Source organism: Cyclopterus lumpus, chromosome 21, assembly GCF_009769545.1.
Source record: "Cyclopterus lumpus isolate fCycLum1 chromosome 21, fCycLum1.pri, whole genome shotgun sequence".
Taxonomy (NCBI): Eukaryota; Metazoa; Chordata; class Actinopteri; order Perciformes; family Cyclopteridae; genus Cyclopterus; species Cyclopterus lumpus.
The window spans coordinates 17,423,727-17,495,815 of record NC_046986.1 but is presented as its reverse complement, the minus strand read 5'-3'; the positions used below and the strand labels follow the sequence as shown (position 1 = coordinate 17,495,815).

Sequence of the window (72,089 nt, the reverse complement as noted above, 5' to 3'; positions counted from 1 at the left end):
AATATATATTTATATCGGAGAGGTAAAATAATCCAATAACTATACATTGGTTGATATAGTTATTAAAAAAATGTTTTAACTCATAGCATGAACAAACAATCTTCACACTTTCGATTCAAAGGCATACATTTGGCTTCAGAAGTGAGGGGACACAACAAAGAAGGCAATATCTATGATTTTCTTTTGCAATTTTCATAACAATGGTCATACAACAAAAAACAAATAAATACTGCTATTCAAACCTCCACTTTATTAATCCACGCAACTACTCTACAGGTGAATAGGGTAAAAAAAACTCCCAGTTGATTAATTACTTGAAACAATTTTATTTTGTGTGCTACAAATATGCAAATGAGGCATTAACAGAAATCTGAACATTTATCAAAGTGTTTTAAATTTTTTTTTCATTTTATTGATATATTGAAGTAAAATATTTTTACTCTGAATTACTCCATAAATCAGTAAATAAATTCTAGAGCCATGAAAAACTAATTTTCGCTATGAATAATATATAAACAAACCACTATGTACAAATCTTCAGAATATAGATATGAATGAAAATGGAAAGTTTGGTGTATGTAAGTGATACTTAAGTGTAGATGTCTGGCTTGAGAATGAGAAAACAAAAAAAAATGAATTGCATAATTCCATACATTTTGCAATATATATCTACTAGATATCACCATGAAACTTCCTTCCCCAGTTCACATTAACACAATTGTTTTTTTGTGATATGTTTATTATTTTATATTATAAGTCTTTTGAAATGGTATGTATAGATATGCAAATTAAACATTATTGGGGGGAATTTAGTAGAGATCTACACAAATTAATTAGTCAAATAAACGTCTTATTAGTATTTTGGATGTTTACTTTCCACTCGTCTGAAATAGATAGAAAAATGGTGCGTCTGGCCCAACACACCTCCACTTATAAGAAGGGGCTCAGAGAGTTCTTGCTTAGAATTTAGAACGAAAAGTGACCAATATTCAGACTTGATGAATAAATAGTCCAATATTCACTCTATTTTAGCTTTGTTTTTGCTGCTCAATGCTGCTCAATGATCACCATCTGCTGTTTGCTGCTGAAGGTCCTGAACAGTTGCTTTTTACAGCTTTTCTAAACAGAGTGTTCTGAGTGTTCACATTCAGGCACAGAAACGCACATCTTTCATGCCTACCTGTTGAACAGCCCCCCCTCCCCCCAGCAGGGCTGACTTCTGGATGTAGAGAAACAACAAACAATCTGAAAAAAATGTCAGATAACCTTTTAAACTGTCCCATTGATTAAATGACTCGGACAGTTTATACAAAGCGGACCAGCTTTCACTGCTTTTCTTTTGCCAGCCGAGTCAATTAAGAGTAGGAGGCGTATGTATCCCTGCTGTGTGCAGATATGACATTCACCTCTGGAGAGGGTCTCAGAAAAGTGTTATTTTTAACAAATTTGAGCCGGAAACAACACTACGGTTACTCAGCAACTGCCACAATGACAAATTTGTTGGGTTGAATTTGTAACTCCACTCCACTATACATTTTTTGTTTTGTTTTTTTTACAGTAAAACATAATTACACTCTTGGCATCTTCCACCTCGATCAACTACTGGCGATCATCACTTGTACAACGGATACAATTAAAGGTCACCTTCTTTAATTGTTGTTTGTTTCAAAATGAGTTATCTCTTTCGCTTCACGTCTGAGCTCTGTTTCTTTGCAACTCTTACATTATTCTAACAAAGTGAAGCTTGTATCTGGGCGCTATTTCACCAAATGTACAACTTGCAAGCTGCCATTGGCAATATATATATATATATATATATATATATATATATATATGTTGCATATTATATTTAAAGTAACAGACTTCTATTATTCAGGGGGAGCACAAAAGCCAAACAGACTGTATTTGAGTCCATTTCCCTTTGGCATCAGATTTTTCTACAGTTTAAATGTTCTTCCCTCACATTATTTAATAAACTGATAATTAACTGACTGGTTTCATAGAGAGCTCTGAAAAGGTGAAACGTGCATTCTCTGTGTGTGTTTGACCGTTCTGTTAATCTGATGACATTCAGTTCAGGCTGGTGCTGCGTTGGAAGTTTTAAGGTCAATTTAGACAGATTGCCTTTTGTGACTTTAAGAGTAAAGTGACTGTTTGTCCTCTGCTGGAGTTCAGTCATGTAAAACGCTCTCGATCTCCCTGTAGCATGAAACACTGACATGTGATTATTCTGACATTTACTGCCATAAATACATCACTTGTGACTCTTGAACTGTTTAATGGCGTACAACAGTGATATTTAACATTAACTGACAGCAGAGAGGAAAGCATGATAACCAATTAAAAAAATATGCACTCCGATCCTTTACTAGAAATATCAGTCTGAAAGGATCCCTTCCTGAATTAAAAATGGTGCAGTATTATCAGCTAAATGTGATAATGTCAAAATTAAAAGTATTCCTTATCCAGAATGTCTCCTTTCAAAGCATCATAGAATATTATATATATTTTTTTTTAGAAGTAGCATATATCAAATGGAAATAAGGAGTAAAAAGTAAAGAGCAAGTACCTCAAAATTGTAGCATTTGAGTTAGTTTCATGCCATCGCTTCCACTACTTCTTTTTTAAAATGTATTTATATATATATATATATATATATATATATATATATATATATATATATATATATATATAAACACACACACACATATAGATGCACAAAGAAGTTTGTATATGCTACTTAAAATAAGATAATGTGATGCAGTACAATACTAACAAAGTATCTTTTGTGACATCACAAAAAGATATCTTTTTGTCACAAAAGAAAAGAAAATCTCTTCTTAAAATCAAGAAGAGATTTCTTGATTTTAAAACCGATCACCTTCCCTGTGTCACAGCAGCTGAGATCTCCATGGTAACGGGCTGAAGGAGCTGTTGTGTCCTGGGGGCTCCGATGAATTCCTCGGAAACAATTACAGCTGTAACGGATCCTAATGTGGACATGGACGGAAGTAGCGCTCCCACACAAACAAATTTATACAACAAAACAGTTAAAAGACTGAACGCGGGGTTAAGGCTTGTCTACGGGGGACTCCAACGTCTGGATTTCACTTCCGCAGAGAGTAAAAAAAAACAAAGCAGACGGAAAAAGTTCAGCTCAGAGGATATATCAAAAATATGTCCATAAGAAAAGCAATATAGATACGTTTTGCCTTAACTTATTATGATGTAGATGTTGATCATTAATCGTTGCCACTTCAACTGGACTGTTTTATAATAATAAAATACTATTAATCTATTAAAGAACACTTCATACGAGTTTTGTGACTCTGGTCCATTAACCTCCATGACCCGCGTCACATCCTGGTGTGAGCGGATCGAAGTGGGTTAAATTCCTGCAGCTCTTGGAAGAGAAGAGGAATGTCAATAAAATCAGGAATATTTGCTTCTTTGCTTTCTTGACAAGAGTTTAATGAGCGGATGTGTGTGTGTGTGTGTGTTAGGTCAGAAGCCAGGCAGCTAACCTAGCTTAGCATAGAGACCTGAAGCAGTGTGAAACAGCTAGCATGGCTGTCCACATTTTTAAAATGTTCCTCTGAAGTTCACTTAATAAGTATATTTTGATGCTACTACTTCTGTACTTTTACTCAAGTAAACATTCACTGTGTAACAGAATAATTCTAAACTGTGGTATTATTATTTTACTAAAGTAAGTTCTTCCACTACTGATGTTCTCTTAAAACATTTCTTCATTGAACCAAATAAAATAATCTAATGTATTTAAGTTTATTTGAAGCTTGATTCTTCTCATAGTAAAGAGTTCATAAAGACCAGTCATAGAATGACCATTAATAGGCCAGTACAAACCACAGGGCTCGTCCCTTTGTCCCGGGTGAACCTGCAGAGCGTGTCATGAATGCCGCACTTCCCTGCAGTTCTGACGGCTGCATGCTGAGACACCTGAACACCACAGCACACGATAACGCTCTCACAGGAAAAAGCCCTGGAGCCAAACGTCAGAATAACGACTCTTGTTACTAAGAACTGAATGTGAATGTTCACACGTCTCATTCTAATGTTCCTCAGGTACAAACACAGTGAACATGCACATTGTCACACACACGCGATGCGTTGGGGTTCTGTCGGTCCATAAAGGAAAGCATGCGTGCAAAGTGTCACTGTCTGAAGTCACGCTGATAGCGCTGTATTAAAGGGAGAGGATATAAATAAATGGGTGACCTGCACACTCTCCACCCCCGGGCAGGAAACATCCATCACCATGAACCTTTCATCAGTTGGCTTGTATAATTTATGATTAACGGATATTGTATTGAGCAGCATGTGGTAGCTTATGCCCTTTGCATTGACATGACATGTTGTGCAGAGTAACTGAATGTAGCAGAGGAAAAAGTACAACATTTCCCTCTGAGATGTGGTGGAGTAGAAATCTGAAAGTAACATAAAATGGAGATACTAAAATTAAGTATATCGAATGTGGTACATTCCTCTACTTGTTTTGCATATCGTGATCCCTCAGGGTTTGGGGAATGAGGCGGAGCTCAGCCGTCTCTCTTCGTAGTTATTATAGAGCTTTCCAGATCCCTCTGCTCATCACCTGCGTGCACACCAGTTTCCTGTAAGTCTCTGTGTGCACATTTAATCCCAGTTTTTCTCCGTTGAGTTACCACATTGTCTGTGTTTAGTAGGCCTACCGTGAAACATTCGCCACTTTCAACAAAGCAGACTCTGTGCTCGGGGAAGCTCTGAAACCTACACAAAATCGTCCCAAGGTGCCATTTTGGTGTATTGTGATGTCTTCAGAGGTCGGGATCGGCTTGTGAGGCGTGGGTGCACAAATCAGGACGACAAGCAGTGGTTTCTAACAAAAAATTCTAAGAAAGCTACCACATCCTGATTATTAAGCTTCACAGGGCACGTAAAAGCTTGGTGTTCTGTACCCTCCATCAAGGAGGCGTAGAGGTGTGTAGGCTGGCTGCCAGCGGACTCTGCTGTGGTCATTGGTTCGTCCCCTTTTTTGCATTGCCATGAGAGATGTCCCAGCTCCCCACATCTGTAGCATCTATACGAGTATCCCTCTCCGGAATTTGTTTTCTTTGCTCTCGCTCAGTCTGATAATGTCCCCGTATATTAATCTGCCGGGTTGTGTTACTCTGAGTGGGTCTTTGGGGCTGGGGATGTGGATTTACTGCTCATCCTTGAGACATGGGTTGCTTCCTATTCCCCATGCGGAGCATTTCATTAGTGGCCTGGTACTGTTCAACTGCCTCCACCAAGGCAATGGCTGTAACTGGAGCGCTGTGGCTAATAACCCTCTTTGCCTCATAGGGCAGTGCCTGTAAGTAACGATCTATCACAATGGCTTCCACTATAGTTGCTGCAGGGGTTTTATTCAGATCAAGCCATTTCTTTGTGATACGTAATAGTTCAGGCATCCGTGCCCCAAATGTGGAAACATTGGGCCATTCCAAACTTAGTGAGTCCTATTCTACTTAATATTTCCTCTTTAAGGACATCATAGTCTTTGGCTATTGTGCTATCCAAGTCTTGAAAAGCTTTCTGCGACTCACCGGACAGGAACGGGGCAAGGATACAAACCCACTAGTCCACCACTGTAATGTCTTGAGGTCGGGATTGGCTTGTGTGCACAAATCAGGACGACAAGCAGTGGTTTCTAACTCAAAATTCTGTATTTAGAAGAAGATAAACTTAACTCCGGCAGAAAAGCCGCTACACAAAATTCTTCAGTTTTCTTCTGGTTCATTGTCTTCAACGTAACATAAAAAACACTCTTTCATCTCCTCTGTTATATAATATAAATACAAGCATGTGTGTATATAATTGAGATGTGTGATTTACATCCACTCCGCCCGCCTAAATTATTTATACTGGGACACAGTGGTAAACAAACATGTTTCATATTCAACCAGTTTCTCCCACTTGCTCTTTTGATACGAGGCACTGAGGGAACAGTGCTCTGAAGGTAAACACTGCAAAATATACTTTAGGTATCTTCCTTACATCCTACTTGTTATCTTTTTTTCTGTTTAAAGGATGCCCTCAAAACATTGATAACAAATATTAATGTATTATAAAAGCATACTGCACTACATTTACACAAGTACTAAAGAACTAATTTGAGGTACTTTGACTTTCATGCCCTTTATACGTCAGCTTCACTACATTAATCTGACAGTTTTAGGTACACAAATTAAGATTTTTGAAAACTAAATATATTTATATATATATATATATATATATATATATATATATATATTATTTTGTCTCGTTATAAATTATACTACCCAACACTTTATACAGGTACAATAAGTTGATTTTGATGGTTTAGTTGTTTTTTTTATGCAAAACCCTTGACAAATCTAAAGATTTTCCATTTTAATAATGTTAATTATTGTAATTTATTAGTAATAACTGCTCTGAATACTTCCTCCACCATTGACTGTGATTCAAGGTGGACTTTAAAGCAAAATCTCACTTGTTGGTTCTTAAAAAGCTAATTTGGCAATGATTTACTGAAAAAGATGAAAGAAATCAGACCTGTTGTCAAATTGTTTCCTTCTACATTGCTCCAATTTTGAACATCCGTTCAGCCGACGTTTCAGCCCAAACAAGCTGTTTCCACCGAGCAGTTAAACATCTCTTATAAAGACAGTACCTTAAAAAGTTCATTGTCATGCTGCGTCGCAAACAAGATTCTTTAGTTTTTAGCTTGCCGTCAAAATTAGTTCAATAAAACTATGTTTGGGTATCACAACATTATGAATAATATCAGCTTTAGATCATGAGAGACACATGAAGCGATGCATGCAGGGAGGTTTCTTTTGGCGATATCACCTCAACTCTGTCGGAAAGGATAAGAATGAACAGGTGGTTGAAGAGGACGAGTACGAGATAAGGATACGACTGATAAAAGCAGATGTACATCTGACACTTCAATGAGTCCGTTTCCATCCATGAGTGGGAATTCAAAGGAAAAAACATCCAAATAATCAAAATATGTTAAGGCTTGTCTGAGGTGGAAAGGTGGGCGTCTGGATAAGAACAATTTACATTTTTTAGTTTATTTTATATGTTCTGCACTCCTCCCACGGCCACTTACATCAAAAGTAACCAGAAGAGGAGTCATACAAAATAACCTCATGAAGGTTAACACCAAACAGGATAATTAAATGTGAAGTAGACTTTCCTCTTTAATAGTGCTTATAGTTAGGGCTGAATCAGGTTTGCACTGGTCGAGCTCCTAGATATGCTGCTATAGGCTAATAGGCTAGTTTTAGGATACACTGAACTCCTATCTCCTCTTCTCTCTCTCCTTATTGATGAATTTACATCTCTCCATTGCTCATTACTAACTCTGTCCAAAGTCCAAAAAAGGACATTCCATATCAATTCTAGTTTACACATGAACCGGTCGTATGATCAAATATTTTTTTCATGCTGTAATTTCACTCATTTAACTAAGTCCTCCACAAACAACACACATGTAATCACTTAGCACAACTATTCAAGCATAACATGTGTGAGTTTAGTTGTTTGGACCGTAATTGCAGATAGTCAAGCTGAAATGTCTTTTCCGGGATTCAGAAAAAAGAGAAAATCAAATGCGCACCAGGTCTCTGCTGATTGGTTAAATGCTACAAAGGCGAATGCTGTGATGTGGGGTGATCTGTACTACTCACAAGATAAAGGGTGTCTATTTGTCATTATTTTTTAAGGTTTGCTGTTCGCAACATGGTGCATTGCCTCAAGTGCAACAAGCCACAGGAGAACATCTCTGTTCATCTCAGGAGGGTGTGCATAAAAGAAAACACATCTGAAGACGAGAAGACTGAGCTCCAGCGAATGAAGTACTCGAGCAGCAAGTGGATCTGTGAAGCCAGGACTTGGGATTACAAGTTTCTGTGTGAGATCCACACAGGCACGGCCGTTTAGCGCTTGCTGGATGAGTTCCTGAAGCGGGGTTTCTTGGTGGACAACATACCAGATGAGTCCGACAGGGTCACTAGTTTTTTTTTACGGACGGCTTTATTCAAACCATTTTTGGTTATATTCAGATATATATTATTTGGTTATGTTCCGTGGGCATCAGAAACGAGGCTGCCGATCCTCCGGATCCGATAACGCCCCCCGCGCTGACAAATCCTTGGCGAATTACTGACGCCACCGCAGAAACGTCAGCGGATACTCTTCCACCCTTCGACAAATGACTCGGACATACAACTACTATATACTATTTAGAGTGTCCATTTAGCCTAATCATTTTGGTTTCCCAAAAACAATACAAAATACAAATAATTTACAAAAAAAAATCAAATCTTTGTTCTTGCCTCTGATTAAATATATACAGTATAATTACAGTATGACATTCTTCTTTGATGATTAGACAAAGAAGTAGTAGAAGTGAAATGCTGCCACCTGTTTGATTGAAGCCAGATCTCTTACATCTCACCTTAAAGTAAAACATCTGAATACTCCTTCCACTGCTGGTAATGAGTCATAGGTCAAGTTCAATTTAGTCAACAGATATGTCTACTGCAACAAGAGTGTGGTATTGTGAGTCTATGACTCCCATCACTGCCGCAGAAGAGACTTGTTTGACAAAACACATATGTCACTTCATAAGGCTCACGAATCGGGTTTTTGTGGTGCTTTTCTTCTAAATGTGGCAAATCCCCAGTGCCACCATCACTCCCCTGCTTGTCGTGGCTATATGGAGATGACTTCCTGTCGACTATGTGAACTAAGCTGCTTCAGAATTAAAAATGGTCTAAATTGAACTTCTGCTGGGTAGGTGTGACAGAGACACAGTGTGGAGGAGGGAAGTAACCGTGACCACTAACTCGCAAAGTCAACAGTGAGTGATGGATACTGATATAGAGAGACTGTTTCTGGAAACCATCAGCCGAGTAATGCTTTTAAGAGATGATTTTTCTTTTCGTTGTCTTTTTCCCTCTTAAAAGTAACCTGTGAGAACAAAAGAGGAGATATATGAACAGGCCTGCACTAAGCAGCCACAGTAGAAGCTGTGAGGCTTAAACAGAGAATTTAATTGGAACTGCTCACAGATTAATTAGTTGACTAAAAAACTGATTATCTGCCATCACCTGCAAAACCTTGATTGTACACAAGATCAAGCTGTGCTGTCATGACTTTAAACCAAAGCTAGACACATACATAATAATGACAATAAGCAATTTAAACAACACAAAACAAACATTGACAAATAAACTGGAACAAACATGAGGGCCCTCCCACTGTTCCAAATGAAAGTGTCAAAAGCACAAAAATAAACACTGCCGGACGCAATAACATTATTTGTTCATATGTTGTTCAGTGGTTTGATGCTTTGAGACCTCAACAATCAAATGTAACTCACCAAACTGTCAGAAAGTACAGCATTGTGTGTACTAATAGTTTCGTGAGCAAACATACCATCCTAAACATTAAAAGTGAGCCACAAATCAGCCGCCGAGAGTACACAGCAGTGTGTGTACCGGTAGTTCCGTTAGCCATTGGCCAAACACACAAACATAGAAGAAGAAACAAATGAAATACATCAATACATTAATAAATACAGGCATACATATACATCCCACAATGTTACTGTACATGGTGATTATTTATTATTGATTTATTATATTTCACCCGACCTGTCGTTTCCATCCATCCGGTTTATTACTCCTAATGCTGATGTGTGCTCCCATACAACGCCTGAGGGCTATCTGTGTGTTCTATTTGCTCTAGTTAAGATGTTCTGATTGATATCGCTTATATCTGCATACAGTAACTTCAGCCTTTATTAACAGACTCAACTGTGCTTTCATGCACAAATATGAAATAAAAAACTCCAAACTGCTGAGAAGCAGTTTTAAAATACTCAAATTATTAAACTTTAGCTGAGAATACTCAGTCAGTGCAATTCAAAAAGATTCAAGTATACAAAATAAACTTTTTTTTCTGATTACCTTATCAGTAGTAAGGTAAATACTGAAAAACATTGTGCTTTCATGAAACCTTAGGTGTAACACTGACAGGGTTGCAAAATTACGGGAATATTCAAAGTTGGAAACTTTCCACGGGAATTTACAGGAATAAACTGGAAATGTTGGGGTAATTTAACTGTATTTACCTTGTCATAAGCAGACATGCATACAAAAATTTAAAATACAACTTTTAAAAATGACATTTTTGACTTTTTTGACATTTTGTGAGTAGAACTTTATTCTTTCATCGAACAACAAAAACATGAACGTTGAATACAAAAGGTGTATTCCCTATGATCACCAACCCCCAACCAAAAAGTTTTTCCCTGAATCCTTTCAGGTCTAAATGCTTTCTTCCTGGACCTCATCAACGTCCTCCTCACTGTCCACTTCCTCAACATCTGACTGCTCGTCATCTTCAGTGTCACTGTCCAAGCTTGTTGAGGATGGCTCTGTGTCAGGCTCAAAGAGCCTTAGGTTTGACCAGATGGCCACCAATTTTTCGACCCTTGCATTTTATATTTATTAATAATATATTTACCCCAGTAATATCATCAAAACTTACCTGAGTCAATGTAGTCATTGTGCTCAAATGCAGTAGTGTGGCCTCAATAGCCCTGCTGTAGTGTGATAAGTTGCCCAACTCGCGCTTGTTGATGGACCCCGAAAGCCGCAAATAATCGAGGTGATGGTGTACTTTTGTGTGGACATACATACGTCCTACTCTCACTGCTGTAAAAAAGTTAGTCTACTGTATACAAATAAACTTGGTGTTAAAATGAACATCAATATGCTAGGTGATGACAAACAGTGTTTGGAAAGTTCCCTTTCTACATGAACTAGTTCAGTTCATAGTTCACATATTTTAAAATGAACTAGTTCAGTTCATAGTTCATAATTCAAAATGTTAAACTAAGTTCACAGCTCCAAAAAATTAACTAGTTCAGTTATTTTTTTCAATATGTTGCGAGCTATAATTGAAATCTCTGTCTGCAATACCGCTCTTGGCCTCTACGCAACTCGGGGCTCTCACACTTGGCAGGCATAGGGCTGAAACGTTCAGACACAACACTGATGACAAAGACGTTCAAAAACAACAGAACGGTTTACGTTTATGTCTCTGGCAGACAATGTTCCCAACCAGCTGCATTCAGGGTCCAGGTGAGCTAGGCGTGCATAGTCTTGTTCTCAACTACATTTAAACCTGTTATATGCTTTTGCAAAAAAACTTAGGCACATTTTTTTTTCTTCAAAAGTCCCGAGCCAAAATTCCCATGGAAACTTTCCGCCCCTTTGCAACCCTAAACACTGACATAGACCTGAGTTTGGAGGAATTAATAATGGGAGAACTGAGGATGTTTTTTGCTACTGACAAGAGTCTCAAAGTCTGGAGTCATAGTAGACAAGGCAACTCTTAGGTCATAGTAGTGAGGTCATGCTCTATGTCAGTCTATTCCTGTGTTTTGTCTTCAGCTGAGAATACTACACAACAGAGATAGGTAGTGCTGAGTAGTGTAAGAAAATAATAATACTTACATTTTATATAGCGCTTTTCTAAGCACTCAAAGACACTTTACATAGGCCAGAGACAAACAGAACAAAACAAACAGAACATTTTGGGTAAAAAAATGTATATAACTGGAGAAGCTGTGCGGAATGAGTCATGTAGTGGAGGGTAGGGTGCAGGGGTTAGCAGGTGAAGGCGAGTTTGAAGAGGTGGGTTTTGAGGGCTTGCTTGAATGATGATAGGGTGGGAGCCTGACGGATATGGATGGGGACAGCGTTCCAGAGGGGGGGTGCAGCAGCTGAGAAGGCCCTGTCACCTGTGATGGTCTTCAGAGTGTTTGCACCGGCCGACGGGTTGGGGCTTGGAGGGGGATGAGGGCTGAAAGGTAGGGAGGGCCAATGTTGTTTAGGACTTTGTAGGTGGTGAGTAATATTTTAAAGTCTATCCTGTATTTGACCAGGAGCCAGTGAAGGTTGAGTAGGAACGGGGTGATGTGGTCATAGTGGCGGGTGGAGGTGAGCAGTCGAGCGGCAGAGTTCTGAACATACTGAAGATTATTGAGGATTTTGTTGGGAGAGCCATAGAGGATGCTGTTGCAGTAGTCAAGTCTGGAGGTTATGAGGGCATTGATGAGAATTTCAGTGGTGGTAGAGAACAGGGAGGGCTGGAGGCGTGCAATGTTCGAGAGGTGAAAGAAGGAAGGCATTGGTAATAATAATAATAATCCATTTAATTTATATAGTGCTTTTCTAGATACTCAAAGACACTTTACATTATACACCGTAGACACAGCTACGGGGAGCAATGCAGGGTTAAGTGTCTTGCTCAAGGACACATCGACTAGGGCGGGGATTGAACTGCCAACCTCTTGATTGAAAGACGGGCATGCTAACCACTGACCCATAGTCGCCCCACAAATTGGTGATGTGTTTGGCGAGGGGTAGAAAAGAAAGGGTGGAGGTCCGCAAAAAAACACCAAATATTGTTAAGGAGCGTGAATAGAGGGCACTTCGCTGCATAAAAAAAAATAAAAAAGATTTTTTTCTTAACATTTTGTTTTGCCCATGCGAACCCACCAGTTGAGAATCACTTCTCTATTGGATGCCCTTGATCTTACAAAGCAGAACAAGGGCTCATTTAATTGCTTCCTCTGTTCCTGTTGTGTTTATCTGACCGCTTTATGGAAATGTTACAGTTTCAACCTTGTAAGCAAGTAAAAGTGTTTTTCAGTCTGCCATGTAACATTAAAATCACAAAAGCAGTTTAAATAAGAAAGTTGAGAAAAAGATATCCAAACAAAACATATGAAAGACCACAAATATGTGATATTTTTACTTGGCAGCTCATATTTACAATTAATCCAACAGGACTTGAATGTGGCGTTACTTGTGGTTTGAAAGTTAACATGGTGCCTGTACAAGGTTGAGTGTGAGTGACAGCTCCATCAGCAGGCAGCCTCATTTATCTATATTTAAAAAGACATCTGCCCCTTTCCTCTCCTTTACACTGGAGAACAGAGAAAAACATCAGCATGAGTCATCACACACCTGTGGAGAACGAGCAAGCCTCAATGATGATATTACAATCAAACCCTACGTTTACCCTTACGTTATGACAATGACGTCTCGTGTTGTTTGTTAAAAGAGTATTCTAGTGGTGTTTTTCTTTTCCTTTTTTGCATGTTTTCCACACAACTAATTATCTTGTTGACCTCACTGTGGAACATTTAGAGTTGGAGTTAAACAAGTCTGGTATTGTCTTAATGTGGTGCCATGCTTTTCAGGATGGAGGTAGTAAACAAAGAATGGGACCCAAATGCCGACTCACGGGGTGAAGTAATTTTATTTATTTAAAAAAAGGCGGAGAGATCACGAGGAACGAAGTCGCAATAGAAACAAACAAACAGACACTGGGAAAGGAGACAAACAGTGTGTAAATACACTGGGAAGGTTCAGACAGGGCAGACAATCACAAGGGCAGGAAGTGAAAAACAAAAGCCCAAGACGTGACAATGCTATGTCTGTCACGGCTCTGGTCAATCTGTCGGTAGACCACTTTGGGATCAAATGCCCGAAAATTTGGTTCAGACATTCATGTTCCCTTCAGGATGAATTTGAAAAACCGTTGGTGATCTCTTTTTTATAATGCTATCATCAAGTCAATACAATATTTTGTACAAACAAATTACATTTGCATTTTTAGATTTTCTCCATTTCCGTTTCGACGCTCGAATGGTAGCTCTCTCGGCGCGCACTGAGTAAGACAACCACGGAGCTGGAGAAGACTTGCAAACCGGTCGTGTCTTAAGACGACAGAGAGAATCAAGAGACGAAGACAGAGTAGAGACGAGTGTCTGTGGCAGAGTTAGGATGCATGAGTGCAAGAATCAGTTGAAGGGAGGGCACCATTTGTCTATTGTGTGTTATCTTTAGATGAAACATACTATGTTTTCTGTGTTGTAAGATTTGATTACTGCTTCATAAGGCTGCATACTGTTTTGGATTTCCTATTAACTCCATTTGTAAGCTAGCAGCATGGCCATAGTTACGCTTATGCTGTTTAGTTTTTTTAAGAAAGCTTGTCCACATGCAAATGTTTTCACAACTATTACAGAGATAGATTAGCATGAAAAGTCGATGATGTTCTTCAAAAACAAATTCAAGGCAAAAAACACAAAAGATCTGCATGCGTTAATATTACTAGTATGACTTATACATTACAATGTTTACTAATATTTGAATAAAATCATTACTAACAGCTGGAGAGAAGATTCAGGGAGAAGTGCTACTGATGTCCAAACTCAGCTGAAGAATCAGCATCCTCCAATTTAAGGTCTCCGCCAAACATTTGTTGTGTGAGTGCGGCTGAAAAAACCCGTCGCCATCTTATCTTCCTCTTCAATTCCTCCATCTCTGTGACTCCGTCCTCCATCTTCTTGCCAAATAAGCTCTCTGAGCTCTCTGCTCTTTTTCCTTCGGAGATAGACGTCCACCAGGATTCAAGTCTTTGGTGGTCTTCTTCTGCAGGAGCGTCATATTTGTCCTGGCAGGCCTCATTGCTCTGGCGGACTTTAGCTCTTTCGCTCAACAGCTGGCTTTGGGACTGCGAGCTGTTTAAAGAGATTGAATCTTTTTCTCCAGTTGGTCTAGATTGTTTTTGTGTATCTGAGCTCTCTGTCTTTCAGGTCCAAGTCTTTGGTGGTCTTCTGCTCAAGAGCGTCATATTTGTCGTGCCAGGCCGCATTGCTCTGGCGGACTTTAGCTCTTTTGCTCAACAGCTGGCTTTGGGACTAAGAGCTGCTCAAATACACTGTGACTTTTGGGGGAGTTCCTGGATGGCCCTGAGGACAGCCATCCCTGTTTCTCTGGTTATTTATTCAATCCATGGCACTGTCTGTAGCAGACTGGAGTGGTACGGTGAAGACTTTGGCGTCTCTTGAAGACGTTGGGGGTCTGTAAAAGACTTTGGTGTTCTGAAGTAGACTGTGGCTGTCGGTAATAGACTGGTTTTATTGGTACATCGTCTGAAATAGATTGAACTGTATTTCAACGGATGATGAAGTCGGTGTTGTTTCAGGAAGCTCAACACAGTTCCCTCACTGACACTATTTGATCCAAACTTCTGTTGCCTTTATTGTAAAAACTTCAGACATTTATTCTCCAGACTTTTGTCACTCTGATTATTCATTCAATAAAGTCTGTTGTTTTTCTTGCAAAATCTTTATTCACCTTAACCCTCAAAAGATGACAATTTAATTGTTTGCCTTCTGCTGCAGTGAATCACTTTAAATTCTCTTCCTGTGATTTATCACATTTGGTTTTATAATTTGTAAGGTAAACATAAAGTTTTCGCAGTTCATTAGAGCTGTCTGTCAACGGCTAATCTCGAATACTGCTGGTAATAATAATTTAATTAGCGTGCGGTCGTGACCAATAGTCAATAGAATATAAAGGACTTTGGGCTGCTCTGTCTTCCTGAACAAAATGTCACATTGTTTGCTAATTACCATAAAGCTGCTTTGTCGAATTATCCCCTTAGAAGTAGAAGTCTATTGGTCTTTTTCTTCTGAACACAATGAGATAACACGCTTTGTCTAAATGTCTATTTCACTAAATTCAAAATGGCGAAAAATCTAAGTAGGCAGAGCTTAATGCTCTCTTTTACTTTTTTGTAGAGCAAACAAAACTTGTGTGCCAAATTTTAGGGTCAATCAATTGTGTGTGTTTTCAATGAGTTACATACCCTTACAACTGGAGCATATGTCTGTCGACAGACAAAGCGATACCTTCCGGATGTAACGCTCTGCATTAATGCAGCGACGAGTGGATTACCCTACCTATTTGTAACGGGTCCGTGTTACCCTCTCCCCCTAGCACAGAGACTCAAACTAGTTTAAGGATCTTTATTAGCTGGGAGACAGTCGTGCTCTCGGCCTTGCCCCTGAGCGCCCTCCTGTGACCGTCTTTCTGCTCCCGTCACGGCAACGTCCATTCCCCCTCTCTTTCCGTCCTACTGCCATTTTATAGAGAGCAAATCATTAGACTCAGCTGAGGCCAATTAAGCCTGCACCTGGTACTGTTCCCTGAGCGCACTCCCCCAATTCCCCTCTGCAGCTGAGCCTAACCACGCCCCGCCACCACATTATTCAAATGTTAACACTGTATCGGTTTAACTAATTGATCTCACTCTTGGTTTGATTTATATTCAATAACTATCCACTTACTGTTTAACAAGCACAAACCTGATACAATGTGATAATCACAAAGACATTTATTCATCATGTGTATGTAAACTTGCAAATACAATTCATGGAACAAATCAAGCTAATACAATGACTAATTTAAAGGATCACTGCTCAAGTGAACAAGCTGGTGGGGCTCGTCGGGAGTGAAGACTTCTGCTCGGATGGCAAGAACATAAAAAAAGTGTGCAGGAAAATATTGACGGCACTGAAATTGTTCACAACGACGAGTTAATCGTGGAGTCGTTGAGGCCCAGACTGCCAAGCTGTCTGCAGCCTTCATCAAGAGGAGGGAGGACATCAAGTGGTCCCTGGTCGTGTTCCCGATCCTGGCTTTTGTGTGCCTGATGCTGCGTTCACACCAAAAGCTTTGCGAAAATTCACATGAGCCTCGTCTGTTTGTGTTTTTTTATACGCAAATCTATCTACGTACTATATAACTTATTTTATAAACTCATCAGCATTTCTGTTTATTATTCATGCATAGCATCTGTGAAGCCATATCCATAAAAAACTACTACCATTAACACCTATAGTATCTTTAATGCAACTCAGTTAAATTGAATGTTTTCTGTGCTGCAGATATCTTGCTACTGGTGACTCATTTAGGACCATTGCCAACAGCTTCCCTGTCGTGGTCTCCACTGTCTCTAATATTGTCCCAGATGTTGCCACAGCTATTTGGGACTGTCTTGTGGAGGAGTTCATGCCTGTGCCTACCACAGAGGACTGAAGGTCAATTGCTGTGGGGTTTGAAGAGCGTTGGAATTTTCCTCTCTGCTGTGGAGCATTGGATGGAAAGCATGTGGTCCTCAAAGCCACTGCCAATTCAGGATCCCAGTTCTTCAACTACAAAGGGAACCTTCTAACCGGTTCTCCTGGTAGTAGTTGATGCGCAATATTGTTTCCGGCTGATTGATGTTGGGGGCTACGGCAGAATCAGTGAAGGTGGGAGTCTGGCCAACTCAGCTTTTGGTCAAGCACTAACATCTGGCAACCTCCAACTGCCTGCTGACCTGTCACACCACTACTGTCTCTCCCGAAATCGGCTGGTTGTGGAGAATGCCTTGTGGATCCTTTCTTCTCAGTGGAGGATGTACAGACGTGCCATTGAGCTCCAACCAGAAATTGCTGAGAAGTGTGAAGGTGTACCTGCATAACTTCCTGCGGAGGACAACCCAAACTGCAGTGAGCATACCGGTTGGAGAGGTGGAGCCACTGTCAGATCTTGGAAGAATTGCTGCCAATAACTCAGCAAAAGAGGCCATCAGGGTGAGGGAGGCCTTCACATCCTTCTTCTCTGCTGAAGGAACTGTCCCATGGCAAGACACCGTGTAATGCCTGAGCACGTCCAAAACGGCTTTTTTAAGAGCCAATCACACATTACTAATTATCAAACGTTTCTTTGTTTGTTAAGAGTTTTCTTGTAAAACTAAAATAAAGAACATGGAATAAATAACCATAAAAAAAGTGCATTTATTACAACAGTGATAAAGTAAAACATCAATTTAATTCTCTTCCTTTTAACAAAAACATTTATTATCATAACACATTGATGAAATACTGGTTCGTTCCCAGGAAAGATTGTCCCCCAGACATTTATTCCAATGTTTCCAAATTAAGTGCTGGCTTCATAAATAATGTTGCGTATTTGAAATTTGACATAATCTTTTTTCTTTTGTTTCTTATGTGGTCTAGGGAAGTTAGGTGACTTGCTCAGATTGTTTTGTTTGTTATTTTGGGCCAGGCTCAACCTGAAGAAGTTATGACACCGAGTGCACAATAAACAACCATTGTTCATTACAAACTGCAGCATTGGTCCTAATTTGGGAGGTGGGGAGACCAGTCCGTATGCTACGCTCCGGCTCCCCGAGGCCGGGCGGAACACTCTCCAAGCAACATCTTTCTTTGTACGATTTCTATACTCGTACGAAGAAGTGTTGTAGAGCTCGGGGTGTCCGCAAACGGTAACTATGAGTGTGTCCTCCATTTTTTTCTGATTCAACAACGGCAGGACAGTGATGACGGCCGGAGCATCTCAACGCTGATTGGCTGCGTCGTGCACATTTTTTGCAGCCATTTTACCTGAATTCTCATTAAACAAAATCATGTAACTCCACTGGATTTGCTTGACTGCCCCAAACCGGTCATGCTTGATGAAAGTCACGGCCTGAGGATATCGACAAGCCTATTTTCACTCATTGCGAAAGCAAATCAGCGTTACGTGACAAATGGCGTCGGCTTTACATAACATTTACACGACGTGGTCTACACTTCACGTAGAGAAACATGATGCATGTTGTTGAGCGTGTCGTCTAGCGCCACACGGCGGATACAGGAACTGGTGGAGTATTTGCAAAGCGAAATTTTTCACGCAGGGAAAAAAACATGCGACTGGCGGGCAAACGTTCTCGGCCGAGCAAACCGCCGTCCTGCCAGCACCCCCCGGCCGTGCGAGGACCCGTTCATCGCTGCTTGCAAGCTCGGATTTCTTTGCTTCTCCCATTATATTCATGGCAGCAGGATAGCAACTGGTTTTGTATTTTTCCAGCAGTTTTAGTTGTATAATTGAAATGTCGTTTCATATGAAGCGTGAGCAGCTCCAACACTTGTTACAGGAATGTGTTCCTCTTCTGCCTTTCAATCAGTCGGTTTCTCTGCCTTTAATAAATTCAAATTAATGTGACGCAGTTAATTTAATAAGATACAATCTGATGATGCAATGTCAGACAGATGGTTTTGCGATCCTATCAGCAGGAAACATCTGCTGCTGCGTCTGGTTTCTCTTCCCACCGATCACCGTCTGAACTCTCGCAGAGAGATGGTGAGAAAATGAAACAGGATCAGGCAGAAATCAATGCTAACATGAGTCGTCGTGGCAACTGGTCTCATTCGGAGAGAAATGTAATAAAAGCCAAACAGCTGACCAAAATAGATTATTTTTAATTTGCACAATGATCTACTCAGCGTATTACTATGGAGCAGTAGTGGAGAAAGTATTTAGATCCTTTTCTTAATAAAGGTACTCAAACAACACAAAAAATACTCAATTACAAGTCTTGCATGGAAAATGTTACTTGGTAATATATGCAGTTAATCTGCTGATTTCATACAATCATCACATCTAAAAATCCCACAGGCACCAAAAGCACCACGCGGTGCTCGATGTTGGAGCGTAACTTTGCACCATCTTTATCAAATATTCATGCTAAATCCTTAAATTCCTACAGAATCCTCCATTAATAAAAACTTCAAAGTTCAGACTTCAGGGCTCAATAACGGAGGCAGATTCTGATATTAGCAGAGAGTATTAGAGATATTAAATGTCCTGAAATAGGACGTCACTCAATTTGGCATCTTCGAGCCATGAATGAAGACATTCAACTATTTATTTGATCTAAATCTGGGAGGGATCAGAGACGTAATGACAGACAGATGTTGAGGGAAAATGGTTTTCATGTAAGAAAACGACATGCACCTACACAATCGTTTTCAGGTTGTTTTGGTAAAGATGTGAGTCCCTAACTCCCTCCCTCCTTACTCTCCAAATTTTACTCTTTCAATTCAATTTGGTCTTTTAAGGTCTAATTATTGTATTTATTAATAACGTGTTTTATGGAAATCCAATAGATCAATTGTCTCAATGAAATAACCAGAGCTTTGTACACAAAATTAGTATTTAATGAAAAACTGTAATGCTATTAAATATTCAGATGTTTTACTTATTTGTCACATAACTTCCATATTTACAGAAACGCATCTTCCGCAATTATCTGAAACTAAACCACAATCTTTTCCTAAATCTCACCAAGTTGCACTGATCATTTGTGAAGCTGGACATTTGTCGGTAAAAGCACAGAAAATAATCAAATAACTTTTCTGAAGATATACAAATCGTTATTATACCGATAATATCTGTGTTTGTTTGGTTTTCAGTCAGATGTATCCGAGTTTTCAAATCTGTTTGCCCGCCTTAACTATGACTTGGATGTTGATGTTCAAGTCAGAATCTCATTATTACGAGAACTCTGGTGTGACCTGAATGCAGCATGTGAGAACGTGATCAGGACGTTCTTGGAAAAGAGCTTTCAGCAACGTCTCCCTGGATAAATAAAGCTGAAAGATGACTTTTGTCTATATATCAATATACTTACAACTTAACGTACCTGTAACTCTTCACGTCTTATCGTAGTTAAAGTAATTGCTTCCTCTCATCCTCTGCAGGTATTTAAAACTTGAAAAGTCCACAAAACTTTCAGTACACTTTTTACTCAGACCATAACAATATTATTGTTATTTCCAGCACAGAATGCAAATTCACTTTTTCTGAATGCTGCAGCAGCACGACTCCCTGAAACCCTGAACCGTATCAGGCTGAGCCAGCTGAAACCCTGAACAGCCGGCCGAGCCTGCGCATGTATTTACACTCCAGGACCTCCATCACCGCCTGCACAGAGGAGAGTTTGCATGAGAGAGATGAAGAAGAGACGGAAAGAAAGTTATCTGGGTTTTTGTGACCTAATAAAACTCAAGTTCACATGAAGCTCATCACTTTCTTGCTGAATCATTGACTTATAGTGGTTACAAATTAGAGCCGTTTCCATTTACATCAGAAAGTTGCTGTTTGTTGCCAGAGGTAACTACTCAGTCATCCTCATAATTGTCCACATAATTCACTTAAGTGACACTGCAACACAGAGGACAGAGCAATGACCTTAATTATTATTTCATGTCATGAAAATGGAATCAGTGAAACTGAAACAGATTCATTTTGATAAAACAACTATTTGATTTGGATTTTCACTTGATGACATACTTTGTAACAAATTGAGTTTTTCATACACAAATAAATAAATAAAATATGAATTGCATTATTTGTCCTGTTATTGACTTGCAAAATACAGAGAAGTGACTGAAGGGAGGAGGTATTTTCATGGGGCCATAAAGATCTTTGTGTGCAGTGAAAATGTCATTTATTTTCTGTTCTCGTCTACTTCCTGTCGATTCTTCTCTCTGATGGTCTTGTTTACTGATGAGCACGCTGATAATATTATCATCATTACTATTCTGACAGAACATGATAAGGAGAGACATCGAAATAAAAGCTTGATACTTACAAATGTTTATTTATTTATTATTTTTTTATAATTTAGTGTTTTGAGGAGTAAACCTTAACAACCATATAAATGAAATTAAGAACATTAGTTTGTGAGGAAGAAACCAAAGCACAACATAAACTGTGTCAAGTCTCTTTCCTCCTAAGACCCTTAAGGAGTCACTTTCCTTTAAGGACGCCTTGATGTGTTTGTATTCAGCTTCTGGAGTTCTTTAGGAAGGTCGTCGTGCTGTCGTTTGATGGTGTTTTTCTCTGCTCTCGGAGTTGTAGATACTGCTCACCCTGGAGTGCGTTACTGAGCACTAAAGAGTGACTCTGTCAACCTATCGCAGTGTTTTTGTCCTCGTATGTTTGTTCTTGTGAGACCTCGTTGTCCAGGTCCCGATGATGATTTTGCAAGGTGTTATTCTGTCTGGTTAGAACTTTTCTCTCTGGCTTCAGGGATTTAGAATTTACCTTGAATGCATCCAGAACTATGAGGTTGTTGTTCAAAACCTGGATATTTGTTCCTGCTCATTCATCGTTCTGTCGCATCGAGGTGTCAGTCTGTCCCTTCGGCACGTCCTATTTCGTTGTCCAGTCTTCTTTGTTTAGAAGCTTGTCGGAGGCCTCAGCGTGGGATTTAATCAGGACTTCCTTTTGTGCCACCAGGTTTTTCTCTTCAGCTTCCAGTTTAACGTGATTGGTCTTGAAATATTCAGCGATATTGTTCATTTCCGTTTCAAAGCTTCAATGCGACCCAGTGTTTTGCAGCACACGCCACCCCAGATCTTCACTTTGTCATCGTCTTTGTTGAGGCGCTGGAGTTCCTGCTGCAGGCCGCCATGTTGATGGCTTTAGTCTCCAACTGAAGCTTGCATTTCCTCGTTTGTTTCCTGCATAGCTTTTCCATACTTGACCCGTTTGTGCAACTCCAGAATTTCATGTCGCAGAGTCGTTTTTCTGGCTCATTGCGTCTTTGTCAGCTTTCACGACCTTGCTTGACCCAACAAAGCCTGCTCCTCTGTGTCCTTTGAGCTGCAGGAGTTCCTTTTGCAGCTTCGCCCCGCAGCTCTGTGCGCAACTCCTGAATCTCGTGTTGCAGAGCAATATATTAATATAGAACATTAAAAGGCAAATTGAAGTACTCTTTTATTTAACCCAATAGAACTTCTCATGAAACGATAAACAGGTATCATGGGGGGACACAATAAAAAGGCTCAACTTAGTGAGAATTAGTGAGTCGTTAATGAAACATGAATACAAAAATAAATAATGGAGCTATGAACTTCTTCTTCCCGTTCCTGAGACATGTGAGCCTTGTCCGTTGAAGGCAAGTCTGAAAATATTTTACTCTAACTAAAGTTCTGAGATGTTCTGATGGCTGAAATTTGCCTTGGTATAGTTTTCTCCTGGTTCCTGGATGAAATCCAAATGATCCATGTCGTATTATTCAGACATTTCTCCTGGTTCCTGTATGAAATCATACTGATGATCTGTTCCTTCTTGGGCCTCCCTCCTTGCAGCGCAGTCCTCCGCCTCCAGGATGACGTTGAACATCTCCCGGGTTGTCAGTCCTGGCCTTGGTGATGTTCCTCCTGACCTTACCGGTGTTACGGTTATAGTTACTTTGGGCTAGGAGGTGGACCAGGTCTAATATTATCTGGACTGATGTTACCAGGGGATGGGTGATGGAAGGGTTGAGGGGAGGAGGGGCAAGTGGAGGTTGGTTCTGGGGATTGGGTATAGATGCTGGGTGCAGGGGATGGGAGGGAAGGGAAGGGCAACATCTGGCGCAGGTCAGGAAGATGCCGATGGGGTTGGCGGAGGAGGTGAGGAGGTCCCACAATTGGAGCACGTCTGCCCATGCGCAGACAGGACAATGTGTGGAAATTAAATTGTAAATTTTTCTAATTACTTTTAACTGAATGGAATTAACTCATTTTAAACGAGCAAAGTACATTGTAAGATTAAATTAAAAAAGATACGTAGGCCTCATTTAACACATTGAAATGTATTAAATAAACTAGATCAAGACATGTAACATCTACACGGGGGCCAAATCATCTTTTTCACTGTTTCACTGCCGGCGGCAGCAGATTAGGATTCACACGAGAGCGAGTCGCCATCAGCTGCTGCTGAGGGAGGACGTGGGAGTCCAGATGTGATGCATGTTGACGCTTCAAAAGACGGATAAAAACAACACTGGAAGCATTTACATTTTGTTTTACTTCAGTAGAAGAATGTAAACATTGAGTATAACACTTTGTAGCATTTTCATTTTTACTAAAATAAATCTGTGTCAGCAGTAAAATATATTTTAAAGAACTGAACCAGAAAAAGTGTCCTAAGAAGCTTTTCACTGTTAAAGCCCAACCTTTACTGGATTTTGTCAGGTTGATACAAATATTGAGATTTGCGATTCTTTTAAAATTCTAATATATCTGCATTAAAAAAAAATATTTTACATAAACCAATAATTGTTTTCGATATGTGTTTTCTGACCTTACGCCCGTATCAGCAGGACGATGTAATTCGTCTGTTTCAAATCAGAGAAATAAAGTTTTTTGATGAGACAAGCTACTAAAACAACTTGGTGAGAGAAAAATTATGGTTTGGGTAAAAAAAGACCTTTTGTTGTCGTAGTTTACAATAACAATTACAATCAATTGCCACCATTTTTCATGTACATTTATTTTTTTTATTTTCCTTTTAATAATAGTAACAGTTCTATTGTATTAGTAATAATGTTGAGGTTTGGAAAAATAAACATTGTTAAGGTGCCACTAATTGTGACAGCAGTTCTCACTATTTTAAAGGTTTTTAAATGTTTGTTGTTGTTACACTAATTTTAGCCACAAGAAGCAGAAGAGCGCCACTACCCCCTGTTTTAAATAGGACTAAAATGTATGTTTTTGTCCAGAGTTTTAATTGCTCCATGTGCTATAACCTAATCTAATCTAATATGTTTAGTGTTAGCAAGTTATGTAACATTACTGGTGTGTCTTTCTTTTGACTAGGAACAAAAAACGGGATCCTGGCAACATAAGAAAAACACTGACAAAATGTAAGGAGCTTAGAAAGATTATCATCGAAAACATATAGACACATGAAAACAAAAAATGTAGATCAAACTTCGGACATGGAGCACCAGAATTATTTTTCTCACTTGGTTTCAACCAAGGGCAACCTTTTTACAAAGTAATAAAAAAAAGTTCATTTAGGAGAAGGTTTTCTTTTCAGCTCCCGAATAATATGGCAGCAAGTAAAAGGCCTCTTCTCTAGCTGAAGGATAGAAGTTCCTTTGTGTCACAGAAGAAGAAATCATTGCCATAGAAAAAAGGCTTGAGCAAGATCTTCAAAGCCGAATGTGTGTGTGTGTGTGTGTGTGTGTGTGTGTGTGTGTGTGTGTGTGTGTGTGTGTGTGTGTGTGTGTGTGTGTGTTGTGGCAAGTGACTAAAACCTGGGCCCTATTTCTTGTACGTTGCTCAACTAAGTCGATCCTATTAGCCAGCTAAAATGAACAACATGATTGAAATCAGGCTATACCGGTTTCTCAAAGGCTCATCCGCACTCAAACCATCTCGTTAATTTGAGCCAGACATCAGTTCACAGGATAGTTGCGCGTGCCCGTCCGACTTCAAAAGGGGGAAGCGTCGACCACAGAAACCATGATTTACCCCCAGCACAAAGGCAAATAAACTCAAAGTAAGAGCATCTTTTTCTCCGCTGACGAGCAGGAGATGATCATGAACGTATATGAGAAATTCCAAACCATAATCATGGCAAAATCTAATCAATTCATTCACTTCACTCGCACTGGAGAGGGGGTGTGGCTTATCTCCATGGAAACATTCATAACTTCCGCCATCCACCATGGAAGAAATAACCACTATTTCTGCTTTATATTTGTTGTGGAAATCCCACAAACATCGGAACATCTAATGCCCTTGTGTCTGGGTTCATAACATTAATATCATATATATATATATATATATATATATATTTATACATAACATCACCCGTATGCTCACACAGCTCGGTGATTTTCACCGACTACGTCTAGATAAGTGGATGAACATCCTCTTTATTCACCAATCACATCCATTCGTCTGTGCATTGACTTTCATGGAATATACTCACAACTCTTTTGGTGTGAACGCAGCATCAGTATTGGGAAAATGTATCATTACACACATTACACAAACAAGTAGATAATATAGATGTGTATATTCATGTATGTGGATACGACCATATATAACTTTTATTGCATTTACACGGACATGGCCAGGGAATGTAATGAACACATCCATGAGTTCCACCAAAACCACGGCATACAGCGGCTTTCCCGATGTTCTGCATCGCCAACACTGTAGAACAATGTACCACACTGTAGAACAATGTACCACACTGTAGAACAAGGCTCTGCGTACAGTCTGTGAGAGAGTCAATGCTGCGGCGTGTGGTGTTCAATGTACGGCTCGAGAAGGTCTTTAATAAATGATTCCTTGTGGGCAGAATGGATAGCGCTCGTATAGGAAGTCATCACGTCATAAGAACTCTCTCCCTATGAAACGCTAATCTAACTAATATCGCTCCTTCATCAATTAGGAAGGGAGCTGCCATTTTCTTCAGGGGGAGTGGCCAGTTTATCCAGCTAGACTGAATGAGCCTGTGCTGGTTAACATTTTAGGATGTGTTGCTATGGTGATTTTGCCAAACTTGCTTCGAGGAACCGAAAACCCTGACTTGTGTAATCTGATCCGGAAAAATTATCCAGCTAACTACGTTAGCCAGATACGAGAAATAGGGCCCAGCTGTTGTTCTCTGTTGTGGCACAACCATACAACAGATTCATCATGACCAACAAATTGTCATTTGATGAGTTGTTGAACAGCGTTTGGATCTATTTCCAGAAACGCAGTCAACGTCATTTCAACCTGCTGACTTGTGTTGTGCCACTAAACACCCACTCCAGTAATCAACCGGCCGTGTGCGACTCTGTTCCACAACTAGAACCTGTAATCAGAGCGAGCACCGTCAGGGTCACGGCCGTACCCGACGCAGCTGGAAACAGTTTAACATTATAAAATCAACAGAACGGAGCCTAACCGCCATTCTAATAAAACAAAACTAAACTGTTGATAACGTCAGTCTACTGCTTTGAGCAGTTGCCAGGCGACCAGCAGATTATCCATGAAGTAACTGGTCGAGGCCAAGAAAAAGCCTGAAGCTGAACTCCGTAAAAAAGACAAATATGTGGTAAAGTCAAATAATGCAGAATTTAAATTAGAAGGTTTTTGCCCCTAAATGTCTTCAGTTGTATTTCGGCAGCTGATTCCGACGTCTCTGTGGTGTTTTTAGATATTATGTAATCATTTTGGAAGATTTCAAGATTGAGTATTATCCATCCATCCATTATCACCCGCTTATCCGGGGTCGGGTCGCGGTGGCAGCAGGTTCAGCAGGCCGACCCAGGCCTCCCTCTCACCCGCAACACTTTCCAGCTCATTCTGGGGGATCCCGAGGCTTTCCAAGGCCAGCCGGGAGATATAATCCCTCCAGCGTGTCCTCGGTCTTCCCCGGGGCCTCCTACCAGTTGGACGTGCCCGGAAAACCTCTAATGGGAGGCGTCCAGGAGGCATCCTGACTAGATGCCCAAACCACCTCAGCTGACTCCTTTCGACACGAAGGAGCAGCGACTCGACTCCAAGCTCCCCCCTGATGTCCGAGCTCCTTACCCTATCTCTAAGGCTGAGCCCGGCCACCCTACGGAGGAAGCTCATTTTGGCCGCTTGTATCCGAGATCTCGTTCTTTCGGTCACGACCCAGAGTTCGTGACCATAGGTGAGGGTTGGAACGTAGACCGACCAGTAAATGGAGAGCTTTGCCTTCCGGCTCAGCTCCCTCTTCACTAAGACGGACCGGTACAGCGCCTGTTTTACTGCTGCAGCCGCACCGATCCGCCTGTCGATCTCCCGCTCCACCTTACCCTCACTCGTGAACAAGACCCCGAGATACTTGAACTCCTTCGCTTGGGGTAGGCAGTTTGCCCCCACCTGGAGGGAGCAATCCGCCGGTTTCCGGCAGAGCACCATGGCCTCAGATTTGGAGGTGCTAACTCTCATCCCTGCCGCTTCGCACTCGGCTGCAAAACGCCCCAATGAATGCTGGAGGTCACGGTCCAAGGAGGCAAACAGGACCACATCATCCGCAAACAGCAGAGAGGCGATCCCGAGACCCCCGAACCGGATCCTCTCCGCCCCCTGGCTGCGCCTAGATATCCTGTCCATGAAGGTCACGAACAGGACCGGTGATAAAGGGCAGCCCTGGCGGAGGCCAACACCCACCGGGAACGTGTCTGACTTACTACAGAGGAGACGAACACAGCTCCTACTGCAGGCGTACAGAGACCGGATGGCCCGTGCCAACGGGTCCGGCACCCCATACTCCCGCAGCACCCCCCACAAAAACCCCAGAGGGACCCGGTCGAAAGCCTTCTCCAGGTCTACAAAGCACATGTAAACTGGTTGGGCAAACTCCCAGGACCCCTCCAGTAATCTTGCGAGGGTAAAGAGCTGGTCCACTGTTCCACGACCGGGACGGAATCCGCACTGTTCGTCTTGAATCTGAGGTTTGACAAGCGGTCGGAGCCTCCTCTCCAGCACCCTGGCATAAGCTTTTCCCGGGAGGCTGAGCAGTGTGATACCACGATAGTTCGAGCACACTCTCCGGTCCACCTTCTTGAAGATGGGAACCACCACCCCGGTCTGCCAGTCCATGGGCACTGTTCCCAACCCCCATGCGACACTGAAAAGGCGTGTCAACCAAGACAGCCCAACAATGTCCAGCGCTTTCAGCATCTCAGGGCAGATCTCATCCACCCCTGGTGCCTTGCCACCAAGGAGCTTTTGACTACCTTAGCTCCGGGAGGGTGCCCCGGTTTCCCTTGTCCGGGCAAGGTAGCTTCAGTCCGTGGGCTGCTTATCATCAGGGTTTATTGAACCGCTCTTAGTCTGGGCTCTCCCCCGAGACCTGTTTGCCTTGGGAGACCCTACCAGGGGCTGATGCCCCGGACAACATAGCTCCCAGGATCACTGAGCCACTCAAACTCCTCCACCACGTTAAGGTGGCGGTTCATAGGAGGAGCTTGAGTATTATGAAAAGCGCTATATAAATTAAATGCATTATTATTATTATACATATTTGTCTCCGCTTCAGTTTAACATCGCTGCCTCTGTGGACTTTATATGTACAAATGTCAACACATTTCAATATAAATCTATAAAGTTTTGTTTTATTTTAAATAAATTAGTTAGGGCTGCATCTCATCATCAGTTCGTTTTAGCAGAAAAGGCCGTTTTCCCCCCAAACATGTCCTTTAGTGGACGTTCGAGTGGAGATGATGTCACAAATCGATCGTTCCTTATCTTCCAAAGTATATGTGGCATTACAGTCTTTACGAAATGTTCCATATGAGCGACAGAACTCAGACGAGTGGACGTCTTCGTTGATACAAAACCAAGACGGGGATATAAGAACTGACAGAAGCATTGGTGTTCTCCGTATTTATTTGTTTTCTTCCTTTGTAGTTACCCCTTGGAAGGAGCATAAATATTGTACAGTGAGAAAACATCAGTTTGGTTATTTACAAGATATAACAATTGACGTACAACTCACAATGTTGCTTAGCACAGGAGGAGGAGGAGGGGAAAGAAACCACTACAGTCATTCTACCGTTCTTGTGAGAGGTCACAGCCGGCCAAAGGTTCAATATTACATACAGAAACAAAGAAAGAGAGAAAATGGCTACCGGTGTGTGTGGCATGATGGCAGACTGAACTTACAGTGGAGGTCCCTGTTCAACGAACGGGACTCAGTAGGACACAATAAATAAGCATGAACACAGATCTCCAGCATTTCTTGTAACTTTAGTCAGGCAAAAAGAAAAAAAAAACCGAAAACCCTGCAGCAGTTCTTTAAAAAGAGGGCCTTCTACAACGGCTGCTCACCAAGCTTTTCTGGTTAAACTACAAATGGAGAAACAGATGCGACTCACAAGCATCCGCCTGCACCTCAGACAGCCAGTTCGCCCTCATTAGCTAACATGATAACGCATGCGCCACTTACGCAGGACGGGGGACAACACATCTCCAATTCTGCGATGGCGGTGAGAGACGAGTGTGGGTTTCCTTATTTAATGGAGCGAGAGACAAAGTGGACTCACACCGCGCTGCTTCAACGTTCGCGCAACTCAAACTTTTGAGAAAGTTCATGTCCACAACAGGAACACTGAATAATTAATTTGACTGGTTTCAAATAATAATACATCAGAGACGCATCACCTCTGTTCCTACACGACCACACAAGAAGCTTCACCACAGCCGAGGCGGAGCAGAAAGTCCACTCAATACTCGCCACAGATCCGTGCATGGATCAATAGGCCCGACCCACAGGTGTCACAACTCAGATTGACAAATTTGGCCCGTTCAAAGCGGAGGGTAAACAGTGTGAGCCACGCTGACCCTGCAGTCTTTATCCATCAGGAGGTTTGCTGTTGTCAGGCTGAACCAACACTCAAAACTTAATATTTGTGTCAACTCTTGACTCCAGTTTTCGCATCGAGTTGCGTTTTAGCATTGAAATGTATAAACACCCTCAAATTCAAAGACTCAGCGACCGAGTTGGGAGTTACATTTTGTCTTTTGGTGATTTAATTCAAATTACAGCTGATAAAAAGTCTCATGAGAAAGTTCCTCCATAGTGTTTTTATTTTATTAATTAATCATTACTAACCAAATAACCAAACAAGCATGAGAGCAACATAATTTGACCAGGCTGTGGGATTTCTGTCTCGACCTGCTGATATTTATTTGGAATTTCAAAATCTGGACAAATTAATCGAAAAACCATCTGCGTTGACAGAAAAAACTTGAGGTAAATTATATCACGTTTTTGGTGAACCGAGTTTTTGACACATTTCTCCAGACGCTTTTCTTTTTTAAGGAAGCGTGTGCTATTTGACCAGTAAAAAAACGGCTGCTGAACACTTCCGTCTATAGGAGGAAACACAATAACGTGGCGGCGTTTTCAGGGGGAAAACAGCTCATTCTCTGACGCAACTTTTGTTTCTGAACACTATTATTAAATCAATGCTGCGGTGTTGTTCATTGTATTCGACTCTGACAGCTCAGTCTTTTTGTCAGAGTTATGCGTTTGATGAAATACTTCTACGTTCTGGACAGAGGGGACAAATTAGATTTTTATTCTTTGAGACAACACACTGAAAATGAAAGTAGTGTGATTACAACCCTTGTTCTGATGCCTTTTCAGTCAAACTTAATGTAACAACAATCAGCAGTCTCTTCATTTGACCTGAACTGAAAACACTAAATACTGCCGGTGAACGCAGCTTACTCATGCATGAAAAGGCTTCAGCTGCTCTACTTTTATTCTTCTAAAAAGATAATAACGGGCGAAGAAACATTACCCAACAAGAACGGTTCATTTTGTGTGAAGGAGTTGAAAGTGGAGGTTTGTGCGTATCGAATTAAGTGCAACTTAAGTTTGTAGGTTAGAGGAAACGTGGAGGGGTTGAGGGTGGGACTAAGAAGGAGGCTGCTCTCTTCCTCTCTAAGTGAAACCTGTTGGACACCTGTACAGAGTCATGCCATCATGCCGCAGCATAAGAAAAAGAAAACTACGCATCTTAGATCTCCTCTCTGGTGCGAGAGGCTCGTCTTGCTGTCGGTTTATTGGGGTGGAGTGGCGGGCGGGTGTGATGGAAGTGTTTGGGTGAGGAAGTCATGTAGGTCAAGGTTTCTTTCTTAGATGGGCAGCTGGAAGGTGATGTCCACTTGAGCTTCCTTGGCCAGTGAGACGATTTCAGAAAGCTTTACAACCTGCGAGCAGAGAGACAGTCAAGTGAAGTCAAACTACCGTTCTTCTCCTTTTACATGGTAGGTTGTTCAGCAGGTCCTCACGTTAAAAAAGGAATATACCGTATTTTCCGCACTATAAGGCGCACTTAAAAGCCTTTAATTTTCTCAAAAAAACGACAGTGTGCCTTATAATCCGGGGCGCCTTATGTATGGATTAATTCTGGCTGTGCTTACTGACCTTGAAGCGATTTTGTGTGCTACACGGCGCTCTGTCAAAATGTTTTAGTACGACTTTGGTAAACTACAAAGCCGCACCGCTTGTAGCATTATGGTGCGTTCACGCCAAACGGCTTTATAACTCGCGTCAGTTTATTCGCCAGTCAAGTTGTGTTCATTTGTGACTTATCTCCGTGGCTTGTCTCGGTAAAAACAGTTATAATTTCCTCCATCCACCACGGTCGAAATAACCACTAGTTCTGCTTTATACTTGTTGTGGACATCCCATAAACGTCAGAACATCTAACGCCCTGGTGTTTGGGTTCATAACATCACCCGTAGGCTCACCCAGCTCGGGGAGTTTCACAGACTCCGTCTCGATAACTTCCGCTTCCAGCGCTTCCAGAGCAGCAGCAGCCCAACGGGCGGAGCATCTCAACGCAAAACTTTTGCAACTCACGTTGGAAGTTGAAATATTTCAACTCTGGCGAAATTTCGCAACGCGTGAAACGCGTCTATCGCAACATCCGGTGAATTTCAACCAAACGCGTCTGTGCGTTGACTTTACATGGGATCCAGACACGCCCCTTTACGCTACCGTAGTCAGGAGCGTTGCGGAGTAATACATACTGTGCTTCGCCATAATATTACAGTGTGTGTGTATAAGGACCCCACAATGGCACCTGTCAAGAGACACGCTTACGACGCGGACTTCAAACTCAAGGCTTCAGTTACGCAGTAGAACATGGGAATAGAGCCGCTGCGAGAGAATTCAACATTAATGAATCAACGGTACAGAAGTGGAGGAAGCAAGAAGATGACCTGCGCCAAGTAAAGAAGACCACACAGAGTTACGCTAGCGTTTGATTTAGCTTTAGCGGTATCAGACTGTTTTTTTTACTTGTTACAACTGAACAAGGTTGGGAGTTATTGTGAATACGCTCATTAACGTTTGAACAATGTTGAGTTATTGTGAATACGCTCATTAACGTTTGAACAATGTTCAGAGTTATTGTGAACACGTTTAATAAAATTTGACTGACTGACTGTTTTGTTTCGCTTAATGCGCTTTATAGTCGGGTGCGCTTTATATATGAAAAAAGATCGAAAATAGACCATTCATTGACAGTGCGCCTTATAGTGCGGAAAATACGGTACTTGTTATTTGGCCCATTTACTACAAATCATATACACTTGAAGCGGAAGAGTTTGAAGACTGTGCTGCTGTGTTTTAAAATGTGTATTATATCAGATAAACTGAGGAAGCCATTAGTTTCTATTCATTTCAGTATAATTTGAAAACGTATTACGGGGGCTTCATAAACTGTAATTAGAGTAATAAATATCTGTTCATTAACTGACCCGGATACAAAAAACTTAATTGGCATTTTATCAACCATTAAGCATGTATGTGTCGGTAGAAAAAAACTAAATTAGACAAATTAAATAAGACACCCAACAGATGAAAAGAACCAGAAGCTATTAGTTTTGAAATGCTTGCAACAGTAATGAATGGAAAACAATGGCTGCCCAGCACTTTAGGAAAAGAAATATATAGAAATTTTAAAGGAGCTATAGTGCTTTTTGACCATACAACTTTTAAGAAGATATTACCATCGCAGAAAAAAAAAGATAATTCTGTGTGCGTGTGTGTGTACCATTTTGGCAGCCTCGTCCAGGTCATCACAGGCCAGGATTTTCAGCGGACTAGCAGCGATCAGAGCTTTGGCATCGTCCACTCTCGTCCCTTTAAAAAGACAAGTCAAGATTCTGTCGAATGCAAGTTTTTGAAAAAAGTGTAACATCCTCAGAGAAGAGACGTTTATATTCCCATCAATCAAACAAACTTCACACTGTGCCGCTTTGTCACCGTCTGGCAGGCCATTGTGTCTCATGCTTGGTAAATCATGACAGTCTCAAAATATAAATTACTGAACTTATAGTCAGCAATTCTGGGGGACTAATGAAGTGTGAGGAGGCAATGTCTGCTCGCATGTAGTCGATTGGTCAATGTAGCATCTTGCCAGTTTTAAACGGAGACTTCCCTGTTTATTTACACATGGATGACAACTGCCAGTAAAGACTGATAGTGTCACTCAGTATGTCTGTTTATGCACACAGTGCGAGAGTTTCACTCCAAACTGAGACATCAGGCAGGACGAGCTGATGACACGTTTTAAAATGTCTGAAGAACAGCACCTGTGCGGTTATACGTATTATATTATATACATATTATAATATGCATTTGAACATTGTCACTCAGGACTTTAGCAGACCAGTTTTTAGGAGTTTTTTGGATTCTAAAATATAAAAACAGGAGCAGAAGAAGAAATGTCAGCTCTGTTTTGGCTCCAAAAACAATGCTCGAGCCATTTTAATAAAAAAAGGTAATCTGAAGGTCTCACCAGTTGCCCTCGACACTACAGAGTACCAATGTACATATGCTTATAAAGACATAATAATAATAATAATAACAATCCACAGTTCAGCCGGGTTCATCGTTTCCAGCAGCCAGACTTTGATGTGGGAATCAAACCGACACAAGTTCCTCTGAGCTGCCAGCTGCTGCCGGTTAACCCGTCTGACTGGAGGTGGTGAGGTCTGTCAGTGTGTGTTTAGTTTACTGGAGTGTAAAGAGGCTGATAGCGGAGGTCGGGTGAGTACATAAAAGCTTTCAGTCGCAAGTGCGTTTAAATTCATTTGCAGGATTTTTCTAATGACGTCTGTGGATGTGGACACTTGTGAATCTCATATTTTAGTAGAACTATTTGGGTTAAAGGTGCTGAATTCTAAATTCTGAGCATTTCTATTGTGCCCACATGGCTCTAAACATGACATTGTGTTAGATTTCCAGGTTTTCCCCGACGTGTGAGAATCTTACGGTTCATTGTATGTGACAGGCTTCCCATAAAGTGTGTGTGTGTGTGTGCATGAGTGTTTTACCTTGTAACCGCACTACGATGGGGATCTTGAGTTCCAGTTCGCTTACAGCTATGATGATGCCCTGGGCAATGACGTCACACCTCATGATGCCTCCGAAGATGTTGACCAGGATGGCCTGAACCTGAGCCACACCGCCACAACATTAGCATTAACAAACATGTAGCAGCGCTATAATAAATAGTGCCAACATTAGGGAGATAATTAAACAGCCTGTGGGATCAGCAGGCTGTGTGTTCTTACCTTCCTGTCAGAGGTGATGAGTTTGAAGGCCTCGGTCACCTGATGAGCTGTGGCTCCTCCTCCTACATCCAGGAAGTTGGCCGGTGTGCCGCCGTGCAGCTTGATGATGTCCATGGTGGCCATGGCCAGACCCGCTCCGTTAACTAGAAGGAAAAAACGCTCATTGGTCATTTTGAAAGTAAAATATAAAAACTTAAAAACACTGACTGCAGTACAAACTATCAGGATCAGCGGTGGCTAAAAATGAGAAGCTGCTCCCTGAACATTATTTTTTTGTTAACATAACAGTTATTTGCATATGGGCTGAAATGCTCCACTGTGGATCACGGCTGTCGTAAAGGAAAACAGCGCCGCAACACCAGCTGGCTGAGTTGACAAAACACAGTAAAGAACAGATTGGATTTTGATTGGCAAAAACATTGAAATGTGCCCGGATCAGCTGGTTATTATCATGTTTTGTTTTTTTTACAATTTATTAACAAACACTCACTTTTAAATAGAAGACAATAACTTTGTGCCTCATGCAAGAATAACTTGTACGCACGCAAATTTCAACAAGAGGCACGTTCAAGGAATTTAAGAGAATGCGTCAGTCACACATACGAAGGTCCAGACTTGTCGTACGAGTCACTCACAAGTCAATCAACCAAAACCAAAATGAAAACCTTAACTAAACTTAATGCGAATACTCTGTTCCCCATATCATCGTGGCTCACTGAGAGGTTTGACAACCTTGCAGCTCTGTCTGGGATCATCTCCGTTACAACACCAGACCGTGTAATGCCACCTCCAGCTTCATGTCAAAGCCTTCTCTCCTTATACCTGTCACAGCAAAGTGCTGCTCCGATGACACAACGCCGGCAGCTATATTCATTTTGTCCTAACTGCTTTGAGTCCTCTTTTATCACCACTCACTGCCAACTTTTCTCTATTTTAGTCTGACAGCAGACTTGAAATTCTTCTTTACTCGTTGGTAACATTTGTGAATGAAACATGCCGTCTTGTATGTATGAATATATATATATATATATATATATATATATATATATATATATATATATATATATATATACACACACATGTCATGAACATGTGGAATAATTCAAGTGGAAATGAGTGATCCTGTTAAGACAGTTTGGTGAATCAGAAAAATAGTTGAGTAAAAAGTAAGAGATTTGGGTTATGGAGGCAAAATATTCTTAGTTTTACCCAAAAATATGTTGTCCCAAATGTTTTCTTTCACCAACATATGTTTTTCCCACATGGTTGACTCCTGATTTTGGATTGATAGTCCATGAAAACCCTTATTGACTTTGTTACTGTAGTCTTTGGGACTTTAGCGGCGCACTGACCCAGACAGCCGATGGTTCCGTCCAGGCCGATGTAGTTGAGGTCGGCCTTGGCGGCCTGCCGGTCCCGGGGATCCTCCTGGGTCCAATCCTGCATGCCGAACACCATTTTCTGCCGGTACTCTGCGTTGGAGTCGAAGTTGATCTTGGCGTCCATGCACATCACTGGTGACAATGAAACAAACATTCTGGCATGAGATAATGTCACAGACGATATCGGCAATGGTGATTTGTGTTTCCATTTCAGTCTTAAACCCAGAAAGGGCACACACTTCAGTCAAGTGGCATTTGAATAATTAACCAATCAATCATAATAATATATAACAGATAAATACACAATGAAAGGAGCCATTAGTTGCAGCTCAATTTCATATATTAAGCATAATTTCCGTAAATTAACACATTTCAGGCTATTCTCGTTACAACTCATGATTAATTCAAAATTGTTGTTGATTAGTTCTGTCTATTGACTATTACTATCAATTAATCAACAACTTGATTATTATTGATGAATATATTCAAATGACATGATGTTAAGGTAACACACGTCTGTCTAATGTGTCCAGCGCTCGATGCTTATGAGCTGTCATTTATCACAGAGAGCCTCCTCTTCATACGAGTGTGTTTAAAGAGCTCTGATTCGTGCCCGAGGAGCTCATCAATGTGCGTTCACTGAGAGTCATTAAGCCCGACTCACTGACTGAAGAGTCACACTCGCAAAACACTTCAAACTGAAATCCATTTCTGCCTCTCTTTTTGTGCAAGTGTAAGTTAGTTTGTGCAAAAAAAATTACATCGACCCTAAGATGTTTGGAGGCTCAATGCCTCCCATACTTATTGATCCAAGAGAGCCGGCACTCAAGCCACGGCTTAGCTGAAAGGTTAAGTTTGGAGCTTTTGTTTTATCCGTCTTTCTTTTCCTAAAATATCACGACAAGACTAAGACTAATGAAGTTAGTCAGTCAATCTATCAATACTGTCTGAAGCTTTTATCTCCAAGCCCATTAGATCCTAGTAAAGACGTTTATCTTTAGAAAATACAAATATTTAGAGTTTGTTTTATTTTTTTAAACCCGTTATAACACAGGAGGAAATAACACATTTGTTTTGGACTATTTTCAGAAGCGGGTTCATTATTAACTAGAAAGTATTTAGGGCAGCAGGACATAGTATGGGGGATTGAGTCAGAATAAAACTACAGCGTACGTGTTCAAGGTGATGAAAGAACAAACCACTCAGTGCAACAGGGTTCAAACTATGGAGCTCAAAGCACAGAGGAAAAAGATGTGTGCTTGTTTCTACCGATTCCAGAGGCGTCCTCCACCATGGGGTTGATCTCGAGCATGGAAGCGTCGTACTTGATGAACACATTGTACAGTTTGATCATGTTCTCCGCCGCCTCGTTCACCAGCGCCGACGGGAAGCCCATCTTCTGAGCTACCTGCAGCAACACAAGACATATTATATTATTATTACATAGAATCAGATTCAGCTGGTTAGCTTAGTTTAGCATGAAGACTGGACATGGGACAGAGTCAGGGTTTCCAGTCTTCTGCTATTTATTTAAAGTACCATCACATCAAACAAATAATTAAACAGTCAAGCAGATGCTTCGTATGCGAGTCATTTCTCTGAACATTTCCATGTAATTCAGCATTACACAGTATCAGCATTTTATATCTCAGTTTTGAAAATGGAACAAAATACATTCCATTTTCCTGTCAGTTAAGCTTGTCTCTCTTCTCTCAAACAGTGGTGGCAAAAACATTTACATTTTTAAAAGTTAAAATGTTGGATGATTAAAACATGGCGCCGATACTCTCCAGTAAAACCAGGACTGTAGAACCCAAATTAGGTCTACAGATGTCATTTCTACTATTTCAGACCAGTCGGGATCTCCGCCACCAGGTAAGCCTTTTTCTTGCCCAGAGGCTGCTCTGCTGTAAGTTCACCATAGAGATGCCAAAAAACAACCTTTGATGATCACATGGCTGTTAGGTACAGGTAATGTTTATTTTCCCCAAATAGAGTGAATGCTTTTTTCAGAGTCAGGGGGTCTATCTCGCTTGAGCTGACGTGAGCAAGTCGACCTGCGGATTTGAAACATTAAATGAAGCGAAAACTCAGGCGCTTCAGTATATTTGAGGATGAGACACTGACATTAAATCCTCATTACTAGTTTTATTCTTGTTAATATAACTTGTTCTCTGCTAAGTATGAAATGTTCCAAATAAAGATGCCTTGAATTAAATCATTCCCAAATAACTGTCCTAAACTTTGAATATCTAACCTGCTTTTTATTGGTTTTTTTTGTGTATTCTAGATCAATGCTTTTGCAGAATCCAACAAAGTTACATCATATGAGTACAAGTAACAGATTCATTGATTACTAATCAGACACGTACCTGATCGCTTTGTTTTTTTCAATTCAATTTTATTTCCTTGAGTTCCTATGAATTGTGAGCATTTGGAATAACTTGACAGTATATTCTTTAATGGAAGTACATCATGATTCACTTGTAATAAATTTCATATTGTAATAAGGGTTGTCTAATATTGCATCGATTTAGAGTTGAGTATATTACACATCTCTAGTGCCTTTTACTCTAATAGTAGGACTTAAAAATTTGGAGGTGGATATGATATTCCAAACTTTTTTCAAGACATTCATCAACATCAGTTTCTTCTTACATCACAATAAACACAGAAAACCTTCAGTTCTTCTATGAATGTGGTCTCAGTGGACAGAAATAAATGGAAGGAGTGAAAGAACATCAATGAACCTCCGTTTACTTGGAGAGCCTTGTAATCAGCACCTCTCCCCTTTGTCTCTGCTCTCACGATGAACACCAATCTTCTATATCTAGAGCGCAAATCACAAAATGATACGCAAACTGAGACGAGAAGGAAACCGGACTGAGACAAAGAAAATTAAGGGAGTAGAACAATTAGTATATTCACGACCAAATTCAGAGAAAATACATTTTAAAAAGTGTCAAAAATAAACCCTTAAACCAGTTCCAGAAGGTAACTTAAACGTGTCGGTTAACATTAAAATCAGAAAACCTCAAATGCCCTGAAAGCTTCCCTTTTATAGTTTTTGATTTGTTGCCTATGTTTCCACAAATGTTGAATCCATGCAAATTCAGAGCAGCATGTTTTGTTTGTGTATTTTACATTATTGTTTGTTATGACTGTTGTGGCTCTGAGCTAACTGAGCTAAAAGAGGATGAAATGCTCCTCAGAGCCGATTCTCTGTGGTCATCACTACTAGCACTGTCTTTCACGTTCTAGTCAGTTGACGCTTTATCAATATGAAAACAGTTATTAGTGAAACTTTACAGCTGTTGCTGTTCGCTGTCTTGTCATTTCAGAAAGCAGCACACTTAAGTTTATCCAAAGGACATTATTTGTTTGGTGAAAAAGAAGAAAGGGTATAATTATGACTAATGAATCATTTTAAACATCGGAGTGTTGCTAATAACAATATATTAAATAATGATGTAAATACTATTGTATAAATAATGACAGCTTCCACAATCATGACAAGCTGGAGATTGATTATAATTTTGTAATTCCGAAAATAACATCTGCGTCCGGGAGGAATGAAGTCTGCAGAGGATGGAAAGATCTTCTCAAACCTGGGATTTGTTTTGTGGGAAAAGATTGGACCTGTATCTTGTTTCCATCTGAGAAATAACATGTAGCCTCCTGGGATTTAAACATAGTCTCCCACAATGCAGCATGAACACAAACAGCATCCCTTCCTTCTCTTTTTTCGATTTCTCCTGCAGCCCGAGCCACACAGTTGGACCGTCTCCAGTGTGTTTTGTGACTTGCTCCATTCCATCTACTATTGATTGTACCTTGACAGCCTGCTCCATCTTAATGCCCTCCACAATGTCAATTGGCTCCTTCACAATGGCGTCTGGATTTTCGGCCGCAACATCTTCGATGTTCACACCCCCCTGCGAGCTGCCAATTAACACGGGGCCCTGTGGGAAACAAGAGGGGGCGATGAGGAGTTACATTAACTTGAACTTGTAAATACCAATAAATGATTGAATGGTAATCAATGATTTGGGTTGTCTATAAAATAAAATCATTATCAAATAAAGTCCTTACAGTCAAGTAGATGGAACAAGATTTTAGTTTGAAAAGTGACTCAAACAAATAGTTGATTATCTAAATAGTTGCCAATTAATGTATTCATTAATAAACTCAGCGTTTCAGCTCTCTTTTTTTATTACAAAACTAGAACAAGTTGGACAAGCTACGCTAGTTCAAAAAAATAACTATGTATACGGGTATATAGTTTTTTTCAATCCAGTTGCTCAAAGTCATTTTCTGATAATTCTCTGAGGGTTGAAACACCCCCCAATCAACAATATTAATATCTGTCAACTGTTGCTTGTTGTCCCAAAGTTATGTTCCATTTTCACAGATCTCACATAATTTGTCATCGGATGAAAGGTGCATCCTATTCCGGCCCTTTACACTCACGTTGAGGCTTACTTGTAAAGCAGCGTGTCTCTCTGAAATGTAGATAAAAGTGAACTTAAGGTTGTGGAGATGCTGGATATAGAGGTGAACATAGTTACTAGAAGCCTCCTTGTCTACAGATCTTGAGGGGAGGCACTTTACTTCAAACACTCCCCTATTTAAAACAGGTTTTGTTCCACAGACTCCCACCTGTGAAATAGCTTCTTTTGTCTTTTCTCTGCTGTAGGAGTGAAGATTAGGAGCAAAAAGACATCTGAGTAATATCATCATTATTATATATGGCATGTATAATATATGATGTATGATAATTACCTCATTGTGTATGGATACAATATCTCTATTACATTCCCAGTTCCTACAGACATCTGGGGCCACATTTAGTATCTTATCGTACCACTCAGACTCTTCCTTAACTGTGCTATTGATATTTTAAGTAATTGATCAATGGCTTTAAAATCTTATTTTTGTATATGTCTTTGGACTTGACCTCCAACTTCTCACAGGTATAGGAGCTACTTTTAGCACTAAAATATCGAGTCAGATGTTCTCCTAATTCCCACACTTAAACACCCTGAGTTTAAGATTTTGGGAGGTGGACTGAGAGCAGGGCAGCAGGCAAATCCAGAGGAATTAGGCAGAGTTGGAAGAATTTGATTTGTTGAATAAGTACAAGTTGTTTTTTCTCTCTAAACCATGATTGCTAGTGAAATATGATGCAGGTTTCTAATTCATTAAAATCGCATTTAAATCCTTTCCCTGAACGATGACACTTCAGATTCACTGGATGTTAAAGGGATCAAACCTCTGACAGTGATAGTCTGTCTCTAAAGAAAATAGCAAATTTAATGCATTAAACCGTGACCCGAGACATTGTAGTCTGTGCTGGAAAAGACCGTTACCATTATCTTCAGTACTGTGCTGCCACCTGGTGGTATAATCCAGCACAACCAGCAAAAAGGGATGACCTTTTTTTTATTTTTTATAAATCACTCAGAAAATCACTCTCCTTTTGGTCTTTGTTGATTTTCTGCCGTGTGTATATTGTTGGCCACTAATAGAGCCATTTGAGCAAAAAAACATCTAAATTAGCAGCAACAATTACCACCTTCATCAAGCTACTGAACTATGCAGGAAATATTCATTAAGATGGATAAATATACTGTATATTCTTTTAAGGCAAGTCTGTGGTTTTAATTTATAGCTGAGAATCAGATGTTTTGTACATCATAAGGCCGTATTGTGCTTTGATTTAATTCCCCACATTATCTGAGTTTACAATATGTAATTGACTTTGTAATGGTGGGTTGCACACATACTTATTACGGTTGAGTTACATCCAGGTAACATAACTATTTGGCCATCTCTCGTTACTGAATATAACACTATCACATATGCAATTGCTGTGTTTCAGTTCCCTCATTAATACAGAACAGACATCGTCAACTTCCTGACCCTTTGTCTTCACTCTGAACAATCTCCCCCATTACCAGAAACTTGAAGCAGACAGTACAGACGGCATAACCTCTTAACGCAGAGGTTTAAATCCACCTTAAGGCCTTGCGGTATCTAAATGTTTGTGTTTGTTCCCTCACCTGGAAGGACCTCTCCATGGTGATGGCAAAGTAGTACTCTCTGCGTGGATACCTGCGCTCGCAGATGAACACCTGGTTGCAGATACGACCTGCCTCCCCGGTCTGCTTGGTGTAAAGCTTTCGACCAATCATCTGGGATGAAATGTCTCGGGCCTCCTCTGGCCTGGATAGGAGGAAGAAGATGATGAGTGTCAGAAGAGACGTCAATGTATACGGTCTTCTTCTCACATCCAATTAGTCATATCTACAAATATCACATAAAGCTGACGGTTACTTTCAGAGAGCTTCTGGTAACTCGATAATAAAACAGACAGTTTGGCCTTCTGTCTTTTGTTCCTCATGTAGCGCCCTGCTGATTTGATTACATGTGTGTGGTGGTGCGTTTTGTTATGAGGTCTGTTGTTTCCCGACTTTTCTGGGCTGGTTCCGGTGTCCAGAGGGTGGGGAGCCAATCAGAAGGAGGGAGGTGAGTGACGATAAAAGGGAGGTGATGCTAGAGTTCGGGATGATTTCGAGGGTGGGGGAACAGGTGTGTTAGGGGAAGAGTGAACGGAGGGTTTGGGATTGGCGTCGAGGAGCAGATCCACGGAGGACAGTGAGCCGGGTTGAAAGCGCGGTCGGAGTGCGGCGGACTAGCTGACGGTTAACCCGTGAGGGGTTCCTTGAGGACGACGTAGCCGGCGAGAAGAGGGGAGGCAGGACGGAGGTTCCGGGGATCCTCGCGCTTCCAGAGGGGACCAGCTGGTTTTAGTAGGACTGCATCACTCGCTCTCTCTGGGGACCGTGAGTACTGACCCCGCAGATGGGGAGGATTAACCTGAGCTCCAACAAGCGCGCCAGCCTAGGGTACCCTAGCACAGACTGTTAACGCCCGGGATGAGTGTGTGTTTCTGTTATGCGTATTGTTTTGGGAAGAATAAATGTTAATGTGGGTTAATCCCGTGTCTTGACAGAATTCCAGGGTTAGCAACCTGCTATATTTATAAAGGACACGAGGAATTTAACCCGGGATATACATGTATATAAATGCATGGGAGTTGAGCCCACACCAACAGTAGGCCATAGTAAGAATTTAAGTAGACCCTCTTTCAGTGCACCTCCCATGCAAACAGGGGGAAAGTAGGAGGACCCTGATTAAAACAGCAACAGAGAGGGGGGGCTACACTCACATGCAGGAATTTCATTTTCATCTTCTCCTCCACGTTCTTACAGCTTCTCTGCAGGTTGTTTGGCAAGTGGGTGACATTTTACAATTTCAGATAGACTTAAAACTAGTGAAACCCTCTAAAGACACCTGCAGCCCTTCATAACTTAATTTATGTGGTGTGTGACTTGAAAAGCAGAGGTTTCAAAGTTCAAAAAGTGGATTTTTGTGGATGATTGTTTCATAAAAAGCAAGAGCCTCAAATTCCCCATAAGATTTTAAAGCCATTGATCGATTACTTGGTCAAAAAAATATCAATAGCACAGTTAAGGAAGAGTCTGAGTGGAGAATGTAATAGAGATATTGTATCCATACACAATGAGGTAATTATCATACATAATTTTCATCTTGTTGTTGGACCCCATGATGTGCGTTGCGGAGTTGGTGAAATTTGGACACATTAAACAAACCGAAGCGGGCCTTGACAGGCCGTGCTCTTAGACTGCAGTTCCCTTTTACTGCACGATATATCAACCTTACTACCAAACTCTGCTTCACCTCCCTGAAGCCAATGAGCAACGAGCAAGCAGCAATACCGGGAGCCAAGCAGCTGGCCCGTTTCGAAAGGGCACGCACTCCGAATACTTGTTGTCACTGAATTTGTGTTTGATGACAGAAGATGGATTACTTACGAGTAGACGATCTTCACTCCTCCCTTCAGTCCGCCCTCAAATGTCCCCTTTCCTCTGCCACCAGCCAGCACCTGAGCTTTCACCACCAGGTCCTTTGAAGCTGACACACACACACACACACACACACACACACACACACACACACACACACACACACACACACACACACACACACACACACACACACACACACACACACACACACACACACACACACACACACACACACACACACACACACACACACACACACACACACACACACACACACACACACACACACACACACACACACACACACACACACACACACACACACACACACACACACACACACACACACACACACACACACACACACACACACACACACACACACACACACACACACACCTATTAACTGTGATAGTGACAAGTGGCTCATCTGTCTCAAATGTTATATCACTGTCAACGTAATGTCTTTGGGTCTGAGACTGTTGGTCGGGAAAATACACACCTCAAGATGTCACATTGGAAAGAAATTGTGATTAATTTTTCACTTAACCTTCTGTTCCGTTTAACCAGCCAAATTAAGAAATCATGATAATTGGTTCAAAGGCAGAACACAATCATTGTTAAAGACACTGGTTATCTGTTAGATAGTGAAACCTGAATTATGATGAATGAATTGCTGGTCCAGCTCCGTGTCTGGTCTCCAACAACTCTTGAGGGAAATATCTGTCGCTTTAGATGCTAAATGTTCCACTACGTTCATCACTATGTGACAACAATGCCATGACATCAGTAAGAGTGATCGAGAACATTCAAAGTTGTGGGCCGGACAAATAAACAATGAGCTGGAGGACAGAGATGTTGGTGCTGCCTCTTGCTAACCTGCAATTATGTTAGCCGGGTGTCAACTGATACCACTGAAGCAGGAGGTTGCTATGTTTAGACCAAGTGTGTGTCCATCCCCATACTAGACAGCTATTTAAAACCTCCTCACAAAAAGGTCATGACATGTCAGAAAAGGCAAACTCTGGGTTTGTCTCCAAGAACGAGAGCCGAGTTTCGAACCTTGATACTCTTGTGGTAGCTACCAAAAAGGGTTTGTACTGGAAGTTAGCGTCAAATGTCTGGTCAGATTTGTCATCTTGTTTTATTAATCTTTGATCAGATAGTTACTAAGTTTGAAAGTTTCAACAACTGTTCATTTTAAAGTTATTGTGCGGCTGCTTGTGAAACTCCTATATTTTATGCTTTGATTTCAGCATCTGTACAGATAAATATGTGTAATATTATTAGCCTTTCTTCCAGGCTCCGTGCGGCTTACCGATCTGCTTGGCCACAGAGTAGGCCTCCTCCGAGGAGTTGGCCACCATGCCGTCTGGCACAGCAATGCCGGCCTCCTTCAGCAACCCGATGCTCATGTACTCGTGTAGGGAGAGGTTCCTCTGCTGCTGCTTCACGTACTATATAGAGGGTTAATTATTGAATGTACAAACATTGGATTACTGTTGCTGGCTGAGAAAATACTGACTATATTGTACTCAAAATTAGGAAAAGCACCAATCTAACTTTTCCAGTCCCGATACTGATATAAAGAATAAAATCACTGATATGAAAGCTGGGCTTTAGGTATTGGCCAATTAATTGTACATATTTAAGACTTTAAGAAAAGTCTTAAATATGTACAGAATTTAGAATTGTAAACCTTTTTAAATGGAATTAAAATTCCAGTACATCATATAGTGTATAAACATAGAATTAAATATGAATGCCGTATTGTCCAAGATACCCGATTATGTTATTTAGATTATTATCGGCCCAATATCAGTATCGGTGCATTCCTATTAAAACACATTTAATTTGACGAAAAATCTGAAGCATTAAAATATTGAAGACATTTCAACTGACCATAAAAAGAACTATTATTGTTGAAAATATGTGTCCGGACTATATCAGAATTTAAATATCTGTGTGTCACAGGCAGAGAGATGCAGTACAGCATCTGTAGGTACTAAACACACACACACACACACACACACACACACACACAGACAGCAAAAACAAAAGCATCCCGAGTTACTTCCTCATAACAAAGGAGAAGTGTTTGCGGTGGAAACTTGATTCAGAATATGAAACCAAGACAGTGTGTTAAAGTGCTTCTCAACTCGTACTGAGGAATTAACCAACATCTGAGAAAACAGCAGAAGTCAGTAACGCTGGTCTGTAAAGTGACAGTGGTGTTTACACTAAAGATGCTGTGCTACACCGACTTACACAATGATCAAAACAGGGCAGAAAGAGACGGGAAGAGAGAGCCGGTATTCCAACATGGCGTCGGATGACACTTGGTTCTCATTCTCAGCTCTAACACGCAGCTCATGGTCAGGACTAAACTGGGCAGAGGGCAGACTGGGGAACTCGGTGCTTCTTTTACTGTTTTGTTTTTCAGTTTCCGGTTGCAATCACCAGCTGATGTCATTCATATACACCGCAACAAGATATATATTTGTTCTAATACATTATCAAGAGAGCTGGCTAACGTTAGCCCTGAAAAGCCATGTAAACACTGGGAACACAATACGATATTGAGTACCGTACTTCAAAGTAGAATATCACAGATAGCTGACAAAAACAATTTAAAAGTCAATAGCCATGTGCATGAGATGGCCAAACAGTATTCAACTTCAACAATAATACAAATCCCAGATATCTATTTATATTTACAGAACAGTGCATTAAGAAAGTATTCACCTTTCACGTTGTGCTTTGTTGCTGCCTAATGCTAACATTAATCTTCACTCAGCCTATCCTGTCACGACGAAGCAAACACATCAATTTAGACATAAAAAAAGAAATTTGGAAATGTAATCAGTTAAAATAGCTGCCATGTGCCTGATCAACTTGGTTCTCGTCTTTATGACATGCAAACAAATTGGCTATGGCACGATTTTAGAAACACAATATATACTAAACCAGACTACAAAACTTTGCATGTTGTTTGCTCTTACTCATTAACTAGAACACGGAATACCAAATAATGACATTTAGAGTTTACAGAGTATAAAAAGGCCACAGTGTCCTTGCCTTGACACCGTGTAAATATAGCCTCATTCTGGCCTTTAACCAAAATAAATCAATCACTATATAATATATCAGAATTAGTAGAGTGTTAATCATATTTAACTGTACACCTTGTGTCTTACTATGTTACTACTAATGTTTTAATTTAAAAATGGTATGAACCCAAAAAGAGAGTGGATGAAATCAAAAGAAGTAACAACATATTACAGACAAATGTAGTTGGGGGTCAAAGCATAAAGTTGCATAAAAGGGGAAAATGTCCAGAACAAGTACCTCATAACTAAGTACAGTACTTGAGCACACCTCGTCGCACTCCAACACTATCTGAAGTTGGAGTGAGTAAGGTCAGGCAGGTAAGTTGAAATGTGTCATTGTGTAGTTACGGTATCTCCCATTTATGTTGCGCATCATTGGCCTCTACGCCCCTTCTTGAGTCCACCTGTGGTCAATTAAATTGATTGAACATGATTGGGAAAGAAACACACCTGTCTCACCACCGACAAGCAAGCTATGAGGGTTGAAGGAGCTCCACACAGGACCGTGTCCAACACTGAGTTGGAAAACTAGTGCGAATACTTTTTGAATGACCGTCAACCAAAAGCAATAATGGCACCTCCTCTGAAAACCACCCAGCAGGACGCCATGTTTGTTGATCATTGCTGGTGACAGCCTTTATTCTCCGCAGTTGTCGGTGCTCAACGAGGCTGAGCGGATTTATCCGGCTCACTTTCCTCCAGAAGACGCAAACGGGACAAACGCGATGGCGCAAAGCTCTGCAGCCTCTCCTTTTGGTTGGAGGTCACCGGGCTGCAACTGCCCGTGTTCACTGCGCACATTCACCTCCCAAGCCCCCAGTCAAAAACAAACAGATGTGACGAAATAAGGAGGATTAAAAATAAGCCTGTGTTTGTGTGTTAACTGATGTTTTTACTGGGTCACGCGAGCGAGCTAGCTAAAACAACGACAGCCCAGTGGTGATGCGCTAATGTCAGATTTGACCCCGTCAGTTATTTTGGGGAAAGTGTCGTCTTTAATGACGTTGTTTCGCTTTCACGGATACCTGCTCGGGAAGCCGGAGACCGTCGCTTCAACACAGACTCACACACTCACCTTGGAAGCGGAGCTGATAGTGTTTCTGGCCCCTGAATTTCTCAGGCTAGCCGTCAAACGGCCGCAGATCAGGGACGCCGCCATGTCTCCCTCTCAAGTGGAGTAACTGACGCGCATGCGTGGTGAACTGCAAATACGCCTTCGTCGGTGTCAACTTCGAATGGAGTCGGAAATTACATGATCGTCTAAAAAGGGATCCCAGTAAACACGACTGGAAAAATATTTAGGTTACTGAAAAAAAATTATGACAAAGAGAAATACGATTCATACCAGATAGTTGTTGTTCAAATAAAACGCAACATTTCTTGGCAATTTAATTAGTTATAGTATCTGCTCATATGGTAAATAATGAGCATGTCCCCTCGGTTCTGGTCTTCACGACATCGTGACAAATTAGCTACGATTTTAAAAACACAATATTTAATAAACCAAACTACAGAGGTTAGCTAGTCTTTTCGCTTAACGTTTAACCAAAACACAGAATACCGATGCGTGACATTTAGAGTTAACAGAGAGTGCAGGAAGGCAGCAGTGTCATGGCCTTGACACCGTGTAAATAGCCTCATTCTGGCATTTCACCTAAATTAAATTACTACTGTATAATATATAGAAATTATTATTGTTCATATTTAACTGACTGAACTCATATTTGGAGATGCAGAATAGGCATTATTTTGTCTTCTTCTTCAAGGCTGTTTATCAACATGTCCACCTTACTCCTTCACATTACCACAAACATTCACATAATTTTTTTCAGAGTGTATGAAAAAATGAAATCTGATGAACAACAAAAGCCTACAGACAATTATAGCAGGGTCAAAGTATAAAGTTGCCTAAAAGGGAAAACGTCAAGTAGCTCGTAACTAAGTACAGTACTTGAGCACATGAACCTGGTCTCACTCCAACACTATCTGAAGTTGGAGTGAGTGAGGTCAGGCAGGTTACGTTGAAAACATGTTTAGGGCCTCTTAAAGTCAAAGGGATTTGAAGAATAACTCGAACTTCGAGATACATCCCAGTCATCCTGTTTGCCAGGGTAAACATTGAGAGGGCCTGGCCTGCTGCTTCGGGCCATTTAAAGTGTATTTGATATTGAGCCTTAGAAAGGTCTATCTGGTGGAATAACCCATGAAAGATTTTTGAAAGATGAAATTGCCCCCTTTGTCTGTTCTCCATCTTATTTAAACTAAACTAAACTCCAGATGTGAACATCTCAAGAAAGCTGGATATAATAATTACCACAGTAAGTAAAAGACAAACTAATTATCCTAAATTATTTTTAAAATACTAATTTAACCATGTGAAACTGACATGTTATTTAAAGAACGGATCTCCAGAGGAAACAAATGGCTTTTCTCAGAATGATTTTGACTTGCTTTTCTACATCTATAACAAATGTTAAGTGATCTGTATCTGCATTTATTGTATATTAATTGATCTTGTATGCGATGACTCTGGAGGCTTTCTAAAGAACCAAGAAACACAACCTGATAATTACAGACAAACAGTTACTATTCAAAAAGTATTTATTCACAAGGCGGAGTATGTACAATCTTATTTACACAGAGGTAAATCAACAGCATTAGTCCATATTGTTATTCAACAACCAACACTAAACATGGAACATTCATGCTAAAACTGACAAATGAGTTAAACATGTCAAACATAGGTAACTGGTCACCAAAGAGCAAGAGGGGTCACATTTGGAGTTTGGTTTCTCTTTGAGCTCCGGTCTGTGTTTTTTTTTTTACAAGGATATTAGAATTACATCTTTGTGTACAAGTCTGGAATAAGAGTTCATCTTCCTTATTTGTTTTTAAACTATATCAAATTATTGGCCACCTTCCCTTGATGTCAGTGGAAACTCTAAAAGCTCTCTCCACCTGTTTAAAGCCACACCGACGGCAGTTTAGTTCTTAGAATATATCCCAGAATATTTCTGATGAAACAGGCAGGCTTATGAACAACTGACTGATTTATGATAATGATTTCTTCAAACCTTTAACTGCTGGGCAACACTGGACAGTCCAGAGAAGAAGAGTTACAACACAAATATAACCTTATTTGCAATGCGATAATAACATTTTTTTTAAAAAGTGAATGCTACTCTTACAAAACATTCTACAAAATGTACATAAATTATGGACCTTATTTACTAACATAGCTGGGAAGTGACTAAACTAAAAGATCTCTATAGTGAATAGTCCAATGAGAGTGGAGCCTCTACATACAGCTTTTAATTGCTTTCCAATTCAGGAATGAGCTCCTCCATGACTCCGGAGATGCGCTATATATGCAAAGTTTTACCATAAGACACTCATGAAGACTCAGATTAGAAGTACATGGAACACGTTGCTCCAAAGAAACAGAATGGTCTTTTAAATGAACACGCTTACTTGTTGTCCTTGGTCTTTCCCACTAACCAAAGATTTAAATAATTGATCAGGTGTTGCTCAGTGGTAACCTCTCTCTCTCTCTCTCTCTCTCTCTCTCTCTCTCTCTCTCTCACTCACTCTCTCTCTCACTCTCTCTCTCACACTCTCTCTCTCTTTCAGTCAGAATCACTGCTGCTGCTGGAGGAATCGGTCGACATGGCTTCCACGTCGTCCTCGTTCTCCTTGTTGTGACCCGGAGGCTCCAGGCCGAAGTCGTTGCCGTGGTGAGGAGGAAGCAACCCCACAGAGACGTCGGAGGACTGCCAGGGGTAGTGAGGAGTCAAGACGTCTGAGAGAACAAGAGGAGAGACGGCGGTTAATCTGTGGATTCACAAATCTACTACCAACAGGTTGTTCGGTGTTTGTGTGTCGGACATTGACAACCCAACATTCAATGCAAAGCATCAATACAACTTAATGATAACTACACAAATCCAACAGCTTTCATTTTGTTGAAAATTGTTTGAAAGTTTGTTTCTTTTCCGAGTGGCCATGACTGCTTTGGGCAAATTAAATCCTTCACCAAAGAAAATAAAAATAAAGTCAATGTCCAAATGAAAACTGGAGTGGAAAAAAAACGGCCTTTCAATCAGAATATCATGCCAACAAAACACAACTTAAACCGATTCATGAGCAATTGTGTTATTAACTGGTGTAAAAGGGTAAAGAAAAAGAGTTCAATGTTGGCTTGTGCCACGTTAGTAAAGAAGTGCTCGGAAAGTGGAGTAACATCTGCATCATTTCATTATGCATTATGGTGTGATGAAATTCCCTCCAGGTGTTTTTGAGATATCGCATTCACAAAGGTAGGTACGGACAACCTGAAAACATGCCTCCGGCCACAGCCGTCGCAGAGACATACAACTCTAATCCTTTGGAAGGACTTACCTGGCAACCTCCCAGCAGCCAGAGCGTCACCTGGCAGATGGCCATTCACGCCATTGGTCGGCAGGTTGGCCATGTGACCCAGCATTCCGCTGCGCATTTCCAGGTCAGTAGGATAGGGTCTGCGTGGATCACCTGGAACCAACATGTGCGTCAGCAGTAAAGTGAAAACACGAGAACCGGCGCAGGAGGAACAGGATTCTGTGGTTCTTACCTGGTACCCAGTTGAGCGGCGCACAAACGGCGTTACTGGCACTGATTCTGTGAGCGTACTTGATGATTTCCTCTGAAGAAATGCTCCCTGCAAAACAACAAGTCAACAAACCATCAGACACAAAACCAGTCAACAATCGCGGGACTCATCAGAAAGTGTTGGACGGGTGTGTTAGCTCACCTTTCCTGGCTTTGTCAATGGATTTGAGTTTCTCTTTTGCCTGGTAAACAGCAGTGGCCTTTAAAAAAGAAGACGGGAATCAACAGAAGAACCTGCAGTAATCTGTGTGAAATGTACTTTGAGGTTTTGGTGTCATTATTAACATGTAGACTAACATCTCTATAATTTATCTCTTAAAATACAAACTGATCTGATCAATCGTCAGACCAACACTGCACCTGAGTGCATCTTAATAGAACAAAGCTGGATCAGTGATGATTCATTAAGAAGTAAGGTAAGCGACAAGGACAGATTATGAGAAAGTATTTTGGAGGTCCACTTGACGGACGAACTGTTAAATGTTATTTCTTTGGAGGCAGGAAGTCAGTTGTTTTTATGTGTTCTAGTCTTATTACGAATGACACGGTGAGGAAAGACGATGTTGGTGTAGAAAGATTTTCTGAACTGTTTTTTGGTAGAAATGTTATATATCCTGGAAGACACCAGTATTAATGTTACGGTAGTAAAAAAAAAGTAGTACCACGTTTGAATTTGTCTGCATTTCTCATGTCTATCTAAAAAGGTATTCTTTTACAAGTCTCGATGAAAAAAAAATTGGGAAAAAAGCACCACCCACCAGGATGTGTTCAGCCTCCTTCAGCTGCTTCTGGAGCTGCTGGATGTCACTGTCTCTCTTCTCCACCTCCTTCTCCAGCAGCTGCATCTCCTGGTGAACTTTTCCCTGCTGCTGAGCGACCTCCATCAGCTCCTGAAACACCCTGTCCCTTTGCACCAGAAGCTCCAGGATCTGAGGACCACACACACAAATACTTGTTGTACATAAACACAGGTTGTATTTGAATAGATTATGCCAGTTTTATTGTGGCCTTGTTTAAAAAAACCACAGTAAAACCCATCCACTCATTTTTAAGACTCTTACAAATGCAGCCAGAATGGATGTGATAAAATAACACTACCTGACCCTGAAAACAACACTGTTTTTCAAATTATGTATTTTGTTTTAAGTTGTATGTGTGTGTTTAATTAAGTGTCACTTTTCCCTATTTTTTACAAATCAAACCATCAATTAATGGAGAAAATATTCAGCGGGTTATTCCATAATAAAAATAATAATTAGTTAATAGTTAAAAAATGAGCTCCACTTCCAACAACAACAGTACAACTTTGCATTAATATAATATATGAATCTGATGACACAATTTATAAAGTAATAGGTGAGGTTATTCTTGATTATGGTTACGTACTTGTATTGTTTAATTAAGTATTTAATTAATTAAGTATTTTCCTTGTATCTTCACATTGTGGTATTTGACTGAATACTCCCTCCACCACTTCGTTGTGATGAATGAGATCAATATGGAGTCGGTTTAACCCTTGGCCTGTGCATTGTGTTACCTGCGTGTCCTCTCCTGTCTGGGGCAGCTTCTGACTCCTAGACAGAGCCAGCATCTCGATCAACTCCCTGAAATTAAAACACACGAAATAAGGAAGATTCCAACAGCGGCTAATGTTTTGGTTAGCTAACCTAAAAGTACAGCTGCTGGTTCAAGGGCTCTGACGGGCCGAATGAACTCTCCACGCGAGAAACAACAACACAGTAATACACATTATTAAGTTACAACTGCTAAAGGTTTAACGTTACCGGGATAAAACCTCCAAATCATCCAAAACAGACAGCAGCCGTTCTTTGGTTGATTTCTCCACCACCGTTGCCATGTTTGGCTCACGTCGCTTCTGCGCAAGACAGGAATTGACGTCTGCCGAATCTTCTTTGTGTTTTTTTTAATGGCAGCTGTCATGTTATACTGCCATCTGCTGGAGGAATTACATCCCACAAATACGTTTATTCAAGTTCTTTACTTCAGTTTTAGATGTGCTTTACTTGAGTGTTTCCATTTTATGATGCTTTATACTTATACTACTACTCCACTCCATCTTAGGGGCACATATTGTATATTTTACTACAATTGTTCTACAATTATCTGACAGCTTTAATAGATTTGATTACTACTTACTTTATAAATTAGATGAGATTCCATTGTATGTACCATTTAGTACTGTAGGCAACTTAAGTACACTTTTGACTACATCAGGGGGAAATATTGTACTTTTTACTCCAGTTACATTGTTTTACATGATAAATGTCAGGCAAAGACATTAAAGTAATAATACACATTATAACAGGACACTGAAGAATACATGATAGAAATTGAGGTGCCATATTTTTTTAGAGCATATCACTTGACGATATAAAAGCGTTGACAATGTTATTATTCAATATTATTATTTAGTTAAATAAGTAATATAATGCAATATTTATACAAATACATTTGTGTTGGAAATCTGCTGCAGTCACATTTCCCACATGATTTCTATACTACAAAACAACTACTTTCACCTATCTTATTGTCAATACATTTGATTGATAATACCTCTGTACTTTCCCTAAAGTAAAAAATGTTAATGTTTGACTACGGGGAAATCCGCCGAGACCTGGCAACCTTTCTCGGTAGTTCGTTGAGTTGTGTTAATGTTCTGCCCTAGAGCAGCTGTGGGAACTATGGGTGTGAACCCATCAAGTTAACGGTTGGTAGCCAGGCAGTTTACGGAACATGAGTGTGTTCAACTTCTAAATAAAAGCACCAACAATACATGGAAAATGTATCCCACATTTGGGAAAGGGGCTATGCTTAAAATACACTTTGTATTGTATACTTGTGTTTGGTATTTGTGGCCTTAAAACTTGATGAAATAAAATATTGTAGCGACCCTGTAAAGGGGGCTTTGTACAACAACCCCTCCTCTCTAGCAATCGCAGGATGATGGTCGAGGTGCGTGCCTGTGATTGGTGGAACAGAGGGGTGGCGGGGTTTGACCTGTCTGGGGGACAGGAGGGAGTTAAGTGTGTGTGACGGGAACCGTGTTGTTGTAAAAGTGTCGGTGCTGGTAGCATGTGAGTGTCTCATGAACGGCTGTCAATAAAGCGTGCCTCCAAGGACATTAACCAGTCTCCGTGTCATAAACAAACGTAGCGAAACGTTACAATATGTTTATCTGCTTTCTATCTGGGAGTAAGATAGATTGTTGAGTATTGACCCGTGTCAGACTCAGACTCGTTTCTGTACAGTAAATATGAAGTAACAGGAGAAAGTTAGCTTAGCATATCATGTGGAAACAGGAGAATTTGCTGGCCTGGATCTTTCTGAAGCTTATTTACCAAAATGTCTTTGACCAACACAATAAAAAAATGTTCATGTCTGAAAAAAGATCATGACCCCCCCTTCCCTACTACCAGACTGCAGGTAAAATGTACAACCTCCTAATTTATATATCATATGATTTACTCGTTTACAATAAGAAATACAATAAAATTCCTTCATTCAATTCAAAGTAATAGTTAAAAAGTATTATCAACTAAATGTATTAGAAGTACCAGCAGGCGGCTGAAGTTATTAGCATTGCAACTTTTACAAAAGTTAAAGATGGAAAAAAAACGTTTAACAAAGCTCAAAGAGTTGCCATGTTTTGGTATTATGCTATTATTCTGAAATCGAACCGGAAGTTGTGCTGTAGGTTTGTTTCTAGCTTGATTCCTCCGTTATCACAACAGATCAGCCTTGGCCAGAGAGAGAAGTGGGACTTCTTTACTTCGGAGCAAATTCTCTCCGTTTAGTTTCGTTCTCACGGCTTCTTCGAAGTACTTTCTTCTTCCCGGAGTTCTCCGGCTTTGCTTTCAGGATGGTTAAAGTGTCTTTTAGCTCCGCGTTGGCTCAGAAAGATGTGAAGAAGGACGCAGAAACTCTTATTCCCGAGGAGGACAAAGTGAGTAGAAAATGGCTGAGCTCGCGTTATGTTCGCCTCCAGCTCCCGGGAAGAAGGCGCAGTTCATATAAACACAATGGTGTAGACAAATTATCTTTTTTATATATATATATATATATATATATATATATATATATATATATATATATATAATGTTCTTGTAAGTTAGACATTTAAAACAAAGGCAACTGCAATAATTGCAATAATTTCCTTATCGTGTTATTGTGACGTTATATAAGTTAGTGCTACTCGTTTAGCATTTCATGCTTTTATTCTTAAAAAAATACAATACAATAATTAATGTTTCACAGTTGTGTGTTTGATTGTCTGACTCCTACGGACATTTTAAATGATCATATTTTTTTACGGTAAATCTTCTATTTTTGTCAAAATATTTGAAGCATAGTAGTTTTTTGTGTGATGATTCGAGAAAACTTCCTTAGTTTTTTATTCAAATGCATCTTGGGTACATCGGTCTTTTTTGTTTTCAGTGGGTTAATTTAAAGAACTCAACATGTTAAGTGAGTTTTTTTTTCTGAAGCTGAATCAGAAAGTCCTTTTTTTTTGTTTTATTACTTAATAAATGGAAGAATCGTTATTGTATTTGTTTTGGTGTTAATTTTAAGTGGGTCAAACACCTTTTTATTAAGTCATATTTCTTTCTGTCCTTTCTCATCACCATCTTTGATCTTATAAAGAAAAACAGACCTTTTATCTTGTTGCTCCAAAGTGCGTCACTCTTACACAATAGAAAGCAGACCAGGTTATGAAATGACCAAGCAAAATTAATATTTTAGCTGCAACAGGTAAGTTTATCTGATCTTCTGCACATGCTCGTGCATTAGAAATGAAGAGTTTGGTCTTTTACATTGGACAGAAAAGCTTCTGAGTTTGTCCAGAATCTGCTTGTTACACAGACAAAGAGAAAGCTTCCTGTCACAAGTTGCCTGTTTCACACGAGTCCTATAGGGAAGTTGTGAAAGTTGTTGTCCGGGATTGAATTGCTTGGGGTGAACTTGGGAAAACATCAGTAAACAAATTAGCTGGAAAATGAGTCCAAACAAGAAAATCAGCTGTTGGTGTGATGGTTTTGTAAAAGTAAAGAGTCTGTGAGCACACTTTAACTCTGCAGACTAATTGGATGATTAATCCACTTGACTCCAGGTTAAAAACAGCTGACTGCCGATGCTTGTTGTTTCTCTCTCTGGGTATAAAGTCCAGTTCGAACCTCTCCTGCAACTTCTTCTGTCTCCACCCTGTTGTGAAAGAAGCTGCTTCTGTTTCAGCCTTTCAGAGGAAGTTTCAGTTTCAAGACCATTTCTCAGCAGAGTAATAAATACAAACGTAGAGAATGCAGTGGCTGCGTTTCTTCTATATAAAAGAGCTGATGTCTTCCTGTGTGGTTATCGGGGCTGCAGACGGTGGTCGTCTGGGCTGGTTTCAGTGGACTGACTCTTATCTTTGCAATGGGGGCTTAATTCTTTCCTTCTGGGGGATTAAAGTGGGTGCAAACGCAGCAGATTCTGTACATTTTTTGGACTTTCCTGCTTTTGGGTTGTGTGGCTCCGTCCAGAAACACGGCCACTTCAATGTTTCTATGTCTTTAAAAAGTCGGAAGACGTTTGGAAGATTTTCTTTACCCCTGATGCGTCTTTTATATTACTTTTAGAATTAAAACATATTCATGATTGTGCCTAAAAAGCAGCAGATTTACATCTATGCCAGGTGCCACCTCTCTGCATCGTGACACAATGAATAATCTTAAATTACAGGGCGATATGATCCGGTTATGTTTCATTATTCATTTATTTAATTATATATATATATTCAAGAATCTACAAATGCCAAACATTTCTTTTAGTTCCAGCTTCTCAATTGATCCAACGGCCCAAAGCATTTGAAAAGTTACAATTGTCTGTTTACGGCATTTTTGGCTAGGAAAATTACAATTTTGTTTTCATTGTGATTTCATCTCTCCGTTATTTTTGATTAATCAAATGGTGAGTCTATAAAATATCAGACAATGGTGGGTTTAGTCTCCTAACCTCCAACTAACTTTTAGTTTCTGTTCCATTCTCACTCGTCATCTTTCTTTTTATGCTTTTGTTTCTCTTGCTGTGTTTTTTTTGTTTGTTTTTTGAAACTAATTGTTTAATGTGCCGAGTGAGACGGGAAACCAGCTCGCATCATTCGGTGACCTTCCTGGCCTTTTAACCAAGTAGAAAATATTATATGGCACCACGCATCTCATTTCCATGTTAATGAACTCCATCCGAGTTGCACCAACCAGCTAAAGCCTGTCGCTGAGACGTTTATAGTAACAACAGTTAACATTTAGGCTAAGCACGCTTAGTTTGGCCTTTCCCTGAGTCGGTCGCTGGTTCAAAAGGGGATGCAGCTTTCTTCCTGTTGAACATAAAGTTCCAGCTCGCTTCATTCGTGGTGGGGAAACAGCACTTGGGTGGTGTAATAAATACCCTTATACTTAACTCAAGTAATAGTATCCACACTACACTATTTAAATACTTGGTTCAAGTTAATGTGCTGCATTTAAAATGTTAAGTTGGGGTACAAAAGTATAAGTATCCAAATCTATTTAGTAAATTGAAAGAATTTGTTGTGGATTATGATTACTGATGCGTTAATGTGTTCATCACTTTAGTGTTGCAGCTGTTAAATGTGTCATCAAGTTCCTAAAGTCTTCAGGCGTTTTAAAAAGTGTTTCTTTGGGTCGAGTTAATAGTTTTTACCTGGACGTGTAAACGTGCTTGTGGCTGCTCTTAATTAATCCAGAGCATCATTCGAGTTAATTCATCAGCATCTTATCTGCTTACTTAAAGTATCTTATCTGTTGACTTTGTGTAAATTACCAATTAGTTTCCTGCCGTCTCTTCGACATTGTGCTGATTTTACAGATCCAGTCATTACTGAGTTGAGCTCGATTAGAAACCGGATGTAATGGTCAGCTTTTGTTTTGTTTCTCCTTTTTGAATTCTATGCCCGAAAGCATTAAAAAAAATCTTCTTCTTATCTTTTGCCCAAAGGGTCCTCAAATTGTATTAACTGTGATTGAGAATGCAGGGGCAAAATAAGCAAATACTCACATTTGAGAAGCTGTTATTTTAAGTGATAGATCAATAAAGTTATTAACTGATTGTACATTAATAAAGATGTTTATCACATGGGCTTCATGACATCTGAAGTCACCAGGCCCCTGGTTTCTCTGCTGGGAACTCGCATGTAGACATCAGCGAAAATACCCTGCAGACAACTCTGCTGAATGATGAACACCTGAGATTATCTCCCAGCACATGAACACGTCACACCGCGTGTTCAACTCTGTCGTAAAGATCACATCAGCAGCTGAGCCAGCAGCAGCAGCGTGGGAATCCAGGTTAATCAACTTTCCATCATAAGTTCCCTGCTTTTCATCTTAAGATCTGGAAACAGAAAAATGTGCATTTGTGATGCTGCACTCCATATTTCGTTGGTCTTTCTTCCATAGCAACTAACCATGATCACCATTTGAGTTTATTCTCTTTCTGTCATGGCGCCAGCTGAGTAAACGGGCGTTTTGTTGGAGCCGTGAAATGGTTGCTGGTGGCGAGAGAGTCTGTTGAGACGCCTGAACTATAAATGTGGGTTTTATAGTAGCTGAAATTCTGGAGCCGGATATAGTCAGAGACTGTGAATGCTGTGAAAGCAACAAAGCTTTATTAAGATGTGTCGGCTGCTGCTCACCTCGGTGTTACTGTGCTGATAATGTGTTAGAGTGAATTTTTTTCATATGTGTGGGTTAAGAGTGCACATATGCTACTACTTTTGTGTGTGTGTGTGTGTGTGTGTGTGTGTGTGTGTCAGCTGGTGGAAAAACTGACGCCAGACGAGCACATAAGTCCTCACAATGAATTGTGTTGTCTTTTACAACAACCGTTGTGGTTTTTTGTTGTGTTTTTTAAAAATATTAAATGACATTAGTGTGACTGTCTTGGAGCAGAACTGCCACACTTTCTTCTAGTTTCAGCCGCTCACGATTAGTTGCTTTTTCTTTGTCTGAAATATTTGTTTTGGACATTTATCGCTGTTTTCTGATGGTTCTTTGACATTATTGATGAATCAGTTAATCAAGAATAATGATTGGTTGCAGCCCTAGTTAGCAGGATTGTTGTCTGTAAATATTAATTATTTCCTCGAATATTCCATATTATTGTCGATTTGCTCGCCAATATCTCCTCATATAGACGTATAAATCCCTGTCGTTCGTGTCACTACTTTAGTTGTTGCCTTCGTATTGCCTTCAGTTCATGTTGACAGATCAGTCTGGGCCTTTTTGTTGGCAGGTAACACACATACACACGCACATACACACGCACATACACACGAACATACACACACACCTCCCATTGTTCCCGATTTGTGTTGACAGTGGCTTCCTTTGGGTGACTGTGCCGATCTCAAACAGGACATATGCTGGGAGTGAATCTTCTTCAGGCCCTAAAGCAACAATGAGAGTTCTAATTTTTTGCACCAGTCTTCAGTCCCAGAGTGTCCACGATGAGCCGCCATGTTGACTTTACACACTGACATGTGTTTTCTGTCTGAGGGATGGTAATAATTGACCATTATCCAGTAATCTTGACCGATTTAACGCTTAGGTGTAACCAGTTTTTATAAAAAACAAAACTTTTCTTAGAAAAAGCTGAATAACTGTCGGCAGAGCAACTTGTCTTTTTAAAATGAATAGCTGGTCCCCCTTTAAAGGTCACCTTCAGTGCACTGGTTGCTAATGTTTCACTCTAATCAGTAAGTGAATACTATGTACGCAACATGGTGGTTGCTAACTCACGAACGGGTGAACTGGGGACTCGGTTGCCTGTTTTGTACAAATTATGTTTTTTTTAAAAATATCTATATTTAGAGAATAAACTAATTATGCATGTAATTCATTTTTTACCTATTTTCTTTTTGTGAAATGATACAAACCCCAAAAACTCCAACCAAACTCATCAGTTGCATTGATCTATTTGGGGGTTTTCCTCTCTGACTTGAGAAGGAACAGTCAATTGAGGAATAGCAGTTTTTTAGTTGCTATTTTCAGATATATTGGGACATACACTTCCATTAAAAGATTTGAATCCACTGTTAAATTGACGTTTTCTTTCCTTCTCTAATGCCTTTTTTAAGATTTTGTAATTTTTATTGTATAATTCACTAGTTTTTTTTCCCCAAAATATTTAAATGATCAAACTTAGTTGATGTCCCATGACAGGAGGATACTGTTGAATTATGAAAGGCAGGTAACTCATCTTCGGTCTCTATTGAACCGCAACAGTGCAGACAAATATTGAGTTAGTGCGTTTTTCTTTGGGCCCTCTGCAGTTTACTAAGTGGTTAGATTGAACAGGATTTACCCTGATCCAATCCCAATAGTGCTAACCCGAGACTAACCTTCTTTCTTGCTTGTAAATTTTGAAAAAAAAGGTTTGCTTGATTTATATTCTGCCTTTTTGTGCACTCCAAACTAAAACGGGAACCTATTCCAAGATTCACGTACATACATTTGAATGCTTCCAGTTTCCTTCACCAATTGTCATATCGATGATTGTCTCTTTCTGTCCGTTTTAAAAGGTCACCCCTGGTTAAATCGTTGCACAGCATTTTGTTCTCCAAGTACCAAACAAACTCTTCATGCAAGGTACTGTGTATTTGTAAAGAGGGCCTTCTCCGCCCCTAATGCATGAAAGACCACGGTCCCCTCAGCCATCTGACTGGACCCGATCAACTTGTGTGGTAGGAGGTTCCAAACTTTCCAACGGTAATGTAGATACATAGTGACATTACAGGATTACAGCCCAAATTTTTTCCTGAGCTACTCGTTGCTGCTCGCGGCCTGGATGCGTCCTTCGATTGTCGTCTGAGGCATGCAGACTGCTCGAAAAGGATTATGGTTTAATCGGTCCGATGGAGACTCAGCCGAGAGACTTAGCGGCCTCCTACAGGGGCGCCAACCGCTAAAACTCAAGAGAAGATTAACCAACCAGGCAGATATACGACCCCCACCCCCCACCCGACCGCTCGGAGACCCTTCACCCAGTGCATACCTGGAACGATGCAGGGAACCAGATTTACAGCAACCACTCGGTGAATATGTGACGTCTAAAGCGAATAGAATTTTTTAAAAAGCTGATTATCGAATAATTTTTTCAGTCCTCTTTCAAACTAAAAAATGCAAAACATTTGCAGGTTCCAGCTCTTTAAATGTGGGGGATCTTCTGCCTTATTTTGTCACATATGACAGTTGGTAAAAATATATTTGGATTTTAGACCATTGGCTGAACAAAGAAGACCTTATATGGGTGGGATATTTTATAATCGTTATTTGCAACTCTGGTTATTTCCTCAGTTTGCGTAGTTCCGCTTTACTTGAAACGGCTCTTGCAGTTTAGTTTTAGTGATGGCTTACTGCCCTGGTCCTTTTACATGTTTGGTTTAATGCCAAAGAAAGAGGAATGCACATGAAATATTCCTGTTGGCTTTGGATTATAGTTTCAGTTTCTATGTCATGGTTTTCATGGGCTTTAATAACTGGATGTGTCTGTTAGTAATTTGCATTGTAACAGGTTGATGATGTGCAGGTTTGGTTCATCATCCAGAAGTGGGGTTTATTTTGTGTGTGTAATGTGGCAGAGATCTGCATAAGATAATCACAGGAATTCCTGCAGTTGATGGAAACAGTTTGACGGTAGCCACACTGAACAAGTATGGTTCCATTCCTCTAAACTACGGAGGGTACGGAGGGTTTTTTCTGGTTACGTTTTGAACGCGGTCTTCGGTGTGTGTCGGATGGAGTTTCAGGGAAACCAAACCCGCGTCCTGGACACCGATACTCACCTGTCGCCACAGAAACACAAGATGCTCTCAGGTGAGACGACGCTCGGAACCCTGCAGACTTATCCACTTAAGATATTTACCGGAGGACTGAACGATGTAGAGGATCAGGGACAGCAGTCGTGTATTTACACATTGTGTTTTTTAAATGGCTTTAGAAAATCCAGACGAGGTGGAATAAATGTTTTTATTCAGGCACATTTTTTACCGTTTTGAATTCTGCTTTTAGCCACAACAACATTGTCTTCAGTTGTCATATTGACAACCGTATGTTCACTATGATTCTTTGATTTCACCCGAATAAAAACGTCCCTGATCCTCTACATCGTTCAGTCCTCTGGTAAATATCTTAAGTGGATAAGTCTGCAGGGTTCCGAGCGTTGCCTCACCTGAGAGCAGCTTGTGTTTCTATATATAGAAGAATATTGAGAAGAAGTTTCACAAATTAAATGGAAAATGTTTGTCTGCTCTGGCTGACTTAATATGGTGTCTGGTTGGTTCATCTCAATCACACACGCACACACACACACACACAAAGACCGCCATTGATCGCTGTCGTAGCTCGACTGTGTGATTTGAATGCAGCCCAGATAAACCAGCTTCCTCCATCCTCACCACAGCCCACCCAAACTGGGGATTTCTGCCACGCAAATGAGACCCCAAAAAAAGCCAACAGTGGACATCAAAGTAGAGCCAAATATTCATAACCGAGCTGGACAGACGGTTTTGAGAACAAAAGAGGGAGGGAATCCATTTCAGGCAGTTTGTTTGTGTAAGTTTATTTACACACGGAAGGCTGAATGATGGGGAATCGTTTCCTGTTTGTAAAAAGTCGTCATACCTGCTATTATGACAGCCTCAAAGTCAGTCAGTCAGTTCTCAAATATTAGCTGCTGCCAGTTTCTCCCACGTGAAGATTGAAGCACTACGTGGCTGATCTGCAGGATTCAAATGCGCTGACTAATCTACATAGTTCTGAACTGTGTGTGTGTGTGTGTGTGTAAATGGCGCTCTAAAGGCCTGTTGGGTCTTGTTGGTGAAGCTTTCGGAGACTGTTGTGAAACGGGAAGTTCACTGCATCAGAATCCAGGACTCGCTTGTTCTTTGATGTATGAACATGGGGAAACATTTATATTCCGTGTGTAACAGTTTGAAGTAATTTTTCCAACAGAAGACGCTCTTAAAATTCATCAGCTTGACCCGTTGACCTTTCAGTAAACTGAGCTGATCAGATAATCACGATGTGGTAATAAAATACAATAAAAAAAAAAGAAAAGTCCAGTTTGAAGAGTCGTGAGACGCCAAAACGCTTCACGCAGGCTTTAGAATGCCGTTTGTTAAATCTCTTATCAGATTACAATCAATACAACTTTCTGATTTAAGGGGCATAATGTGCAATATCATGAACATGATCAACGTTTTGCAACTTCTCTATTTCGTACTGCATCTGCCGCACATCAGTTTTCCTCTGGATAAACACTGTTTTACCTCCTAAACTATAAATACATCTTGTGTTTGCTAATGGAGGTGCACCACCTGCCTGACCGTTCCCTTTTCAGCGCCAGGAAGTCTCTAAACTCGACTGTTTGATATTCTTATGTCTGTTGAGGACGTTCCGTGAAAGGAACCACCCTCTGTGGCTTTCTATGTTATTTTGCCTTCTTTTCTTTCTTGTGACTGATTCCCACAAACGTCCACTCAGCAGAGATGGCCTGAGCTTTACAGCCTCAGGAAATGTTCCCTTTTATTCTCTCTGTCGGCCCGTCAGACACACTCCATCTGACACCACCGCGTTGGCTGCTCTGCCCCTTCAAAGGGTTTTCCCCTCACTTCCTCTCCCCAAACACACTTTCTTTGGTTCCTCTTTTCTGAGCGTTCCTGCTCATTTATCACCTGTCAGAAGAAAGAAAAACGTTACACAACATTTGGAGTCTTTTGCAGTCCGTACATTGAGGTGAAGGTCCGAAAGTGCTGTCTGTTTAAAAAAAGAAAACAATAATAATAATGTCCGCCTGCTGTTTTTTGTTTTCAGTGTTTTGGAGATGCTGACTCATGCCCCAAATGTATCGAAGTTGTAGTAGAATGATGATGTACTGTATATTATATAGATTGTTTTAAATTCATTACAGTATGAAACGCTCTCTTTTTACGGTGACTGATTTTAAAAGAGGAACCTCATATCTGAAATCTGCAAATATTTGACTCTAAAAGTAAATAACATTTTAATTGTACAATGTTTGTAAAGCTGTTGGGTCAAGGTGTTTGTTTACATGTGTTATGAAGTGTGCCATTCTGGGAAACGTATCGAGTTGATCCATTAGTTTAAGTCGTACAAATATCTGGTTTGTCTCTTTCAAAGTTTTGCTGCTTTTCTCTTTATCAGAATAAATTCTTAATATGTGAACATATGCAGTGTCTGAAAAAACAGACATTCGAAAAGAAAAAACGTTTCGGTTAATTCAAATATTTTTGCGCTTTCATAAGCCAACATTTTACATTTAAAAATAACAAAATAGCCAAAAGAGTGAAACAAAAGTATCAAGTTCAAATTCCGACTAGCCAATGACTTGTAAATCAGTGATTCATATTTAACAAAAACAATCTCAAACACCAGAAGTTTTCCAGAGAACAACTTTAGTACATTCAGGAGAAGTCAGTGTGTGTTGAAAATAAACAGCCGAATGCTTTAGTCAGTGTTCGTGTTGGGGAAAACCACGGGTTGTGTTTTCAGGCATAACATCAGCTCAAAAGATATGGTCGTCAAAGGAAGTCGCTCCACACACGCTCACATGAATGATTCCTGGCTGTTTATCCTCCGACGAGGTTTCTCTCAGTCTGAAAAGGGGTTTTCAGTTCGTAGCAGCAGGAGACGAGTCGGGTCTTGTTCTGAAAAGAAGCCGTTTCTTTATCCGCCCGAAGTCCACCGGCTGAGGTTGGTCTGATAATGATGGGCCCCGGTTCCTTCAGCACCGTTGAATATTTCTTTCCACTCAGCTCAGCTCTCAAGTTTCTCAGAAGAGCTCAAACACACGACACAGTGATTTTAGTTTTCAGGGTTTTTCCACGACCCCATTTCCGTGGAAATAAAACAGGAAAAGATTCTCAGATGCGTCCATTTTGTTTTTTATTGGAACTATCATATGATATGATGCCATCCTTATTAATGTTTAGTCACACTTTAGTATGCACTGTCTGTCATTATGGTTCCAATTCTTCTTTTAAACACACACTTGTGTACATTTTACTCCCCTGCCCATTCACAAAGATTTGCAAAACATTTATTTCAAATTAATTTAAGGCAGAATAGAGAGGGAGAGGTGAAGGAGTGGAAAGGTAGGCACAGGTAATGGGCTTTCTTCCATGTGTACTTGTAATAAGGGATGCTCATCTAGCACTATTGGCTTTAGTCATTTGGCTTTTTCTTAGCTACGGACACTTTAAAAGCACAACGTCACCAGATTAATGGAGATGGAGTGTTCTTAAGGTTGTTTTTGTTCCCATTTGATCTCACAACATCATTTTTCATTATAAAACCTTATGCCGTCTGATCCCCAGCATTCTTCTCTCCTACAGGATGCGGAGGCAGCTCTGCTGGTGCATCACCAGTCTCGGGCCTGGTGCTGGTGCATGTGCCTGGGTCTCGCCCTCATGCTGTCGGGAGTGGTGGTTGGAGGTGCCTACCTGTACCGCTACTACATCGTGGAGGTGAGCTACCAGCCCCAACAAGGGTGGGAAGAAGAGGTAAATTAAACGATAATCGATTATCACATAATCAGTGAAGGAGTTTAAAGGCAGAGGAGAGCTTTTAAAATGTGCTCATCGCCCCTCAGGGCTGATTTAGGCGGCCCGGGAGGAGTTAACCACTTAAAAGTCTGGAGACACGACACGGGAGTCTCCGCAACAAACGGCCACACAAGCAAATCATGTGTGCAATAAATCACAATAAAATTAAACAAAGAATCATCTGATGAAGTATTTATTAGAGTTATAGTCCACGATCCAACACAAAAACAAGATCACGAGCGTGGCGCGTTAATCCCACATTGCTGGAGAAAATGTGAACCGACGAACTCGACAGGTTGAAGCAAGTAAAACTGCAGTGAGCTGTTTTTATGTTGTGCGCTAGCTCCACCTACTTGGGCAGGTTTTATAATGGTGTGAATGATAAACAGATTCCTGGAGATTAATAACTGCAGCAAAGTGGAAGCAGCCAAAATAGGAACTGAACAGGAAATGCAGCTACATGTGTTTCCTGTCAACATTTTAGCTAAAGCAGGAAATACTGTAAAGTTATAGTTGTATTATGTCCAGGTTATTTTGATCTCTTGTGGCATACAGCACGCCTATAAATCTACAGCCACACAAGCAGACACTCGAGGCTGTAGTGTTCATCGTACATCGACAAATAAAAAGTTGGTCTTAAGGGTGCAGAAGCCGTTTCAGGAGTGAGCTTGTCAGACTTAAAAAGGATTTATAGTTGAGAGACAGCAGCTGCAAGAGTGTCAGTTTTATTTGCCCAAAATCACGAATCAAAGAATACTGCCAGTAGAGACAACATTAGAATAAAAAGACTTCCTCTCAGTGAAACGCATCTAGCGAAGACATTTCCACTGCAAACTGATGCCCACCCTCATCCCTCTTGTTTTAAGAATGCATAAACATAAACATTGTGATTTCAAGGCATGTATAAACATGACTAGATGGGAATGTCTGTTTTTTGTGAGTTAAATAACTGAAAAAAAAACATTAAAAAAAAAATATTGACCGTAACATAATCCGAACATTTAAAACTATAACCACAATGTCTTGTATATAGCGGGAGATATTCGAGAGCTGGCCAACTTTCACATGAATGGAAAATGTACAAAATAAATACATTTAATTTGTTGAACAGAAACCCAGACTCTCCAGTTATGTGTAATCATTCCTTTTTTTTAAATTCTACTTTCTGTACTGATTTCATTTAATTGTAATCCTGAAATGTTTGATCACAAGTATTTAGGGACTTTGTTTTGAGCAGTTTTGTATAAATAAAGTTTTTATTAGTCATATTGCCCAACACTTGCCTTGAATCAGACAGTCGGGGGTGGAGGTCTCACCACCAGCAGTTTTACGATTTAATGCCTTAATTCAACACATTTACATGCATTCATATCTACTGCAGGAATACACTCTCTCACGAGATGCGTAATACTAATGTTCTCTCTTTTCATGCTCCTTGTCCCTCCAGGATGGTCGGGTGTTTGTGTGCGGCGTGAACTACCGCGAGGAAGACTTCATGATCCAAGGGGAAGAGGAGGTACGGAGCTGTACTTCATCAGGATCTCTTCCTGCTGCTTATCAGACTTGGATGTTGTGTTCAGTTCGTCTGTAATTAATCATCACAGACTGAGCAACTGGTTGATGACCTCAGCTCCTGACTGACTAATTAAATTCAGCCTGCAGTGGACTGCCAGTAGTCATTCAAATCTGTGTATAACCAGAGTTTTGGTACTTTTGGTTGAGTTCCACGCAGTTTAGTTTTAACTTCAATTCCTTGTTTTAGTCGGCCATTTTCAAACTGTTTGCTTTACAATTGTAGATTTTGCTTGTGTTTTTCATTGTTTCTCCCTCATTTCCACACCATATTAAATTATGGTAGCAACCTTGCAATGTAAAACTTTGATGTGAAGAAAAAAAGAATACAATTTGAACGGCAGGGATTTCCTTATTTAATCGTTTATAAAGATAGAGATCAGCAGCTACTTGGAAAATGTATTCATTAAATCAGTGACTATATTTCCATGCACAAACATGGCCTTATTCCAAAAATGTCGATTTTTTTTTTTTCCTTCTAAGCTGTTTACATGGGTAATGAAATATTACTGTTTACATGCAGCCGGTTAGTTTGTCCGTCCGAACACACCCTCCCACTTTTATTCCTTCAACCACCCTCGGGAAAATGTCGGCGTTGCGATATGCTGGAAAAAATGCTGACCATAAATCGAGTTCAGGCATGTCTTTTTTTTAAAGTTGAAATCTGCTCCTTCAGAAAGAGAACAATGGCAACAATCGCCAAATAACCGCCTGTGGGACTGGTTAATTAACTGGCTGAACTGATTCGTAGGCTGAGGTGGAGCTGCCAAACCAGTTCCTGCGGCAGCTGGAGGAGAGGATCCGGGTGCTGGAGAGGGAGCAGGTGGAGCTCATCAGCGTCCCTGTGCCCGAGTTTGGCGACGGAGATCCAGCTGACATCGTCCATGACTTCCAGCGGGTGAGACTCTCACAGCCGTTCATCACAGATCCTCTGCGGCTTCCTGTTGGGAGCAATAGTGACTTAAGCGATTATGATATCTGTTGATGAACTGATTGATCGTCAACCAGATGTCATGTCAATTATATTGTAATCTTATTAAAAGTAGACCAGAGGCTCTGACATTACAGTTAAATTATTAAGGCTTATACTGTAAAGTCAAATATTTAGAAGACCGTATTCAAATGGCGGTTGTGTGAATTTTCACATTAAAAGCCCACCAATAACAAGCAGGTGGGAAGACTTTTCATTTAAAAAAATCTGATGGAAGTGATTGTATAGATTGTATTAAAAATCAAAGGGAAACGTGAACCTACTGGATTTAACTGGTAAATGTGTTGTATGACAACATGTTGTGCTGATGGAATTAATGCTCTGGAAATGTACCAAAAAAATGTATATCAAGACAATTTGTAAATACTAGATTTCTTGGTTTGTAAATGTTTGTCTTCTGTTTCAGAGGTTGACCGCCTACCTTGATCTGAGTCTGAACAAGTGCTACGTCATCCCGCTCAACACCTCCATCGTCATGCCCCCCAAAGACTTATTGGAGCTGCTCAGCAACGTCAAGGTAACTTGACAACTTCTCTTGAACCCGTCGGACTAAAGTTTCACCTTAAATCCAGACATCACCGTGTCCAGACATCCTGACAGTAAGTCATGAAGACGTCTGTTTCCATAATATTCGTCTCTTTGACGGAATCAAAGTTGAAGCTTCAAAATTAATTTGCTTTAATCATGTTCTGTAGCTCCTGTTTAACGGAATAATTCAACACTTATTCGCCTTCTTGCAGAGAGTTAAATGAGAAGATCAAAACCAGGCTTGCTGTTTCCCAGAGGTGCTGCCTGTAGCGCCATATTTAACCGGACTGTGGAGCAAAGAATATATATTCAAGGATTGTTAGTGGTTATTATGTTCTCCTCATTATTATTATTATTATTTGTCCTCCACCTGCCCAGGCCGGAACCTACCTGCCTCAGTCTTACCTGCTCCACGAGGAGATGATTGTGACCGAGCGCCTGGAGCACGTCGACCAGCTCGGCTACTTCATCTACAACCTTTGCCGCGGAAAAGACACTTTCAAGCTGCAGCGCAGAGACAGGATTCTGGGTAGGAACAAGAAGCCTTTCAGGCCTTCTATTTATTTAAGATGACTTTGAGTACTCGTCGTTACTCTTAAAGTTAATAGTCTGCTGAAAATGGTTTACACACAGTTAGGAAACAGGAGTCAATGGTTTCAATACGTCGTTTAACTGCGTGGACCTTTGAGTCCTGAACTGAAACAAGCTGGAATTCTGCTTCTCCAGGCTGCACATAAGTGAACGTACTCCGATGTCATTCAGACATGTGGCCATATGTGTTTCTGTTATACGTGTCCAGATGTGGGGGTTGGATGTACGTATTCAACAGGAATCAGTTCCATAGTTCCCGTAGAAGAAAGCCGGAAACCAAAATGAGTTTCACCCTGTTGACAGTGTAAACAAATCTAAAAATAATGTTGACTTGTCAGCGGAAATGGGCGAGACAATGACAAGATGGCGACTATATATGGTGACTTGGAGAGGAATTTGGTTCACTTTGTGTTGCTTAAAGATCACATGTGGCTTTGGATGCAACGGTACACGGACGTCAAGATCCAGTTCATAACCACAGTTGGATGTGGGTTCAGCACAGCAGAGAGAACCAACAAAGGGGAGGGTTCTCTTTCGCTCTGAGGCTGACTTGTCTGCTGTGTTGCAGCCCTCGTGGAGGGTGTGCGGCTGAATGCACGGTTACAATTAAATTAAATGGGAATACTTTTTAATCATAACATAAGACCTCGTACTACTTTTGTTTATGTGTATTTTCCTTTATTTAAATTCAGTATTGAAAGGTGAGACATTTACATATATTCAAATATCCAGAGCTCAACTTCTCTCTGATATTTCCCGTTCCTGTGCAACCCGAATCCGTAGCAGTCTGAACACACCTGGATACTTTAAGCTGTCCGAGGAGCTTCTAGGGGAATCTAACCGGTGACCCCTGCGCTACATTAAATCCCTTTGTTTGACTTGCAGGTATGCAGAAGCGTGAAGTTTTGAACTGCCACAAGATTCGTCACTTCGAGAACAAGTTTGTGGTGGAAACTCTCATCTGTGAGGCTTAAAGAGTCCTCGTCGCCTCACAGCTGCTCTTAAAGTCACTGGTGTGCAGTGAGATCTGTTTTTTTGTTTGTTTTTTAAACCCACCTGTCTTTTATTTTATTTTTTTCTGTCCTTTACTTCAGGTAGTTTGACTGGTTGAGAGGAGTGAAATGTGAAGCTGTTTGGTAAAAATATTCATTGATTGTGAATTAAAAACAAGAAAAAAAGACAAAAAATAGTCAGTCACGTATTTTTCCACTTTTCTGTACTGGGATCTTCTTGCAATGTTTTTCATAAATAAATAGTTAAAAGACAGCTGATTATGAAATAGTAAATTATTTTAATCAAAAATAAATGCAATTATTAGCATGAACACGTATTTCAGTAGACAAGGGTAAACATGGTTTGCCTTTCTTCAGTACAAACATATTAAGTTTCGAGAGAGGGCGACTTTCTTACCGCTCATCCTGGTTGTTGAAGCGGATCAGTCCAGGGAGACTTTTTTTTGTTTTTTGTATTTTGTCTGCTGTAGCTATTAATACACTGCACCTGTTATTTCTTAACTGGAAAACGATCGTAAAATAAGAGTATGAATACGTGCTTCTCTTTTTAAGCTTTAATTATGAGTTTGCATTGAGTAGAAATGAGAGAATAAGATTCACAGCAGGGAGTTTAAACACACTCTTATGTTAAAATCTTTTTTCTCAAGGGTTGTCTGTCTTTTTTTTTGAATGTGTAATTTTTTTGGGATAACACTTCTTGTTGTACTAATTTGTGTATATAATCTCTTTAAAGATACGAACAGACCAACACAATAAACAAAATAGAAAAACAAGCAGTGCTCTCGTGTGTTTTCATTCATTCGAGTCCTCGTTAAGCTGCCAGTGTCCTCTGCATAAATCACGTTTTAACGTTTTGACTTATCAAACTGTTTTGAGTGCCACGAAGATCTTTTAGTCTCGATTTAACACCGATTCAGATTTGAGCAACTTAACTTTTGAATTTCAAATCACTTTTTGCAAAACAAATGTATCAAACTCAACTTTATGTATTTTACTAGTAGTATTTTGAATTAATGGTAACTTGAATTTGATAATCTCCCTTTTCTTCACTATATTTATCTGAATTTGACATACAAATATGAG

At 40.4% G+C, this 72,089-nt stretch overlaps 3 protein-coding genes across 4 annotated transcripts; 1 reads left to right on the top strand and 2 right to left on the bottom strand.

Moving 5' to 3' along the window:
- Positions 1 to 28,918: 28,918 nt before the first annotated feature.
- sucla2 (succinate-CoA ligase ADP-forming subunit beta) lies at positions 28,919 to 48,215 on the bottom strand. Its single transcript, XM_034561437.1, has 11 exons — positions 48,105 to 48,215; positions 45,238 to 45,376; positions 43,926 to 44,025; positions 42,090 to 42,252; positions 39,861 to 39,989; positions 37,297 to 37,435; positions 35,998 to 36,159; positions 34,646 to 34,788; positions 34,406 to 34,526; positions 33,121 to 33,209; positions 28,919 to 31,267 (listed from the first exon to the last, which is right to left on the bottom strand). Exons 1-11 carry the CDS (start codon positions 48,186 to 48,188, stop codon positions 31,193 to 31,195), a joined length of 1,344 nt encoding a protein of 447 aa, XP_034417328.1. The 5' UTR covers positions 48,189 to 48,215; the 3' UTR covers positions 28,919 to 31,192.
- A 1,401-nt stretch (positions 48,216 to 49,616) lies between these two features.
- Positions 49,617 to 53,571, bottom strand: med4 (mediator complex subunit 4). Its single transcript, XM_034562471.1, has 7 exons — positions 53,461 to 53,571; positions 53,214 to 53,280; positions 52,435 to 52,605; positions 51,819 to 51,876; positions 51,639 to 51,725; positions 51,428 to 51,559; positions 49,617 to 50,828 (listed from the first exon to the last, which is right to left on the bottom strand). Exons 1-7 carry the CDS (start codon positions 53,532 to 53,534, stop codon positions 50,656 to 50,658), a joined length of 762 nt encoding a protein of 253 aa, XP_034418362.1. The 5' UTR covers positions 53,535 to 53,571; the 3' UTR covers positions 49,617 to 50,655.
- Positions 53,572 to 55,409: 1,838 nt separating this feature from the next.
- Positions 55,410 to 71,779, top strand: itm2bb (integral membrane protein 2Bb). Of its 2 annotated transcripts, none has more exons than XM_034561055.1 (7): positions 55,410 to 55,640; positions 66,102 to 66,233; positions 67,759 to 67,827; positions 68,635 to 68,781; positions 69,281 to 69,391; positions 69,781 to 69,931; positions 70,879 to 71,779. In XM_034561055.1, the coding sequence occupies exons 1-7, from the start codon at positions 55,557 to 55,559 to the stop codon at positions 70,965 to 70,967; spliced, it is 783 nt and encodes a 260-aa protein (XP_034416946.1). In that variant the 5' UTR covers positions 55,410 to 55,556; the 3' UTR covers positions 70,968 to 71,779. The 2 variants fall into 2 exon arrangements, with proteins under 2 accessions (XP_034416946.1, XP_034416945.1); XM_034561054.1 differs by having other exon boundaries at positions 66,102 to 66,269.
- Positions 71,780 to 72,089: the final 310 nt, after the last annotated feature.

What these genes read in the sequence shown, in the direction of transcription:
- itm2bb (XM_034561054.1), top strand. Translation starts at nt 55,557, where the DNA reads ATGGTTAAAGTGTCTTTTAGCTCCGCGTTGGCTCAGAAAGATGTGAAG. An exon ending in AGCTGCTCAGCAACGTCAAG is followed by an intron (nt 69,392 to 69,780) that starts GTAACTTGACAA and finishes CCACCTGCCCAG; the next exon opens with GCCGGAACCTACCTGCCTCA. An exon ending in GCGCAGAGACAGGATTCTGG is followed by an intron (nt 69,932 to 70,878) that starts GTAGGAACAAGA and finishes TTTGACTTGCAG; the next exon opens with GTATGCAGAAGCGTGAAGTT.
- sucla2 (XM_034561437.1), bottom strand. Translation starts at nt 48,188, where the DNA reads ATGGCGGCGTCCCTGATCTGCGGCCGTTTGACGGCTAGCCTGAGAAAT. An exon ending in GGAGTGAAGATCGTCTACTC is followed by an intron (nt 42,253 to 43,925) that starts GTAAGTAATCCA and finishes CCTCCTATCCAG; the next exon opens with GCCAGAGGAGGCCCGAGACA. An exon ending in AGATGGAGCAGGCTGTCAAG is followed by an intron (nt 37,436 to 39,860) that starts GTACAATCAATA and finishes GTGTTGCTGCAG; the next exon opens with GTAGCTCAGAAGATGGGCTT.
- med4 (XM_034562471.1), bottom strand. Translation starts at nt 53,534, where the DNA reads ATGGCAACGGTGGTGGAGAAATCAACCAAAGAACGGCTGCTGTCTGTT. An exon ending in AGACAGGAGAGGACACGCAG is followed by an intron (nt 52,606 to 53,213) that starts GTAACACAATGC and finishes TGTGGTCCTCAG; the next exon opens with ATCCTGGAGCTTCTGGTGCA. An exon ending in GGCTGCTGGGAGGTTGCCAG is followed by an intron (nt 50,829 to 51,427) that starts GTAAGTCCTTCC and finishes TTGTTCTCTCAG; the next exon opens with ACGTCTTGACTCCTCACTAC.